The sequence below is a fragment of the Erythrolamprus reginae genome, chromosome 3 (assembly GCF_031021105.1).
Source record: "Erythrolamprus reginae isolate rEryReg1 chromosome 3, rEryReg1.hap1, whole genome shotgun sequence".
Taxonomy (NCBI): Eukaryota; Metazoa; Chordata; class Lepidosauria; order Squamata; family Dipsadidae; genus Erythrolamprus; species Erythrolamprus reginae.
In genome coordinates, this window is record NC_091952.1 from 46,960,696 (window position 1) to 47,032,784 (window position 72,089).

Genomic DNA, 72,089 nt, shown 5'->3' on the forward strand with positions numbered 1-72,089 from the left:
ATTGAGATTTGTTTGAATGTTTGATTAGATGAATATATTACACATAAATAACATATTAAGCATTTTTACTTATACCGTACTAATATTGCATTTAAGATTTGAAAATTTTTTACTAGACTTTTTAACATTTAACAAATGTTTGATTATGTATTCTTTTTTCTATTTGAATGTATACTTTCAAAAGAAGCGGGGAAATACATCCCCATTTTATGTTTAATGTTTGTACGTCTGTATGTCTGTTTTATGAAAAATAATAAAAAAATTGAAAAAAAAAAAAAAAAAGAAAGATGTTGAAAGAAAATGCAGGAGGTCCTGCATAAGCCACGCCCCACAGTGTGGTAGTAAAAATTTTAGTAGCCCTTCACTGACTGCGCACCAAGACTGCTAGACACAAGAACAGTTTTTCCCGAACGCCATCAATCTGCTAAACAAATAATTCCTTCAACACTGCCAAACTATTTACTAAGTCTGCATTACTATTACTACTAGTTTTTTCTCATCATTCCTATCACGCATTTCCTCCCACTCATGACTATATGGCTGTAACCTGTGGCTTGTATCCTTAAGATTTTTTATTAATATTGTTTCTTTATTGCTTATTTGACCCCTATGACAATCACTAAGTGTTGTACCTCATGATTCTTGACAAATGTATATTTTCTTTTATGTACACTGAGAGCATATGCATTAAAGACAAATTCCTTGTGTGTCCAATAACACTTGGTCACTAAGAATTTCTTCTCTTCTCTTCTCTTCTCTTCTCTTCTATTCTATTCTATTCTATTCTGCTTCTCTAACATTTCTGAAGCTAGAATTTACTTAGCACTTACCTAGCACCCTATTTGCCAAAGTTGTCTCCCACTGAAAATGCACAAAATAATAATACTACATTTCATTATTTTATTTATTTACTTATTTACTTATTTACTTATTTACTTATTTACTTATTTACTTATTACTTACTTGTTTGTTTGTTTGTTTGTTTGTTTGTTTATTAGATTTGTATGTCGCCTCTCTCCGTAGACTTCCCCATGTTCTTCTAATGACATTAACCAACAAAAAAGAGGCAGTTCAGTGTAGTGGTTAATGTCCTGGCCTGGAAACCATGAAACTGAGGTTGAAATTGAAACATCCCTTTAGCATGAAAGCAGATTGGGTCAATTCAAGCAAGTCATTTTCTCTCAGGTCAACCAATTTTATAGGGTTTAATTGTGGGTAAAATAGCTAGCAGGAGTATTAGGTACGTTCATCATCTTGATCAATATATAAATATTTTAAAATGTGGGTTAAATAGCACCAATAGTAATAGGCACCTTGGGTACAATCCCAAAACAACTGGAACATCACTTGAAGTGTTGACGAATTCACCATCGGTCAACTGCACAAGGCAGCTTTACTCAGAATATTTACATCCTGCAACAATACCTCTAACACAATTGAACATCTACACCTGCCTGTCTCAGGTCCTTGGGAAGGATTTGAAGGTGGATAGAAATGCCAAATCCAGTCTGAACATCCAGCTGACATGCAACAAATGATAAAAAACCAAGTGTCCATTTAAAGATGGCAACTTACAAAATCTTCTAGTGTCTTCCCAGCTATTGCTGTGCCAAAATAACAGAAAGAATTGATACCATTTCAGTGTGCTTAGGTGATGCTCTAAAGGCAGACTATTGGCCTAAGATTCAACTTTCTTTACTTCTGTGCACCAAAAATTTGGGGGGCTCTTAGATGACAGCCAATTTCAGTGTCTTTGATGTCTCTTTGCTACCATCTGGATTATTGCAACTCAGATCTAATCTTTCCCTTGTTTGTAACTAGGAATTGGTTATTACTCAGTCCCAAAGGTTTCAAGAGGCAATTGGACTTGCTGGTTTTTCTTTGAAGATGTTTCACTTCTCATTGTGAGCTGAAGAAGTTTACTGAAAAAGCACCTTGGGGACAACCATGATGTGGATGACTGAGAATCTCCATAAGACATATTGCTCAATCATTTATTTTATTTCAGAACAACAACAACAAAAGATGCCTAAGTATTTTAAGGGATAATCCATTGCTCTACCTTGGCTTCTCAAAACTGCAAATATCATAATTTTCAGTTGCTATGTGAATTTAAGGCATGGCAGATCCCTCTAGTTTAGGGAATGCTGCCCTATTTAGCTTTCAGTTATGTTATTTGTTTTCCAATCTGGGTAGAATCCAGAAGTGATTGGTTTCTTATTGCATTTATATCGGTTTAGCTCATTTGACTTCCAGGGGATTAACTTCAATGCAATTATGCAGGATTAAGTACTTTGGGGATCAAATTGCCTGTCACTTAAGCACCCAAGAAGACTCAGTCTCTGTTTGAGGGCGACTACGTTATGAGAATGCTTTCTTTTTAAAGCCAAGGACAACAAGGGGATAAGATTTCACCTCTGTATTGGGTTTCCGAAACTGATTCTTAGCCAAAGCAAACTCTTTCTAATGCTTATCACTGTAACAGTGAAAACAAGTAGAAACCTGTCACATCTGGAACAATTGGAAATTTCCCAGTGTTCCCCCCATGCATTTTACTTCTGCTCTCGGATGAACTGCTGAACAGTATTTGAGGTGAGTTGCGTAATATTTTTATTGCATTTTTTTTTAAAAAAAAGAGAGCTTATTTGAAGATTGGAGGTAGCAGAAATTTAATAAAGATTGTAACAGACAGGACACAATAGGATTATTAAAATAATCCCTCGTGGGATAATACAATTACTTTAAACTGAATTTTAACAGTGGATGTTTTTAATCACCTTCTAAGTTTGACTTTGCTAAATTGCTTATCTGACAATGCCTACACGTATAGACACCAAAACCCCATGCCCAATTTAGAATAATCCATCTGGCACAGAAATTTAAATAGCTTTTCTTTCTTCCTCTTGATTACTTTGCAGAATTTTTAGTATTTTGCATTCTCTTGGCATTTGTTAAATGATTGCAACCAATGCTTGATGAAGACAATAACGAAATAGATGTAACCATTTTTATTATCCCGTGACACAAATTGATCTAGGATAAACAGTGTAATTAAAATATTCTGTTTAATATGAAGATTAATGCTCACATCCTGGTGTTTCTGTTAAGAATGCAAAAACCTCATTTGCAATCTTTAATGCCATTTTCTTGTCTTTGGTGTATTCTACTTAACTAGTTACCAGTGAGTTGGGATCACTTAAGTTCAAGGACTTAACTGGATTGTTACACACAAAAGAGAAGCAGACAATATACCAATTCATCTAAATTTGGGAAATAATTTTCTTAGGGATGTTACTGTGAATAATGTCTTTACCATGAGTACCATTCATAGGACATTTGTTGCATTTTCTTGCATCCTAGGTAGGAATACTTGAAACACTAGTAGGAATATAGATGGGCTTTAGCAACAACAACAACAACAATAATAATTTATTAGATTTGTATGCCGCCCCTCTCCGAAGACTCAGGGCGGCTCACAACACGATAAAAACAGTATTATACAGGCACAAATCTAATATTTAAAAAAAACTTTAAAAACCCAACTAACTAATAAAGGAGGTTGTCATGGAAAAGAGAAATTAGGAAATCTTTTCCACTGGGAAAACTGTTGGATGCATTTTACAGGACTCAAATGTTTCAAAGGGAGCAGGACTAAAATATTTTATTTTATTTCATACCAAATTACTGAATAAAAGTGACCTAAAAATTAAGAAGTAGAATTTAAAAGGGGAGAGGAAAAGCCTGAGAAATTGCTATATAAAAATGTTCACAAAATGTGACCATATTGTCCCGGGGGTGGGCCCAAATTCAAATGTAACAAAAACAGTGTATTAAAAATCCATTGCTGCAAATGATATGCAGATATGTCATTTTAGTGAGATATAACAATTCGTATTTAGATCCTCCTGTTTTTAATATCTGATTTCCCCTATTGGGGAAAAAATTATCAACACATGGCGGTAGACCAAAATCATATCAGCAATCTTACTGATGTTAGCTTGGATTAGATAGAACAGGTCCCAAATAGATGGGGTTCTTTTTTTAGATTAACAGAATTGGAAGGGACCTTGTAGATCATATACTCCAACACACACAACCCTGCTCAAGCAGGAGACCCTGCATCATTTCCGACAAATGGCATTCCAATCTCTTCCTGAAAGTCTCCAGTGATGAAGCTCCCACAACTTCTGAAGGCAAGCTGTTCCATAGGTTGATTGTTCTCACTGTCGGGAAATGTCTCCTTTAATTGAGTTAATTTCTCCATCAACTGAGTCAATGTTCCAAAATTCCATAATTAAATTAAATTAAATTAAATTAAATTAAATTAAATTAAATTAAATTAAATTAAATTAAATTAAATTAAATTAAATTAAATTAAATTAAATTAAATTAAATTAAGTTTAGTTTAGTTTAGTTTAGTTTAGTTTAGTTTAGTTTAGTTTAGTTTAGTTTAGTTTAGTTTAGTTTAGTTTAGTTTAGTTTAGTTTAGTTTAGTTTAGTTTAGTTTACTTTACTTTACTTTACTTTACTTTACTTTACTTTACTTTACTTTAATTTAATTTAATTTAATTTAATTTAATTTAATTTAATTTAATTTAATTTAATTTAATTTAATTTAATTTAATTTAATTTAATTTAATTTAATTTAATTTAATTTAATTTAATTTAATTTAATTTAATTTAATTTAATTTAATTTAATTTAATTTAATTTAATTTAATTTAATTTAATTTAATTTAATTTAATTTAATTTAATTTAATTTAATTTAATTTAATTTAATTTAATTTAATTTAATTTAATTTAATTTAATTTAATTTAATTTAATTTAATTTAATTTAATTTAATTTAATTTAATTTAATTTAATTTAATTTAATTTAATTTAATTTAATTTAATTTAATTTAATTTAATTTGTCAAATATGTACAAGGTAACAGGTATAAGTATAAACATTGACATGAACACAGAAAATGAGTACAAATAAATGGGAACATTAGGACAGGGATGGTAGGCATGCTGGTGCGCTTATGCACACCCCCTTTATGGATTTCTTAGTAATGGGCTGATGTCCACAGTAGACATTATAAGGTTGAAGCTGTGGGGGTTTGAGGATGTAACATCAGATTCAGCGCAGTTCTCATCTATTCACCTGAACTGCTAGTAAATTGCTTATGCAGTTTGGAGAACTGGTTAAAAATAAAGTGCAAGAGAGGGGTTTTTTTCTCTCTCTCCCTTCAGTTAATAGCTCCACCTAAGAGTTGCAGCTGGAATGCAGCCCACACCAGCTGAATCAGGTCAATAAACAACAGAAACTGAAAGGATTAGGGCAAGGAAACTCACGAGTTACCCATCTAGGGATGGGATTAACCTCTTCCCTTCAAACATTTTACAAACATTTTCATTATAAAGAGTATTAAGTAACTACTTCTGTGATCAGCTGATATTCTATGGCGTTTCCCAAGACCTTTTATAGCTGCTGCAGTGTTGGCTACTTCTTGTTTTTCCCTGGGGGAAAAGATACAGGAGAGGACAATGATACAACTTGATCATACAGGCTGTGAATTTAATGGTTCAGCCAGCTGTATTGCTTCTGCTGTGAAACACCTAATTTAAAACATATAATACTAGAGTTGGAAAGGTTAATGGCTTTTGGCAGCACGCCCAGGCTTTCAATTAGCCTGAGCAGCTGCTCTAAGTTTCCTTCTCAGCTGCTGCATTTGCTTTGGGGTTGACTTTTTTAAAAAGGGGAAATGGCTGTTTTAAGTTTTTTGCATTGTTTTAGTGGTTCCTGGCACTGTCCTTTTGGGGTGTACTTCCCTCACTCTTTTTGAAAGCAACTAGTGATGGAGCACCCAAAACATCTGGAGGCAAGCGATTCCATTGGTTGATTGCTCCCATCCTCAGCAAATTTCTCCTTAGTCCTAGGTTGCTTCTCTCTTTGGTTAGTTTCCATCCATTGTTTCTTGTTGTGCCTTTTGGTTCTTTGGAAAATAGATTGACTCCCTCATTTTTGTAGGATCCCCTCAAATTTCCTAACAGAACAATTAATCAATGGAACAACTTGCCTCCAGAAGTTGTAAATGCTCCAACACTGGAAGTTTTCAAGAAGAGATTGGATAGTCATTTGTCTGAAGTGGTATAGGTATTCCTACCTAAGCAGGGGATTGGACTAGAATACCTCCAAGGTCCTTTCTAACCCTGTTATTTTATTCTATTCTAAATATTGGAATAGTGCTATTTTATTGTGAGTTTGACTAAGGAGAAATTTCCTCAGGGTGAGACCAATCAAGCTGGCCATGCGCAACCATTCACACAACCCATTTCCTACAGAAAACACTGGAAGCCACAAAACCTGGATAGGTGTGGCTGGGGGTGTCATGTGACTGGGTGGGAATGACATTGGGTTGGCCATGCCCAGACATTCACATTACCAATCTAATCTAATCTAATCTAATAAATAAATGACCACTCGCTCACATGACCACCAAACCACACCACCAAGCCACACCTGTAGAACTGGTAGTAAAAAAAAATTGAATCCTATCACTGGGTTTCAGGTAGAGCATTCCAGGCATTGACCACTCTGTTGCTGAAGTTGTATTTTCTGTAATCGAGTTTGGAGCAGTTTACCTTGAGTTTGTATCTATTGTTTACCCATGCATTATTGAGGTTAAAGCTGTAGTAGTTGTTGACAGGGAGGACATTGTAGCAGACAATTTTGTGTACTGTGCTTAAGTCAGACCGTAGTGGTGGCTTAGTTCCAGGTTGTCCAAGCCCAACATTTTGAACCTGGTGACATAAGGGTTTCTTTGAGTCTGCGGAGAGGGGCAGCATACGAATCTAATAAATAATAATAATAATAATAATTATTATTATTATTATTATTATTATTATTATTATTATTATTATTATTATTATGTCAGTACAACATAGCAAACGAGATCACTATGCTGGATTTCGTATTTCATCACCAGTCGGGCGCTTCCCAAGCACCTAGGACTGCGTGATGTAGTGGTGAATTATGTTTGCCGATCCCAGTAAAGCGGCCTTTTGCAATTGACAGATGGAGATTTTGTCAATTCCAATGGTTTTCAAATGTCTGCTGAGATCCTTTGATACTGCGCCCAGCGTGCCAAGTACTGTACCACTGGGACCACTTTCACTGGCTTATGCCAGAGTCATTGCAGTTCGATTTTTAGATCTTCGTATTTCACTAATTTCTCTAGCTGCTTCTCCTCAATTCTGCTGTCTCCTGGAATTGCGATGTTGCTGATCCATACTTTCTTTTTCTCCACGATCACGATGTCTGGTGTGTTATGCTTCAGAATTCGGTCAGTCTGAAGTCAGAAGTCCCACAGTAGTTTTGCTTGCTCATTTTCGACCACTTTTTTGGGCTTATGATCCCACCAGTTCTTTGCCACTGGTAAATGGTAGTTCTGGCACAAGTTCCAGTGGATATTATTATTATTATTATTATTATTATTATTATTATTATTATTATTATTACTGTGAGCATTGGAGTGGAGTATTGTTTTGCAAAATACCTCTGGACCCACTCAATTGTATTAATGTCTGGTATACATTAACAGAATATTGTAAGTCTGAAAATAAAAATCTTCCCCTGCTACCTTTATCTGCCTGATCAATTAAGTCCATTGCTTCCTTCCTAAGTTTCTTCCTCTGATCATTAAACCATTGAGAGTTCCCCTTCCTTTTGTCTGATCATTTCCTAGGTAGTATCTCTTTTCTTTATTCCTGGAGGTAATTTCCACTGACTATTAAAGAACATACAGGTTGACATTACAATACTGGGTGAGTTTCCTTTGATCCTTAGCAAAAGAACTTTAAAATACAAGTAGCAAATAGCAAAAGGGTGACTGAAACTTTGTTTTAAAAAGTTCCACATGGACTAAGGATCCAGATAAATTGGAAGCAAGATTTTAGAATTAATTAGAAGATTCTTTTCCATTTAAAAACACTTTTGTTTTGATTTTTTTTTAAATGATAGGCTGGGACTTTGCAAATTGGACACTAGAGGGAACTAAAAGGAACTGGAGTTAAAGAACAGTAAGAATTTGACTTACCAATACAGAATGAAGCAAAATATTTTAACATTTAACATTGAAGGAATTTTTTTGAACAATATACCCAGGGGGGGATTTTAATAGGAGTATCTTCCTCTATAAACAGATTATGTTCAAAATATGTTTTGGAAGAGGTACAAGATTTTCCAGATAAAACAGACTGATCTGAAAGTGGATTTTAAAATGACAAACTGCAAGAATAATATGGGAAAAGATGCTTCACCTGACATACAAAAGAGACAGACTGATGTTTTAATTGAAAGGGATATACAAATAACAAATCACAAATGTGACATGCATAACTTTCATACATTATATTCACAAAAGAGGCTTCTTAAAGCTTGAAGAATTTTGCGATACGGTATAAAGAAAAATGAAAATGAAGTTTTAGGACATTATTTGAAAGAATTAAAGAGCAAGGTTATTAAAAGTAAAACACGGGACTATAAATTTGGTTTATTTGAATATAGATTTGACTCATCTCCCCTACCTCTTCCCTTTCCCCTTCCCTTTCCTAATTTAGATTTCTGCTCTGGTACTTCCCAGCAAAAATATTAATGGTAAGAAATTACAACAAATACATAAATATGTGTGCCTTGATTGGATAATTAGCAGAGATGGGGAAATTGAGAAATTTTAAGTTCTGAAAATTCTGTAGAAGGTAGTGGGGGCACTTACATCAAAGTGCCAGGTTGAATGTGCCAGGCAAAAAAATTAAAGATGAATGCTCTACAAATAGATCACTTAAATGTATGGTAAAACAAGAAGAGGCCAGAATGAGTATTTGATGAAATTTGCAAGTGAGGAAACCTCTCCCTTTGATTTTCTTCCCATGGTTGGAGACCTGGCAGTCCTGGATTTAGTGAATTTTTTAAAAGCTGAGGAACACATCTCAAGGAAGCCAGCTCCTAGGACTTTAGAAAGCTTCTGTGTTAAAGTACTACTGTTGGCAAATAGTAGTACTGTTTCAGCTATCCAGCATCATATGATTAGCTAGGGCACAATCTGTTTCCTCTTACCCGGGTTATTCTCTCACTCTCTCCATAATCTAATTATATGTGTCCAAATCACAATATGTTTTCTCCTGCTCATTTAATTTTTTAACCACAGGCTGTGGTACCTCTACTTACGAACTTAATTCATTCCGTGACCAGTTTCTTAAGTAGAAAAGTTTGTGAGACAAAGCAATTTTTCCAATAGGAATCAATGTAAAAGCAAATAATGCGTGCGATTGGGGAAACCACAGGTAGGGTGGAGGCCCTGTTTCCTCCCAGGAGATTTCTAGAGAGGCCCCACGGAGGCTTCTCCCTGCCTTTTCTGGCCCTGTTTCATCGCAGGAGATTCCTAGAAAGGCCCCAAGGAAGCTTCTCCCTGCCTTTTCCAGTTACAGTAAGTGGGAAATGGTTCTTGAGAAGAGGCAAAAAAAATCTTGAACGCCCAGTTCTTATCTAGAAAAGTTCATAGGTAGAGGCGTTCCTAGGCAGAGGTGCCACTGTATATATATTTTCACCTTAAGAACCAGTTGTTATAAACTACATCCATTCATAACATCTGCTGTTTCCTTAGCCTACAGTAATCAAAGAAGAACCTTCCCCATAAACGTCTCAGAAAACGTCTCCATGCACGTTTCAAAACAGGTGATAGGGAAATAGGTAAAACGCTGATTTTGCCCTGGTCTATATTCCAGGCAGAGATGCTTCCCCAAAGGCAGGGAATTCCCGAAGGCAGGGAATTCCCCCCTGGCTGCTTTTTTTTTAAAAAAGATGGTCATGTGTGAAGAAGTCTGACTTTACATGAATGAATAACAAATAATTCTGGCTGTCCAGCCTGTGTCTTGAATTTAGTAATAGAAATGTCTCCCAGAGCAAAAGATAGTTTCTGTGCATAGTTCCCTCTAAGCTGAGCAGTGAGCAATCGCTCACTTAAAAATCATCATCAACTCAGAGTTTTCCAAACCTGCCCAGAGGCCGAGAGGGAAAGAGTGAGAGGGAAGGAGAGAGAGAGGAAGAGAGAGAAACAGATAGAAAAAAGAGAGGAAGGAAAAGAGAAAGAAAAAGAATGGGAGTAAGGAAGAGAGAAAGAAAATCAAAATCTATTTTGAAACTAGCTCAACTATTTAAGTGGCATTTTGATATTGATAGAGTTGCCCTATTATGAGCTCACTGTTATAGACACACAGTACAGTATTTTATTTTGAAATTCTCTGAGGCAAAACAGGGTGGGTTTTTTATTTGTTTGTTTGTTTGTTTGTTTGTTTGTTTATTTAATATTTCTGTGCCGCCCAGTCCCGAAGGGACTGCCGCTCAGACACTATACTTTTCCGCCCACCCCCCAAAAAAATTAGAGGGAACACTGTTTCTGTGTTAAAGCATTGGCTACAGTTCTGAGTTTTTCAACATTAACTATGTCACATTTTTCTCTATTTTTGCCCTGGTATATCCTTCTCTATATCTAATTATATTTGTCTGAGTTGCAATCTGTTTGGCCCTGCTCATTTAATTTAAATATTATTATAGACACAGATTTATGACTCAGATCGATCATCCCATATGTTTCTTCATCATGTCAAATTATTTTTAAGTTGTGAGACATGTAAATAGGATGTGGGAGGAGGGACAGACAGCAGTCTCAGAGAGGCAACAAATACAAAAGTGTGGAATGTTTCAAAAATGCCCTGATTTGATTTTTCTACTGGCTGGTGTTGCACCAAGTGGGGGCTGGCAGAAGCACGAAGCAAAAGAGGGTGTAGTTATCGGGAATGCCACAGCTCGAAATCTTGACATTGTTTAGTTGGAAGTCATAACAGTGTTAACGAATGCAAAACATAATAATAATAATATTCATGATGATGATGATGATGATGCAACAACTCTGTCATAAGCCAGTGAAAGTGGTCCCAGTGGTACTTGGCACACTGGGTGCAGTGCCAAAGGATCTCAGCAGACATTTGAAAACCATCGGAATTGACAATTGACTGTGATGTTTATTTTATTTATTTTATTTTATTTATTTTGTCCAATACACAATAATACACCTTCAAGGAAATAGAATTAGAGAAAGAATAGAAGAGAGAGTATAGGATAAAATAATCAATGAGAGAATAGAAGAAAGATATAGGGATAGAAGAGAAGATATATGGGATATAGGAGAGACCATAGGACAGGGGTCGGAAGGCACTCTAGTGCACTTATGCACGCACCTTACTGACCTCTTAGGAATCTGGAGAGGTCAACCATGGACAGTCTAAGGGTAAAATGTTGAATGGTTTGCCTTGGATTCGAACTGGGATCATTCTGTCATTTGGGGGGTTGTATCCCAGTACTGCTTTTCCTACTCTTTTATTGGACTGTGAAGGCTACTCCATTTCTTCTGAGGGATTCTCACCCACAGTAGTATAGCTAATGGTTGTCTTAATTAAATCCACCCATTCCTGTCCATTTTAGTTCTCTGATTCCTAAGACGCCAATGTTCAGTCTTGTCATCTCCAGCTTGCCTTGATTTATTCAATTCAATTCAATTCAATTTATTAGATTTGTATGCCGCCCCTCTCCGAAGACTCGGGGCAGCTCACAACAATGATAAAAACAATATTATAGTAAAACAAATCTAATATTAAAAAGAAATATATAAAACCCTATCATATTAAAAACCAGACAACACATACATAACAAACATAAAATATAAAGAACCTGAGGGAAAGGTGTCTCAAATCCCCCATGCCTGGCGGTATAGATGGGTCTTGAGTAGTTTACAAAAGACAAGGAGGGTGGGACCAGTTCTAATCTCCAGGGGGAGTTGATTCCAGAGGGCCGGGGCCACCACAGAGAAGGCTCTTCCCCTGGGGCCCGCCAGACGACATTGTTTAGTCGACAAGACCCGGAGAAGGCTCTGTGGGACCTTATCGGTCATTGGGATTCGTGCGGTAGCAGGCGGTTCCAGAGGTACTTACATTTCAGGTTCCTATGGAGTATAGATCTTTACAGCATGGGACTTTCCTTTTACCACCAGATACATCCATAGCTGAATGTCCTTTCGGCTTTGACCCAGTTGCTTCATTCTTTCTGGCACAGTTCATGGGGTTTTGAAGTGGGTGGCCATTTCCTTCTCCAGTGGGTCATGTTTTGTCATAGTTCTTTGCTATGACCTGTCCATCTTGGGTGGCCCTGCGCAGCATAGCTCAGTGATGGTGAACGTTTATCCCCTCAAGTGCCGAAAGAGTGTGGGCGTGCACTATCGCACATGTGCGAGTGCCCACACTCATAATTCAATGCCTGGGGAGGGCAAAAACAGCTTCCCCCTATCCCCGGAAGTCCTCTGGAGGCCAGAAACTTCTGGCATGGGCCCAGTAGGCTCGTATTTCACCCTCCCAAGATTCCAAAGGCTTCTCTGAAGCCTGAGGAGGGTATAAACACCCTCCCCCATCTCACAGGAGGCTCTCTGGATGCCAAAAATGCCCTCCAAGAGGCTCTGTTCAAGCCAAAAATCAGCTGGCCAGCACACACATGCACGTTGGAGCTGAACTATGGCAACGGCTCACGTGCCAGCAGATATGGCACCGCCTGCCACATGTGGCACCTGTGCCATAGGTTTGCCATCACTGGCATAGCTCATAGCTTCATTGAACTATGCAAGCCCCTTCACCTCAACAAGGGTGAAGGGAGGAGGCTCTATATGGCTCAATAAATTAGAATTCTTATTGTGTTAAAAGTAGTGCCAAAATATTCACTAGGTATAGTTTTGCCTTGTGTTTAGCACTTAGTCTGCCATTCTTCTTTATCCCAGTACTAAATAGACTTCTTGATGTATTTAAATTAATTTAGTACTGCAAAGTTTCCATAACTGAGAAGCTTTGTTAAATACTGAATTATCAAAATTATCCTGTAGAACCTGTGAGTGCTACTTGGAAATTATTTGTGTAAGAATGCAATGGGTAGAAATGTTAAGAACCAGTGTTCATCAGTTTGTAGCCTCTGCAAACTGTAGCATTTCTTTAGCCTGTGGTGACCAAAGCAGAACCTCCACAAACCTACTTCTCAAAACTGATCATGCGGAAATGTGGACTTCTGCTTGTGGTTGAGATAAGTATTTCCCGCAAACAATCCATTCCCTCTTACTTAAAAAATGTATGCAAATGCAAATGTCTGAACTATAAACTGGTAAATGGAGGGCAAACTTCTGTTGCTAACCCCAGCCTGTCCCTTGATATCCTATGAATTTAAGTAGGTAAAAACACTTGCATGACAGAATTTAAAATGCAAAATAAAAAGCCCTTTATTCCGGTAACCTCACTTTGAATTTTCCATTTTGAAACAAGTTCTCTACAGTTCTAATGGATCAGTAAAGTTATTATAGTTCATGGTTTTCTTGTATCCATCCACGGACTGTCTTTGTAAAACTTTACTACTTTGAGTATTATAAATTATGCTGGAAGGGCTATACCCACAGTATAACAAAATGTGGATTCCAAATATCTACAAGAATCCTCCTTTAGAAAAATTATTCAGTTTGTTTATCCTTAACCCAAATTTATTTCATTCTTGGCAAGCAAAGTACACATACATACATACATACATACATACATACATACATACATACATACATACATACATACATACATTCGTGTGCACACCTTCATAAATCCTTTCTCCCTCTCCATTTGCAGATAGCGTGGGAAAGACCCAGCCTATTGGTATCTAACCTGGGATGTAGGATGCTCACCTGCTTGCTCCCATATGATGGATGTGTCCTCTTGGAAAGAAATGGAGGTGGCACTGGTTAATTTTGACAACACAGATGAAATAATGGAAGAGCCTTGTTTTTCCAGTGACCTCAATGCTGCTGAGCCACCACACAAGGGGCGTTCCAGCTGTGCCAGCCTTCTGTCCAACTGGAGAATACTCATCAACAATGAGAACACCAACAACGAGACCATATTCTCCAAATTGTCTGCTGAGTTCTGTGACCACTTGGGGGCAGAGAATGGGGGCATGGATGAGGGTGACCAGAGGGTAATAATCAACATTGCGGGACTGAAATTTGAGACACAGCTCAAGACGCTCCATCAGTTTCCAGATACCCTACTTGGAGACCCTGAGAAAAGAATTCATTATTTTGATTCCATGAGAAATGAGTACTTCTTTGACAGGAATAGGCCCAGTTTTGATGGAATACTGTACTACTATCAGTCTGGGGGTAAAATTCGGAGACCAGCTAACGTTCCTATAGATGTGTTTGCTGATGAGATCACTTTCTATGAACTTGGCGAAGAAGCAATGGATCAGTTCAGAGAAGATGAAGGCTACATTAAGGACCCTATCACCCTTTTGCCCTCCAATGACTTTCATAGACAATTCTGGCTGCTCTTTGAATACCCTGAAAGCTCAAGTGCGGCCAGGGGTGTGGCTTTGGTCTCAGTTTTGGTCATTGTCATTTCTATTACTATTTTCTGCCTAGAGACTTTGCCTGAATTCAGAGATGAGAAGGAGCTAAAGCATGAAAGCAATAATGTAACCAAAGCTGTTATGGCATCTAATACTTTCACCGATCCCTTCTTCATAATAGAAACCGCTTGCATCGTTTGGTTCTCTTTTGAACTCCTGGTCAGATTCATCGTTTGCCCCAGCAAAACAGAGTTCTTCAAAAACATTATGAACATCATTGACATCATATCCATCATTCCGTATTTTGTGACCCTTACTACCGAGTTGATTCAACACAGTGAGCTGAACGGTCAGCAGAATATGTCTTTGGCCATCCTAAGGATTATCCGCCTGGTCAGAGTGTTTCGTATCTTCAAGCTTTCCCGGCACTCCAAGGGGCTACAAATCTTAGGACAGACCCTCAAGGCCAGCATGAGGGAACTCGGCTTGCTCGTCTTCTTCCTCTTCATCGGAGTCATATTGTTTTCTAGTGCCATCTACTTTGCCGAGGTGGATGAACCACAGTCACACTTCTCCAGCATACCTGATGGTTTCTGGTGGGCTGTGGTCACCATGACGACTGTTGGCTATGGAGACATGTGCCCTACCACCCTGGGAGGAAAGATAGTGGGGACTTTGTGTGCTATAGCAGGGGTACTCACCATCGCACTCCCCGTGCCAGTCATTGTGTCCAACTTTAATTATTTCTACCACAGGGAGACAGAAAACGAAGAAAGACAAGTCCTGCCTAGAGAAATAGAAAAAATACTAACCAGTGCAGTCACAGGGGATGGGAGCATAGATTCCCTGAATATCCCAGATGAAAACTTTTCTCAAGAAAAGAAAAAAAGTGTTGAATACTCACACCTCAAGGGACACTGACTGACCGACTGACTGCTATATCATGCCCATACTATGCAACTCTTCACCCCTCTCTTTAAGTGACATAATTGGTTTTCAAGACCTTTGTTTTTACTTTCTGGTGTCTTGTGACATTCTTAAATAAAATAGGTTTCCTTTTCTGTCACCTAACATTCTGGTTCTTTTTTTGCAATCTAACATTCTGATTCTTCTTCCTTTTTTGTAAACTCTGGTTTCTTCCTTGCTTGCTTTGATATCAGTGGTTTCCTAATATAAGGATCTGTGAATTGTGTATCATTTCTTTTCAAAAACATGCTACCTTGTAATGCTGCCTGAATCTCACATATTCAGGGAGACCCTTCTTTCAATAATCTGCTAGTCCAGATGGAGCGGGTGGAAAAGTCTGGAAGAATTACTACAGTGCCAAAGTTGAATTGATAGTGGCAAATGAGTGACACAGCATGTAGACTGACTGACTGATGCAGCATTTCCAATTAACTGTTTCCTGTTGTTTCTTCGTAGTCTTTCAGTGCTACTGATCTAACCCATACTTGCAAGTGTCTTTTAGTATGACTAAATAAATATTTATCACGGCTTTGGCAAAACAACACAAAGCCGGAAGAACTCAATATGTGGATAAAAATGCTAAATCTGGATTAAACATTTGGAAAACAAAATATAAGTATACTACTAATGAAATATTTGAGATAATATGTAAGAAATAGACATATATTCTTAAGTGTTCTCACTAAAATCATTGAAACTGATTAATTATCATGTGAATTATTTCAAGAAGCCTTCTCAAAGCATTAATCCAGCCTAATATATAATGTTTTATAATGCAAATAAAATTGGGGAGAGGCTTTGATTACATTGGTGAGGTCACCATCCTGACTTTTTGGATCTCCTGCCTGTTGGAGAACTAATTTAGCCTATAACCCACCACACTCATTCCAGTCTATTTTTCTCAGTCCTTCCATAATCTCTACTCCTGTCCTTTGTTTCTGCTCAATTATTGGAGTTATCTGGCCATTCCTTCTCAGGTTAAAATGTTATACATTTTTATCTATGGGGTTAATTGAGTAGACATGTATACGGTCATGCTGTCAGTCAATTATAGACATCTTCTTTATGCAGTATGCATACCAACTGTTTTATATGTCATTTCACATTTTCCTTTCCTCTTTGGAGGAAAATATATGTAAGTTCCATAAATGTGAAATCTCTGAACAGTTAAAAGCATCGAACATTTGCATCATATATCTGAAAATGATGGGGACACATAGCCATCTGTTCTTCTGATTTTCTAATCACATGTATCCATAACCTACCACTGCAGAAGAACAGAAGAATAAACTAGTGAAATGTTGCGAACCTGACCTCTAAATTACAAAAACGCAAAACTTGACTTTTTCCAAAAGTAACAACATAATTGTAATATAACTAAGGACTCACTTTGGACAACCACCGTGAACAAATAAATAGTGCTAAATTTCGCATTCAGAGTAGCATCAAGAGGACCGTTATTAAATAACCTCTTGAAGCAAAGAAACAGAGTAGATGATGGAGAGGCAAATAGCAACGCCCTCCTCCCCCACACACACACATGCCAAAGAGAGATGGACTTAAACTGAGGTCTCACATAATCTTTCAGCTCTGGGCTTGTTGACATGCTTTCCAGGTGACAGTAGTGATGGTGGCTGCAGCCTTAGTCTAGAGGAAAGTTTTGAAAATCAAATCAGAGGAATCAGCGCTAATCCACCTAGTTGCTATCTTTGCAAGGAAAAATGTATGCTTTCCATGTCACGGTCTCAAGACATGTGTCAGAAATATGTTGGTTTCCTGGACTACATATAGGCTGACTTCAATCAGAACTGGGGGTTCCAATGGAAAAAGTAAAAGAGCACAACCAGGTATGGATTATTGTCAGGATTCTAAATGTTGCCCATGTTTTTAATTATTTTTTTAATTTTGTTTTCAGTGCATTCAGAGAAGATCTTATAAATGGATGTTGTTTAACTCTTAAAAACCAGATGAAGGAAATGCTCCCAATGCCAGCATAAAATTAGCGCTGAGTTGCCTTTTTATAGTCAATACATTGAACCAATGCAAATCTCAAATTCATCCCTTTTAAGTCATTCCTGGGAAGGGTAGAGTTTAGCGTAAATTCAGCCCATTTATTCAAAAAAACTCTATCCTAAATAGCTTGGCTAAGTTATTATTATATTTTTGCCGTCAAATCAGTCTTGGCTTCACACAATTTTCCTGGCAATATTTTTTAAGGTGATTTTTTAAAAAAAATTCTGCTTTCATATAAAACTCAAGGCTGAAGACATGCCAACCAATGCTTTTTCCTTCTCCTATTTCCTCACAATAACCCTGTTAGCTAAATTGGGCTAAGAGAGAGTGATTGACCCAAAGTCTCCAGCTGGCTTTTCATGCTTAAGGTAGGATTAGAGGTCAGAATCTCCTGGTTTCTGGGTCAACTCCTTAGCCACCAAGCTGGCTCTATCATTGCCTTCTTACTAGCCCCAAGAGAGTGACTGTCCCAAAATCAGTCATCTGGCTTCCATGCTAAAGGCAGGATTAAAATTCAAAGTCTCCTGCCTTCCAGCAACTTTAACCATTATTCCCACTGTTATGACCTTACATGGAATAGCAATATGGGGCTTTGGGATTTGAACCTGGGGAGTCTGTCTTTAAGGCAGTAGCTTTAACCCTTAGACCATAGGTTCTCTTCCTTTCAAATACACACACACACACACACACACACACCATATTTTTGTTGATAATGAAAATGAAAGGAGACTAGTATAGATCTATTCCAAGCTATTTATCTCTCATCAGCTAGCCATACCCTTACTGGGATTTGAACGTGGGCAGTCTGCTTTATAAATATAAAATGATCCTAAAATATGAGTTCCAGATGTAGTTATAAAAGAAGAGACAGACATCACAATCTCTGAAACTTAAAATATACTATTCGTTTAACTTTCGTTAGGCTCTGCTAACATCGTCAGAGTGCAAATACCACCTATAATTATATAATTATGCCCTTGGGGAGGGGCAGCCCAAGCAGTCCATGATAGGGAAGGAAGCAACAGGAGCTAAGCCTCCCTTGATTAGCATTCCCTTCCCTGGTACAAGCTGATACAGGAGATGAGCCTGTAGTCTAATGGCTAATGGTTCAAATCCCATAAGGGCGTGGCTACCTGACGAAGGCAAATAAGCCTGAAATAGATCTATAGTAGTCTCCCTTCTTTTTCATTATCAGCAAAATATGTTATATGTGTGTGTGTGTGTATGTGTATGTGTGATTTTTTTTTGTCTAGTCACCCTGGTATATTGAAGGAACATCACAGTTCCTTTTTTGCTTCTCAACCCCACCAAGGGTCATATTCCAAGACAGATAAGTTTTTTTATAGCTGACAAATATTTTTGCTGATAATGAAAAGGAAGGGACTACTATAGATCTATTTCGGGCTTATTGCCTTCATCAGGTAGCCACACCCTTAGTGGGATTTGAATATACAGTATATATATATATATATTCAGTAAGGTAAAAGAATTAAGAGTTTTGCCATAGGCTTGTAAGTAGCGATTAATTTTTCATTTTCTAGACTCATAAAACGTAGAATCAGACTGTCTATTTAACAAGTCAGTTTCTTAATATGGTGCTGAAAAAAATGGGAAATACACTGTTTATATGTTGTATAAATGGCTATGGTATGCCCATGATAAAGCTTAATTCCTATATTAATTGACAATCTGTTAAAGCCTTTTGAAAAGATTGTGAGCCACCCCGAGTCTTTGGAGAGGGGCGGCATACAAATCTAATAAATTATTATTATTATTATTATTATTATTATTATTATTCTCATTTGTAAGGATCTCAGTGTATAAATCAGCTATGAGATCCCTTTTCTAATCCCAACTATTTCTTCAATTAAATACATCTTCAGATATGGTCTTTGACCACTAGATGCCAATGTAATATTAATAAATACTGTTATTATTTATTGATGGAAAATTAAACATTTTCAGGTAATCCTGCTGGTCTGTTACTGAAATTATAACCAAGTTTTCAAGATTTCTTCAGGGAACACTATTATGTCACTTAGACAGTGCTCTTCAGTTTGTTACAGGCTTATCTCATCAATTCATTGGCTATTTTACAGTGAAAGAACCAGCCATTCAACTGAGTTGGGGTTTATATTGTCCTTAGACAGTTGCGCAGCAAAAAGAGAATACACGGAAACTGTGGAGAGCAGGAGTTGAAACTCTTTTGCTCAGGTAACTGAGAAAATAGTAAAATTATATTCCTATGGATTTGGTTTTTTAAAAAAAAACATTTGGAAAAAGAAGTTAACATAGAGTCGGGGTGATGCAGTGGTTAGAGTGCAGCACTGTAGGCAACTTCAGCTAACTGCTAGTTTTAGTTCAGCAGTTCAAATCTCACCACCAGCTCAAGGTTGACTCAGCCTTCCATCCTTCCGAGGTGGGTAAAATGAGGACCCAAATTGTTGGGAGAAATATGCTGATTCTATAAACCGCTCAGAGAGAGCTGTAAAATCACTGAAGAGGTATATAAGTCTAAAATGCTATAAATGCTATAGGACAACATGGTGTCACTGGGGTTAGAATGTAGGCTAATTCTGCCGACTGCCAGCAGTTCGATCCTCACTGACGCAAAGTTGACTCAACCTTCTATCTTTCTGAGGATGGTAAAATAAGGACCAAGATTGTTGGGGGCAAGAGGCTGACACTGTAAACTGCTTAAAGAGAGGTGTAAAGCACTGTGAAGTAATATATACCAGTCATTCTAAGTGCAGAATGCAGCTGCGAGAGCAGTCATGGGCTTACCTAGGTATGCCCATGTTTCACCATCACTCCGCAGTCTGCATTGGCTGCCGATCAATTTCCGGTCACAATTCAAAGTGTTGGTTATGACCTTTAAAGCCCTTCATGGCATCAGACCAGAATATCTCCGAGACCGCCTCCTGCCGCACGAATCCCAGCGACCGATTAGGTCCCACAGAGTGGGCCTTTTTTGGGTCCCGTCAATTAAACAATGTCGGTTGGCGGGCCCCAGGGGAAGAGCCTTCTCTGTGGCGGCACCGGCTCTCTGGAACCAACTCCCCCCGGAGATTAGAACTGCCCCTACTCTTCCTGCCTTCCGTAAACTCCTTAAGACCCACCTTTGCCGTCAGGCATGGGGAAATTAAACATCTCCCCCTGGGCACGTTTAATTTATACATGGTATGCTTGTGTGTGTGTCTGTTAGTATATGGGTTTTTTAAAATCTTTAAATATTTTAATTAATTGGATTATTATGATTTGTTTCACTTGTTGTGAGCCGCCCCGAGTCTTCGGAGAGGGGCGGCATACAAATCCAAATAATAAATAAATAAATAAATATTGCTATTGTCATTAATAACAACTATTAAGCTAGGGTTTATTTGACAATTTTCTCTATTATTGCAAAAGACCTAAAACCAAGGATTTTTTTTTTAATGTTATTTTAAAGGTGATCATTATTCTTGCATACATTTGTGTCTTGATTCTACATGCATGTAAATCAAGAAATATGCCTAAACAGTAAAGGGTAACTTGGACAGACCTATTATTGTCTTACAAACCTTACTCTTAAGAATCTATTTTTTTCCCATTGCTTACAAGATTCTCTAAGTAGTAAACAGTGCTCTATAGATTATTCAGTACAGTTATATTTATGTGTAGCTGTATAACAGGGGTGAAATGTTCCAGGTTCGCTCATGGCTGCCCACCCGCCTGGACACCGCTATTTGGGTTATTTTACTCTCTGCACATGGGCAGAGTGTTCTGTGCATGCGCAGAGGGCAAAACCCCCCCAAATGGTGGCGTCTGGATGAGTGGATAGAGCCTTGCATTCTCTTTGTGACCAGATCTGTAGCGGGTTCCTACTGGTATGGATGAGGACGCCGCACTGGCAGTAAAACTGGAACTGCGCACGCAGCTTTGGGTCTCTGCTCTGTGCGCATCCCAGCAAAAATTTGCTTCTGTGCATGTGAGATTTCAGAGATTTTTTTTGTCTCTGCGCATGCGCAGAAGCAAAACAAATTGCCAAAATCTCTCTCTTGTATGCATCCCCTCGCAAGATTTTGCTTCCTGCGCATGCACAGAAGGAAAATCTCACTGGGATGCGCACGTGCACATGTGTCAGAGTCCCAAAGCTGTGCATGCAACCCCCGCTTAGACTACATCTACGTTGACCAACAGCCATGAGTGAATCAGGAGCATTTCAACCCTGCTGTATACATAACTGTAACTATTGAATTGTACAGATAGTCCTTGACTTACAACAGTTCTTTCAGTGACCATTTAAAGGTACAAGAGCATTTAAAAGGAGTCTTAGGCTTATCTTCCACACTTACAACCATTGCAGCCTCCCCGTGTTCACATGATCAAAATTCAAATGCTTGGCAACCGACTCATACTTATGATTGTTTGCGGTGTGTTGGGGCCATGTTAATCAAACATTTGTGACCTTCTGATAAGCAAAGTCAGTAGAGAAACCGGATTCGTTTAACAACCATGTTACTAACTGAACATCTGCAGTGATCCAGATGAAGAGCCGGGGTGGCACAGCAGGTAGAGTGCAGTACTGCAGGCCATTGAAGCTGACTGTAGATCTGTAGGTCAGCGGTTCAAATCTCATCACCGGCTCAAGGTTGACTCAGCCTTCCATCCTTCCAAGGTGGGTAAAATGAGGACCCGGATTGTGGGGGCAATATGCTGGCTCTGTTAAAAAGTGCTATTGCTAACATGTTGTAAGCCGCCCTGAGTCTAAGGAGAAGGGCAGCATAAAAATCAATTAATCAAACAATCAAACAAACAAACAAACTTGCTAAGATGACCATAAGGACACAACATTACTGATACTCATAAATGACTGAAAGCCACTTATGGATTTTTTTTTGTATGAAAAAGGAAATGATTTTGAGATTTATGTGTTTGATGAATAGAATAATAATTACAGGGGATTGAAGCCATTTCTTTATTTATTTTTTAATGTTTTCTGTTCTTTTCTTCTTCTTTTTTATAATATATCCTGTTAGGGAAGACATTAGGAAAATACCAGGGTATCTATCTACCTACCTACCTACCCACCCACCCACCCACCCACCCACATACATACATACATACATACATACATACATACATACATATATATATATATAATTTATTTTATTGATTGATTGATTTTGTCCAATACACAATGAGGGTTTTAGTGGGTATTTATCTTCCTTCCTTCCTTCCTTCCTTCCTTCCTTCCTTCCTTCCTTCCTTCCTTCCTTCCATTCCTTCATATTTGAGTGACTCTCAAATATTTAATCCAGGCACAATTCTGGATTTAGTCAGAGTGGTATAATTTGCAACATCTGTGGATAGCACATTCTGCTGAATATAAAAGTTACTTCCTTTGGTGAATGGCACTCCTCCTCCTTTGATTTTAGGAAGTGTACATTACTAAAAAGTTGTGTTCCTAGCACTTGTAGTTCCTTTATGCTTTAACACTGGGTGATTGGCATAAAGCAAGTACTTTGTTCACTCATTCAAGAAGATGGTGAGGAATATTTTCTGTTTCCTTATTCTTGGTAAGTAGGCAATTTCCTGGTTAACATAGCCAAGGACAGTGAGAAACCATAGCTTGGGTGGTAGAAGAGATATATCACAGGCAGAAAATCCCATCCTCTATCTAGATAACAGGAACAAATGGCAGAATGATTTTCTGCCTCAGATCTTTGAGAATTGCTACCAAAGTAGGTAAGATGCTCTTAGAAAGGCAGAGCATTTGAGTTGATAGACCATGGTGATAAGGCTTCTACCACAAAGTTAAATGACCCCTAGGAAATCTAATCTCTTTGTTGGAGAATATAGAAGGAAAAATAAAAAAAGGAAAATGTGTAGGGAGACAGAAGGGGAAAGCCAATTATCTTTAAAGTTCTCAAGAATGTTATAGCCAAGTAAAATTGTAATAATTTGTTTCATTGGTCACATTTGATGTATAAGATATGGTTGTCCAGCTTTACAGTTGTTAGTCCAGCTTGAGAATCAGATGCAGAATAATGGGTGACTCATTTTTGTATTATTACCATATGCAAGTTTACAATAACAGCTGTTCTGACTTGAATTGATTCTAAACTCTTAAATGAAAGGTCAGTTTCTGTCAACACTAGATTTTGGATTGAGATTATCAAATGCAGCCAATGGGTACATTCAGGTCTCAGGAATTAATATGTTTTATAAGTACTTTGCAAGATCCCTAGAATTACAATGAATTGTATGATAACCTGGAGGATTTTGTAACAGCCTTTGTGTCTATTGTTTGAAATCCTCTAATTTTTAAAGGCAAATTACTTTGTATATAAAAAGATCTGTATATTTTATTACAGTGCAGATATGATTTGGGGTATAGAGTCTTTTCATTCTGACATAACAATCTGCTCCAATAATCATTTTTCTTAAGATTACAACAATCCTATTTCTAGTCCAAATATGGCAGTAGGCATTTCTCTACTGTAACAAGGACAATTAATGTTTTAATTGTCATGAAAAATGGAATTGCAAATCAAGTTTATGGAAAAGACATCTGGCATAAATACAAAAAAGCTAGAGAGCCTTTATTATTATTTATTATTTATTAGATTTGTATGCTGCCCCTCTCCATAGACTCGAGGCGGCTCACAACAATAACAGTACAATGTATAACAAATCTAATAATTAAAAGTCATTAAAAAAACCCTTATTTAAAAAGAAACATACACACAAACATACCATGCATAAACTGTATAGACCCAGGGGAAAGGATATCTCAGTTCCCCCATGCCTGGCGGCAGAGGTGGGGTTTAAGAAGTTTACGAAAGGCAAGGAGGGTGGGGGCAGTTCTAATCTCCAGGGGAAGTTGGTTCCAGAGGGTCGGGGCTGCCACAGAGAAGGCTCTTCCCCTGGGTCCCGCCAGATAACATTGTTTAGTCGATGGGACCCAGAGAAGGCCAACTCTGTGGGACCTTATCGGTCGCTGGGATTCGTGCGGCAGAAGGCGGTCTCGGAGATATTCTGGCCCGATGCCATGAAGGGCTTTATAGGTCATGACCAACTTTTTGAATTGTGATTAGAAACTGATCGGCAACCAATGCAGACTGCTGAGTGTTGGTGTAACATGGGCATACTTGGGGAAGCCCATGATTGCTCTTGCAGCTGCATTCTGCACAATCTGAAGTCTCCAAACACTTTTTCAAAGGTAGCCCCATGTAGAGAGTGTTACAGTAGTCGAGCCTCGAGGTGATGAGGGCATGAGTGACTGTGAGTAGTGACTCCCGGTCCAAATAGGGCTGCAACTGGTGCACCAGGTGAACCTGGGCAAATGCTCCCCTCACCACAGCTGAAAGATGTTTCCCTAATGTGAGCTGTGGATCGAGGAGGACACCCAAGTTGCTTGCCTTGTATTTTGAAGACATCCAATATACTATACATTTAATATTTCATTTCTTCTAGGTACTGGATTTGTAATAGTCTATGCAAAAGTAAAAGGTAAAATTTATATTATTTTCTGGGAAATAGAATAAAGGGGTGCTATTAAATACTAACTATGTTGTGAAGATAAGATCATCTGTGTCTTTTTTGCAATGAACTTCAGTTTCCATTATGTTGTTTACCTATAAGACTTACAGACCTTTGTCAAAGTTGAACAAATATTAACTAACACCATTGTTTAACCCACCCCCATTTGCTGCAGTACTTAAAATCCATTATTTAGGAATGGACCTTCCATGCTCAGTTCAGTCTGAGAAATTTAGTACCATGGTACTGTATATTTTACTAATACAGTGATACCTCGTCTTACAAACGCCTCGTCATATAAACTTTTCGAGGTACAAACCTGGGGTTTAAGATTTTTTTGCCTCTTCTTACAAACTATTTTCACCTTACAAACCCACCACCACCGCTGGGATGCCCCGCCTCCGGACTTCCGTTGCCACCGAAGCACCCGTTTTTGCACTACTGGGATTCCCCCGAGGCTCCCCTCCATGGGAAACCCCACCTCCGGACTTCCATGGTTTTGTGATGCTGCAGGGGAATCCCAGCAGGGGAATCCCAGCAGTGCAAAAATGGGCACTTCGCTGGCAACGGAAGTCCAGAGGTGGGATTTCCCATGGAGGGGAGCCTCAGGGAAATCCCAGCAGTGCAAAAACAGGCGCTTTGGCTGGCAAAAGGGGTGAATTTTGGGCTTGCACGCATTAATCGCTTTTCCATTGATTCCTATGGGAAACATTGTTTCGTCTTACAAACTTTTCACCTTAAGAACCTCGTCCCGGAACCAATTAAGTTTGTAAGACAAGGTATCACTGTATAGTCATTTTGTTCCATACACATATAGACAGTCAAATATGTATCTAAATCTAAAATCTGTTATTGGTAAATACTATGCAGTCACAAGTCAAAGTGGGCAACCTATAAGCCATATCCATCTTCCATTTCTGAACCCAAGAGAAGTCATTTGGCACAGATCATTCTCTGGGGATAGACCAAGCGGTATTTCAGATTGCAGACTGCCTCCTATTTCCAAGTTCTGTTTCTACTTCCTCCTCCATCCAATGCCTGATTTTACTGGTTGTCTCTCACTTAATTGTCAGTAATGATGGTCACCTGCTTCCTTTGCTACACATCACCTGCACAGATGTTATAACCAACAATGAAAAATGAGATAACATGTGGTGTCATCATGATTCAAGCTTCACCCTTTTGTACCTGTGGCAAATGATGCCAGTATGAAAGAGACAAAGCTAGCAGTAGACATTTTGTCACTTTCTTATAATAATAATAATAATAATAATAATAATAATAATAATAATAATAACAACAACAACAACAACAACAGAGTTGGAAGGGATCTTGGAGGTCTTCTAATCCAACAAACACACATCCGCTTGGGCAGGAAACCCTACACTACTTCAGAAAGATGGTTATCCGACATCTGTTTAAAAACTTCCAGTGTTGGGGCATTCACAACTTCTGGAGGCAAGCTGTTCCACTGATCAATCGTTCTGACTGTCAGGAAATTTCTCCTTAGTTCTAAGTTACCTTCTAAGGTGCTTTGGAGAATAGGTTGACTCCTTCCTCTTTCTGGCAATCCCTGAGATATTGAAACACTGCTATCATGTCTCCCCTGGTCCTTCTTTTCATTAAACTAGCCATGTCCAGTTCCTGCAACCGTTCTTCATATGTTTTAGCCTCCAGTCTCCTGTCTTCGGAGAGGGGCGGCATACAAATCTAAGTAATAAATAAATAATAATAAATAAAATAATCCTCTTTGTTGCTCTTCTCTGTACCCTTTCTAGAGTCTCAATATCCTTTTTGCATCATGGCAACCAAAACTGAATGCAGTATTACCAAGGCCTTATAAAGTGGTATTAACACTTCACGTGGTCTTGATTCTATCCCTCTGTTAATGCAGCCCAAAACTGTGTTGGATTTTTTGTCAGCTGCTGCACACTGTTGGCTCATATTTAAATGGTTGTCCACTAGGACTCCAAGATCCCTCTCACAGTTACTACTTTTGAGCAACGTACTACATATAGTGTACCTGTGTGTTTTGTTTTTCTTTCCTAAATGTAGAACCTTTCCTTTTACATGACTGGAAGATACCTAGCAAGATACATTGGGAATCATACGATGATGCTACCGAGCTAAGTAATCCAGAGCCTCAGATGCGGTATAACACACGGACACAAGAGCTGGGTAATAAGGGTCACTTTATTAAATATAAACATAGAAGAACTGCAGAGGCCACTAAATGGGGCGGAAGTTCCTATATATAATATACTTGGGCAACTAAATGGGTGTAGCTCCTTGCCTGGGTAGTGCGAGGCTATGTTTAGCCAACGCCCAGCCATGTAAGCTGCACCTCAAGTGTGTGGGAGGGTTCATCCCCCATGACCCAGAACCCGAAATGATGTAAGTGAGTCCCAAAGGCACCCCCTCTCCTCCACCCCTGTCAGGTAGACAGCACGAGTTGTGGAAAGGGAAGCCCATCATCTTCCAAATGATGCCCAATGGAGAACACACAGTTACTACTGATTTCTTTATTTATTTATTTATTTCTTTATTTAATTGGATTTGTATGCCGCCCCTCTCCGTGGACTCGGGGCGGCTAACAACAGTGACAAAAACAGAATGAAAAAATCCAATACTAAAACAGCTAAAAACCCTTGTTATAAAACCAATCATACATACAAACATACCATGCATAAATTGTAGAAGCCTAGGGGGAAAGATTATCTTAGTTCCCCCATGCCTGACAGCAGAGGTGGGTTTTGAGGAGCTTACGAAAGGCAAGGAGGGTGGGGGTTATTCTAATCTCTGGGGGGAGTTGGTTCCAGAGGGCCGGGGCCGCCACAGAGAAGGCTCTTCCCCTGGGCCCAGCCAACCAACATTGTTTAGTTGATGGGACCCGGACAAGGCCCACTCTGTGGGATCTAACTGGTTGCTGGGATTCGTGCGGCAGAAGGCGGTCCCTGAGATAATCTGGCCCGGTGCCATGAAGGGCTTTATAGGTCATAACCAACACTTTGAATTGTGACCGGAAACTGATCGGCAACCAATGCAGACTGCGGAGTGCACCCCGTTACTACCAAGCAGTGACCGAGAAGAAATTAGTCAATTGCTAAATGCCAACCTAATTAACCCCCAGACATGCCACATAACCAAAATACACTTTTCCATCCTCCAGGGTGGAGTAGGCAAAAAAAAAATCTAGACTCAAATGTGCTGCGATTACAAAAACTCCTACTCGGCCTCGGTTGGGTGACCCTAGATTGAACTTGCTTGCAACCAGGCCAAAAAGGTGAAGAGCTGGGCAGCTTGTAGACCTTTTTAAAGGCCACTCGCTCAGCCCAGTCACTTCTGGCCATGTGAGGCCGCACCAAGCCCAGCTAATCAGGAAGTCGGTGCCGTGTTGTCCAGCACCGACGCAAATGTTGGTCCCGCCCTGAGGGGGTGTGGCTTTTCAATTCTGTAAGCCAATTCTCTCCATGTATTCCAGTCTTGCACTATTTCTTTGAATTGTTCTATGCTCTCTCTGGTATCAACTGTGATAGTGTCCAGCCACTATATTCTTTGTACCACAGCTGTACAACAAATAAATGATAAATACTGCATACAGTATAGTATTTTTTCCTCTTTGTCTATGTATATTTCTAAAACACTTTAAGCAGGGGAAAGTTAAAGTTCTGATGGAAAGTGGGAATGGCACAATAATATTTGATTTGAATTTGTTCCTGTTAATGTTTTCAGAATTTAGTGATTCAATCACGTCGGATGAAAGTTGTTGCTGTTGTAGCACCGATGATGAAGTATACAGTGGTATATATGCTTCTCTTACTCCTTCACAAATAAATGATAAATACTGTATATAGTATAATATTTTTTTCCTCTTTGTCTATGTATACAGTGATACCTTGTCTTACAAACTTAATTGGTTCCGGGACGAGGTTCTTAAGGTGAAAAGTTTGTGAGACGAAACAATATTTCCCATAGGAATCAATGGAAAAGCGATTAATGCGTGCAAGCCCAAAATTCACCCCTTTTGCCAGCCGAAGCACCCGTTTTTGCACTGCTGGGATTCCCCTGAGGCTCCCCTCCATGGGAAACCCCACCTCTGGACTTCCGTGTTTTTGTGATGCTGCAGGGAAATCCCAGCAGGGGAACCCCAGAAGCGCAAAAATGGGTGCTTCGCTGGCAACGGAAGTCCGGAGGTGGGGTTTCCCAGCGAAGGGAGCCTCAGTGAAATCGCAGCATTGCAAAAACACCGAAGTCCTCAATACCCCACGTACGGACTTTTGTGTTTTTGCGATGTTGCGATTTCACTGGGGCTCCCCTCGCTGGGAAACCCCACCTCCAGACTTCCGTTGCCAGCGAAGCGCCTGTTTTTGCATTGCTGGGATTCGCCTGCTGGGTTTCCCCTGCATCATCACAAAAACACGGAAGTCCAGAGGTGGGGTTTCCCATGGAGGGGAGCCTCAGGGGAATCCCAGCAGCGCAAAAATGGATGCTTCTCTGGCAACAGAAGTCCAGAGGCGGGGCATCCCAGTGGCGGAGGTGGGTTTGTAAGGTGAAAATAGTTCGTAAGAAGAGGCAAAAAAACCTTATACCCCGGGTTTGTATCTCGAAAAGTTTGTATCACGAGGCGTTTGTAAGACGAGGTATCACTGTATTTTCAAAATACTTGAGGCAGGGGAAAGTTAATGCTGAATGGCTCTGATGGAAAGTGGGAAGGGCACAATAATATTTGATTTGAATTTGTTTCATTAAAAACATCCTGTTAATCTTTTCAGAATTTATTGATCCAATGATGTGGGGTGAAAGTTGTTGCTGTTGTACCATCGATGATGAAGAACACAATAGTACATATGCTCCTTTTACTCCTTTTACTCCTTCACTTGATCCTCCCACATCAACTGCCACTAGTAATGACAGTAAGTATTATTATTCCTCATCTCATTTCAACTGCATATTGAACACAAAGAAAAGAATGGTGACTTTCAGCCATCTCCAATGTCTTAATCAATAACAATATTCCATTAAGGGTTGTTCAGCATTTTATTTCTTGCAGTGGCCAACTAGTTGCCTCTGATAGTGCTTTCTTGTGAATTCTGTGGTGTCTACTACTACCCACAAGTTAATTATCCCCACATGAGTGTTGCAACAACTACAAAATGAGTGTTCCTCCCTGAACCCTGAAAAACATATTTACAATTCCATTTTAAAACAGTAATACAATAGCATTGATGAAATCAGATGTACTGTACATGTTAACAATGACAAACTGAATTCTGAAATGAAATCCATGTTTTCATGGATAACATTTTAATGGCCAGGAGCCACATCAAATATGGGGATGGAGTGCAATTTGTAATGTGTTTTGCATTGGTGACAAATTTCAAAGCTGACTCATACACATTGAAATATGTTTTTCTTTTTTGTGTGTTGGCTGTGAAAATTTAAAAAAAGATTAATTGAGCAATCTATTTTAGGGCTTGCACCACAAAATGCCAAGGCTTAATCCACTGCTCTGAGAAATAATGAGTTCCAAAATCAATGTCTTTGAATTTTGATTCAATTATTATTATTATTATTCTACCCAACATGCCTACCTGTAAAGCATTATCTGCCATGAAAATATTTTATTATTTGTAAACAAACAATTTTGCATTGTACTTAAAAAAAATTATTTCCTTTCATAGAAATTCTCCCTTACTGCCAACAAGATTCAGGAAATGACAATTTAAATATATGTGAAAAAGAATTGGAACAAGTAAGGAAACCAATATGAGTTAATTTTGTGATTATAGTATTTATAGTACTAAGAAAACAGGATGAAGGATTGAAAGTAGCTGAAGTAAAATATGGAGTAGTGCATTCTATTGTGTTTTATTTGCTGTCTGTTATTAATTTGTTCATTGCTATTATTTGGAATCTTGAAAGCATCTAGAGCAGTGTTGGCAAACCTTTTTTTCCCCCAGGTGCTGAAAGAGTGTGTGAGCACACTATTGGGCATGCGCAAATTCCCACATCCATAATTCAATGCCTGCGGAGGGCGAAAACAGCTTCCCCCCCCCTCCGAGGCCCTCTGGAGGCCAGAAATGGCCTATTTCCCAACTTCTGGTGGCCCCAGTAGGTCCGTGTTTTGCCTTCCCCAGACTCCAAAGTCTCTTCTGGAGACAAAGGAGGATAAAAGCACCCTTCCCTATTCCCCTGGAGGCTCTCTGGAAACCAAAAATGCTCTCCCAGAGCCTCTGTGAAAGCCAAAAATTAGATGGCCAGCACACACATGCACATTGGAGCTGAGCTAGGGCAATGGCTCGGGTGCCAGCAGATAGGGCTCCGCGTGCCACCTGTGGCATCCATGCCATAGGTTCGCCATCACTGATCTAGAGAAAATACTTTTTTTCTCAAGGAAGATATGAAACTGAAATTTAAATTTAAGGCAATTGTTAAATTTTGTAATGTAAAGGGAGAAGGGCGGCATACAAATGCAATAAGTAAGTAAGTAAGTAAGTAAGTAAGTAAGTAAGTAAGTAAGTAAGTAAGTAAGTAAGTAAGTAAGTAAGTAAGTAAGTAAGTAAGTAAGTATTAGATTATTTTCTTAACTCTTCCAGGAAAGGCTAAATGCTAAAACTGGGAGACTTCTCCACTCACACCCCTCTCTCCCTCCTATATAATCTTGATCTAAGATTGGTTCTGCTCATCTCACTCTCAGAATGATTCTAACTGAAATTTATATCCTGTGAAAAGTTTCTGGGATTTGCTGGAAATTTATTTTAAAAAGCAGGAGAAAATACTACGTAAACTAAATCATGAAAACAATAGAAACTGAAACTGAGGAGGAAACAGAGCAGAATGATTTCAGTTTATGGGCTAAATGTATGCTAAAAAGACCAAAGCCTCTGAGTAATCATACTTATTTATGAATTCTATTTGTGTTTGACAAGTGAATCCAGTTAGATATTTTCTTCACCACTATTTTCAGCTTTGCAAGGACTGAATAGAAGGCGAAGATAATAGCACTGATCTCTTTGAATTCATTCTAGGAATGGCTCAAGAATGGGCATCTATTAGTATATAAGCCTTCTTCTAGCCATGAAGTCTCTCCAGACCATGTTTCTAATTTATGGCAGTGTGACAAGGCACTTTTTAAAAAGTGTGTATGTTAGGAGAAGGGGGACAAGCTTCTTGCCAGATAAGCTTTGAGAAGAGAATATTACCGTATTCTTTTTTTTTCTTTTAGGAAAACAGTACATATTGCTATGAAATGAGATCTACCTTCAAAGTCTTGGAATCCCTCTGTAGAAATGACACATATACTGAAAGCACCTTGAAAGTGAGATTTATTAAGAACATAATATTTCACAATTGAGAACAATTTCATTTTTCTGAGAAGAAATGGGTATATATACATACATACTGTATATATACCCATTTCTTCTCAGAAAAATTATATGTGTGTGTGTGTGTGTGTGTGTGTGTGTGTGTGTGTGTGTTTTCGTAGATTTTCACGGGTACAGGTTTGATGGTCTTGGTATATTCGGGTTTCTTCCCGTGTAGGATTTGGAAATTTCTGGCAACATTTCGACGAGGTCCCACTCGTCATCTTCAGGCTTGTGGTTCTGTCCTTGTTCTAGAAGGACAGAAGCACCAGCCTGAAGATGACGAGTGGGACCTCGTCAAAACGTCGCCATATATATATGTAGATTGTTCTGAGTTCGGGTTTTTATATATATTCGTAGATTTTCATGGGTACAGGTTTGAAGGTCTTGGCATATTCAGGTTTCTTCCTGTGTAAAGTTTCAGAGATTTCTGGCGACGTTTCAATGAGGTCACACTCTCATCTTCAGGCTGGGGTTTTTGTCCTTGTGCCCTAGCACATTCTTCTCTACACTATGGAACATTCTTCTTCCTGAAATCTGGCCAGACCCCACATTCGCAACCTTCCAAAAAAGTACTTATATATTGCTTTAGGATGAGATTGGCATAACAAGAGTATGTAATGAATTGCACTGAAATATTTAGCTGCGGCACCAGATCTTTTGGGTTTCAGTGTTTGTGTTTTGTTGTAGATACATATTATTTTATTTGAGAATTGTGAGACACACACAATTTAGTTCAAGATTGGCAGTTCTATCACTGTTTTAAATAAAATAGATGAACAAGTGCAATCTGCATGGTTTAGAGATCTATTTGCTTTTTCGTAATACCGCAGGACTTGAGGAATTCCGTTGAAAACATTTCTCGCAGCGCTTCCCTCTTGGATATTGAAAGAAAAGAACACATTTTAACAACTTTGCCCTTGTTAATGGACGGAATAAGCGCAGTTGCCCTATCATTAACTTTTGAAAATCGACAACCACTGGAGGTGGAAGAAAACTCCATAGGTAAGAACCCCACTTGAATGAAAGTTTCCCTTCATTCACCAGTTGTTAGCATTTCTTCCTATTGTGCTTTATATGAGCAAGCTATAATTCGGACTTCATTAGTCTGGATGTGAGTAATCAGAGCTATTTTAAATTTATTCGTTTTATTTATTAAATTTGCATCCCACCTTTCTATGAAATATTAAAAGTTTTTACTGATTAAAGATAACATTAGAAAACATAAATAGATAATAAAATACTAACAAAGAGGAGGTGCATTGTATCAGGGGTGTCAAACTCGATTTAATTGAAGGCTGAATCAGGTTTGCCTTTGACCTGGGAGGACAGAGGTGGTGTAGCCAGCTTTGACATCATTCCTGTTGGGGGTGCCTGTGGGGCCTGAGCTCTCTGCCAGTGAAAATGGGCTCCTAAGAGTCATTTTCAGCTGTGATGGCCTCCTGCATCCCTCTGCCAGTGAAAACAGAGGTCTGGAGGGCCATGCCCTGCCGAGCTCCGTTTCCACTGTCAGAAGCACCACAGGGCAGTCATTTTCTGTTTCGAGGGCAGTCCTGCAGGCCAGATCTAAGCACCCCGGGCCCTGAGTTTGGCACCCCTGCACCATATTATGAAAAGTTATTCTTACTTGTTATCAGGTCCTGGTTAAACAAAATGATCTGTATTCATTAGATCCATTCGGCATTTCTTTGTCATTCCAGCGATCCAAACAACTCTCATCAATCGAGAATTCTTAGAAAATAATGAAATACTCAAGTTAAAAACTAAACGAGATCAAATGGCCATCCACCTAAGAAAAGTGGCAAAAAATGCCACTGCCACAGGTATTGCTCATAGTCTGTTTGCTTTTTCTAAAGAGTAGATCAAAAACTACTTCTACGATCTGCTTTATTGCTCCCTCTCTGTCAGCTGGACCTCAGGAGTTTTAGACCTGCAGAAATTTTCATAACCCTGGTTTTGATTAGGGAAGTTTCTGTTAGCATTCCACACTGGGCTAACCAATGTTAGAATACCAAACTTCAAACAGAGTATATGTGGCAGTGGTGGTTGTTCAGCCAATAACAAAGGCCAATAGAGTAAAGATATAAATATTATTCACAATGTATACAATAGATTAACCAGCATATACAGTCAGCTACATACATATCCAACTATTAATATTACACCAAGTTTCATACAGTATCATACTATAATAGACTACTATTAAACACACATCAAGAACATAGACCATTTAGCACACAGCAATACCATTTAGCACACAACATTAAGACCATTCAGCACATAGCAATATATTATATTATCAGCAATATTAAGCACACATCTAAATCATAGCACCCAGCAATATATTATATTATTAGCACACAGCAGTATTAAGCATACACTAAACTTTAGCACACAGCAAAATTTAGCACACAGCTATATAGCAAGCATTATTAAGACTAACCTCAATAGCCACCAACAATATATTAAGATCCAATACAATGCAAGCCAATACAATACAATAGAGAGCAGCACATCTGTCTCCCTTTTATGGCTAATTGCAGCCTAGCCATTAAAGTAACATTATACTATTTCCTCCAAATATACATTGCTGGTTAGTTCATATATTGACAAACCCAACCAGTGCAGTATGTAGTACTGACATTTTCCATCTAAAATCTGTAAAATGCTAAATTGGGAAAGGTGGACTTAAGGGTAAGAAAGTACAGTAGTTTGTAGCAGCTATTTTACCAGGAGGCAAATACAGTGATACCTCATCTTACAAACGCCTCGTCATACAAACTTTTCGAGATACAAACCCAGGGTTTAAGATTTTTTTGCCTCTTCTTACAAACTATTTTCACCTTACAAACCCGCCGCCGACGCTGGGATGCCCCACCTCTGGACTTCCTTTGCCAGTGAAGCACCCGTTTTTGTGCTGCTGGGATTCCCCTGAGACTTCCCTCCATGGAAAACCCCATTTCTGGACTTCCGTGTTTTTGTGATGCTGCAGGGGAATCCCAGCAGGGGAATCCAGCAGTGCAAAAACAGCTGCTTCACTGGCAATGGAAGTCCAGAGGTGGGGTTTCCCATGGAGGGGAGCCTCAGGGGAATCCCAGCAGTGCAAAAACCAATGCTTCAGCTGGCGAAAGGGGTGAATTTTGGGATTCCATCCTTCCGAGGTGGGTAAAATGAGGACCCGGATTGTGGGGGCAATAGCCTAGCTCTGTTTAAAAAGTGCTATTGCTAACATGTTGTAAGCCGCCCGGAGTCTAAGGAGAAGGGCGGCATAAAAATCGAATAAATAAATTGCACGCATTAATCGCTTTTCCATTGATTCCTATGGGAAACATTGTTTCGTCTTACAAACTTTTCACCTTAAGAACCTCGTCCCGGAACTAATTAAGTTTGTAAGACAAGGTATCACTCTATATGGTCCTACATTGATCCTTGTATTTTGCTAGGTTGGGGAAAATACATACTCTTTATTTGATGTTATCTTGCTCTCTGATCTTCCTTCTGTCACTTGCAGTTGAAATTGCTGTGGCTTTTATATCATATGGTAAGCTGGAATCACTCCTAGGCCAGACTGTACAGAAGAATGGAACATTCCTGGGAAATGAAACACTGAACTATACTATGAACTCTAGGCTAGCAAACATTGTCACCAGTAAAGATATAATAGATATTTCTACCCCGGTCGATCTCACCTTTCGTCATCTCAAGGTTTGTAAATGCAGTCTTGCAAATGAAGGTATACAAATGAGGAGGAAACCAATCCTCTTTTTCTATCCATCTTATGAATATTAATTAAGAAAACAATCAGAATACAGAGGAAAATGTAAAGTTGAATAAATGCCTTCAGTAGATCTTATTGTCATTCAAGACAACTCTGATAGCAGCTTTTATTTAAAAAAAAGACATGATTCTGTGGACTGCAGTTAATTATGGCTTTTAATAAAACGGTATTTGTTATTGGAAAAGGTGCTACCAGAATCTTTTTGATTTTTTTGTCACCATAGATTAACACGAGTCACTACAGGGTCTGCTCATCAACAAGGTCTATGTTGTAGACCTCAGGATAGGCCTATCACTTCTTTCATGTGAGCTAGGTTTATTTGCACCAAAAGAGCATTTATATAGCAATCTGGGCCAGAGGTAGGATTCAGCAGGTTCTGACCAGTTCTGGAGAACTGGTGGTGGAAATTTTGAGTAATTCAGAGAATCGGTAAATACCACCTCTGATTGACCCCACCCCCATCTACTCTCAGCCTCCTGAATCCCAGCTGATCAGGAGGAAATGGGGATTTTGCAGTAACCTTCGTCTAGAGTGGGGTGGGAATCAGTAGTAGGTTCTAAAACCCATTGCTACCAATTTGTGTGCAGGTGATGTTCTGCACATGCACAGAAGCATCCTGGGTGGGTGGACGGAGACTCCACCACTACTGTTACACAGAACCGGGCCGAACTGGGAGCAACCAGTATAAAGCTCTTCATGGCATCGGACCAGAATACCTTCGGGACCGCCTTCTGCCGCAGGAATCCCAGCGACCGATTCGGTCCCACAGAGTTGGCCTTCTCCAGGTCCCGTCGACAAAACAATGCCGTCTGGCAGGACCCAGGGGAAGAGCCTTCTCTGTGGCAGCCCTGGCTCTCTGGAACCAACTTCCCCCAGAGATTAGGACTGCCCCCATCCTCCTTGCCTTTCGCAAACTTCTTAAAACCCACCTTTGCTGCTAGGCATGGGGAAATTGATTTTCCAAAGCCCCTCCGTTTTATGTATGGTTTGTTTGGGTTGTATGAGTGTTTTTAAATTAAGGGTTTGTAACTGTTTTCATGTTTTAATCATTGCACTTGTATTTTGTATGCTTGTTGTGAGCTGCTCTGAGTCTTCGGAGAGGGGCGGTATACAAATCTAATAAATAAAACAATAAATAAATAAACAAACAAACCCATTGCTGGTGGGAATGGAGATTTTACAGTATCCTTCTCCTGCCACGCCCACCAAGCCACACCACACCCACTGAGCCACGCCCACAGAACTGGTAGTAAAGAAATTTGAATCCCACTGTATACATTGTTCTTCTTACGCTTGCTTCCTTATCAATGTTCAATAACTCTGAAGTAGAGTGTAAAGTAAATATGTGGATTTTCTCCCTACCTCCCATCAACATTACTTCCCTCTTGCAGGATAAAGCTGCCAAGGAAGAGGTTCTGTGTGTCCACTGGAATTCCGGGGTCTTCTCCACTCATGGTTGCGAAATGATCTCTTCTAGCACCACCCACACAGAATGCAGATGTCAACACCTGTCCAGTTTTGCTGTACTGACAGCCACAACCCCCACAGAAGTATGTAATTTCTGAAAACATCTCAAAACTTTATCATGGTAAAAAAAACATATTATTCCCCCCCCCTCACTTATTCAAATATCTCTGGAGTCCTGAACTTGTCAAGGAAGATATTTTTTATCATTGAAGCTGGGATAGAATAGAATTTCTCTACTCGACATGCTGAAAAGTTTTCCATAATTATTCATAGCCATTCTTCGTATATGCACTACAGAAAAGTAAAGTTAGAAATGCTTGTAATCCTCCAGATTTAAAGATCCTGACACTTCATTTCCAAACACAAAAGCAGTCATGTATTAGAGCAGCTTTCATATGTAAGTCAGATCTATGCTCTAGACCAGGGGTCCCCAACCTTTTGGACCTTAGGGACCACAGTACTGTATTCATAATTTTAAATCCCGGTGACCACTAATATGAATCCAGCATGCCGCTTACTGGAGCATCTGGACTCCCAGTAATGGAATGAAGTCATTCAAACATTCTCTCCCACTTTTTCTTTCTCTTTCTCTCTCATTCTCTCTTTCCCTCCCTCTCTCTTTCTCTCTCTCACCCTCTATCTTTCTCTCTCTCCTCTCTCTTCCCTCTCTCTCTCATCTTTCTCTCCCCATCTCTCATCTCTCCCTCCCTTCCTCCCTCTCTCATCTCTTTCTCTTTCTGACATCTCTCTGTCTCTCTCATATCTCTCTCTCCCCTTCTCTCTTTCTCTGTCTATCTGTCTATGTGTCTCTCACTCTGATTCTCCAGTGCTCTCTGAGTCTTGCAGGTGCTCCTTTGGGTTTTGTTGGTGATGGACACACCTCGGGAAACTTAGGGAGATGCACAACCTGCTCTCGGCCCCAACATTCCCCCAACCCAGCTGTAGCCAATGCTCCATGTCGTAATGCAGTGATGGCGAACCTATGGCACAGGTGCCGCAGGTGGCACGGGGAGCCATATCGGCTGGCACACGAGCCGTTGCCCTAGCTCAGCTCCAGTGTGCATGTGTGTGCCAGCCAGGTGATTTTTTGGCTCGCACAGAGGCTCTGGGAGGGCATTTTTGGCTTCCAGAGAGCCTCTTGGGGGGATGGGGGAGGCCATTTTTACCATCCCCCAGCTCCAGGGAAGCCTTTGGAGCCTGGGGAGGGTGAAACACAATCCTACTGGGCCCACCAGAAGTTGGGAAACAGGTCATATCCAGCCCCCAGAGGGCTTCTGGGGGTCAGGAGAAGCTGTTTTTACCCTCCCCAGGCATTGAATTATGGCTGTGGGCACTCGCGCATGCGGGATAGCATGCGCCCACGCTATTTTGGCACCCGAGGGAGAAAAGGTTCGCCACCACTGTCTTAATAGGTTCCAGGAGGAGATGGGAATACTGTCTCCCCCGTTGTGAATCAAGTTAAATTTAACTGCACTGCATAAGCAACAGGCAGGCCATGGAGGTGCCAACATCAGTGGTGGAGAGAAACTGCCAGGCTGGGACAGTGTCTTGAGGCTGAGAGGAAGTCACGCATCTCCTTGACAGACCAAGGTGTGTGGAGATGAAGCTTCACTTCTGCTCTGGAATTTGGAGCAAATCTCCACCCCCCACCCTTTCCTTCTCAGGCCAGGCAATGAGAGACTAGGAGGGGAGGACGAAGGGCAGACCAGCCACCGGTGGGTTCAGCCGAAAGGATGCCACAGCAGGGGGAAGAATGAGCCGTGAGTTGCCAGCACCCATATCTTTGGCCTGTCTGTGCCACCGTTCCCCTTGCACCATTACCTCATTCCGGCTAACAAGAACTGTACTGCAAAGTTGCAAGTTTCATGTAGCTCCCTGTACAGTGGAATCTGCAACCCCACCATGGCTGGTCCCATGTTCCAGAGCTGTAGTCACAGGACTGGCCATTAGTCATCCAAGACCAGCTCCTCCACCCAGGTGCACCTGTGGTCTAGACAAAGTGTAAAGATAACTTTCTTATCAAAATGACTCCATATAATGTTGAGAACTTCTCTTTCCAGGGAGATCAAATCCTCACCATTATTGGCCAAATTGGGTTGTCCATCTCAGTCATTTGTCTCTTCCTGTGTATTGTCACATTCATCTTCTGCCGCGCCAGCCACAACAGCACCACCTTCATCCACCTGCAACTGAGCTTCTGCCTGTTTTTTGCAGACCTCCTCTTCCTAATTGGAATAGATAAAACAGGCATCAAGGTATTTCAGAAGAAAATGTGTTGCTATGCTCAATGGAGAGAGAACCCCACCTGAGTATGTTTCCTACTCAGGTTAAATTAAGGTCTCCTTTTTGATTTGAATCAGTTTTATTTTGCAGACCCAATTCTTTTAACTTCTTAAATTATTGATTTATCTCTTATTGATTTATTGATTGATTGATTGGATTTATATGCCACCCTTCTCCATATTAGTATTATAAAACTATAAATTATATCTATATCATTTGAACTTATATTAATATACATTATCATTTTGAGCATACAATAACTAATTATTAAAATAGAGTAACAGAATATTATAAGATATGCCTATATTTAGATAAAAAGATTACAACTAAGTTTCTTTTCCTGTTCCTTTCTACCCTTTCTTTTTTCAATTTCAAGCTATAAGTTAAATGAAAAATGAAAAAAAAGCTACTTTGCACAAATGTTTCCTGTAGCTCTATTGCTGGAAACATGAGGGTCAAAGAGATATGGTTTGTTCCATTTCTCTCATTTCATTGCCCTTACTTGATTTTCTTTCAAAAGCAACAATTCAAGAATCAGATATTGATAAAGGAATAACATTTTATTTTTGATTCAGATCCTGTGCTCGGTTATAGCTGGAATGCTGAAGTATCTTTTTTTGGCCTGTTTTGTCTGGATGTTCTTGGAAGCTGTCAGTCTCTACTTCATTGCCAGAAACCTGAAAGTTGCAAATTACAGCGGGGTCAGCAAGTATATGAAGATATCTATGTACCTCATTGGTTATGGGGTTCCTGTCCTGATCGTAGCTATTTCTGCAGCAATTAAACCTGAATCATTTGGGACTTCTCGTTGGTAAGCCTCAGCATACGGTTAAAAGCTGATTCCCTCAATCAGTGCCACCAAGTTGTAAACTACATGAGCACAATTGCCAGTATTACTCAGGGAGCACAACTTTGTATAATACATTGAAGTGTTTGCATATCTGTCTGTCTGTCTAAATTTCTCCTGATCATATTTCTTTTTCTTTAGGTGCTGGCTTCATTCAAGTTTTATCTGGAGCTTTATGGGACCTGTCTGTGTGATAGTTGTGGTGAGCAAATATTGTCTCTTATTCTTTACAGTAGAGAAATGAAAGAATTTCATATTTGGAATCAGGATGTAAGCCTTCATTTCTTCTCATCAAAAATTAATATCTACTTACTTAAAACAATCAATTAGAGAAGTACAGGGGGGGGGGACTAACTTTAGTTATCTTTCCTTCAGCTCATCTAATGTTAGGCATGATCTATTTCTTGTTGTTGATGTTGTTGTTGTTATCATATTTATCTGAGAAGACTTATTCCCCCCAACCAAAGGTCAACCTCGTGATTTTCTGTCTTATTCTGAAGACTTTGCATGAAAAACTGGCTTCTCTCAATTCAGGGATATCTACAGCCATAAATACCAGGTAAAATCAATCAAAAAATATGAAAATAGGAGTTCATTATGATCCTGGCAATTTGACAAAAAAACTTTTTCAAAATTCTTTTTTATACTATTCTAGATCATATGAAGTTTGCCACAATGTTAACCTTTTGCTATTTTTGTAGATCACTGATGTTTAAGGCCATGGCCCATGTGTTCATCCTGGGTGTGACTTGGTGTTTTGGCTTCTTTCAATATGGCAATTTGACAAAAATTATGGCATACATGTTCACCATCTTCAACAGTATACAGGGAATCTTCATCTTCCTGGTGCACTGCTTACTCAACCAAAAGGTGATGTGTAGAAGAACAGAGGTCCACACTTTGAATAGCACAATTTTGAAAGTTAGATTACAACAGAAAATCTTGTGGTCCATGCCCCAAAGTTGCCTCCAAAAGAGTCAAGCGGACTTTCTGATTTTTCTTTGGAGATGTTTAGTTTCTCATCCAAGAAACTTCTTCAGCTCTGACTGGATGGTGGAGAATGGAAGGATTTCATTGGATCATCATAAAAACAAAAACAGAAAGTCCCGTTGCCTCTTGAAAAAGCACCTTTTGGACAACCATGACCTGGATGATTGAGAATCTCCATGGGCATTCTTATGGTCCGTGTTTCAAGACTAGCTTCAAGATTTTGTGAGTTCCTGTACAAAAGTGGTTTATGCCTTCATCTATCAGTTTCTCTCTCATTGAAGAAAAAAGTGGGCAGGGGATATAACGGTTAGGAGGTGAACATCATCTCCCTACATGTAGCTGTCAATTTATGGGCATTTTTTAAAAGGATAGTTTGACATTGCAACTGTGTATGAAGAAGCAAGTTATGACCTATCCTGAAGTTATACCTCCTGCATCATCCCTGCAGCCACATGGTTGCAAGTTAGGCGCTTGGCAATCAGCTCGCATTTTCAATCCTTGCACCATCTTGCAGTGATGTAATCATGATTTGCCAACCTTCTCAGCCAGCTTCCCACATGCCGAGTCAATTGGGGGAGCCAGATTTGATTAATGACCGTGTTGATTTACTTAGAAACTGTGTGATTGCTTAATAGCTACGGCAAAAAAACGATCATAAAATTGGGCCCAGTCATGAGATGACTTGCATAACTGCCGCATCGCTTAATGACTAAAATTGAGCTCGCAATTATGGTTGTGAGGATTACCTGTACTAAAGATTAGGCTAAAAACAGATTGAATAGGAGAAAGATGAATTTTAAGAAAAAAACAATAGAGAAGAAATCTAACGATTATCCATGTAATTATTGGAATATTCAGTAATTAATAAGAACACGTTTTTTAAAGAATTGTTAAGTGTTAACCCACTTTTCATACTTACAAGGAATTTCCAAAGTAGAGACAATTGCACTGAAGATTATTCTTCTGACTGACTTTGTATTTTGGATGTTCAGGTGAGAGAAGCTTATCGACATTGGCTTTATTGCAAGAAAGACATCAAACCTCCTGTTTCTGAGATAACTATGTCCTCTGTTCCCATCAGCCCCCCTGTGGTAAGATAGATTTAATCAAACTTACAGTGGTAGGGGTAACCAGCCTTGGTGCCTATTACAGGCAGTATCTGTATGTCCAGGACATCAATAGAATCATTTTTCTAACCCATTTATTTCTTACAATGCAAATATAGTGATACCTCATCTTACAAACACCTCATCATACAAACTTTTTGAGATACAAACCCAGGGTTTAAATTTTTTTTCCTCTTCTTACAAACTATTTTCACCTTACAAACCCACCACCATCCCTGGGATGCCCCACCTCCAGACTTCTGTTGCCAGAGAAGCATCCATTTTTGCACTGCTGGGATTCCCCTGAGGCTCCCCTCCATGGGAACTTCTGTATTTTTGTGATGCTACACAGAGGTCCGAAGGTGGGGTTTCGAGGACTTTGGTGTTTTTGCGATGCTGCGATTTCACTGATACTCCCTTCGCTGGGAAACCCCGCCTCCGGACTTCCGTTGCCAGCGAAGCGCCCATTTTTGCACTGCTGGGATTCCCCTGAGGCTCCCCTCCATGGGAACTTCTGTATTTTTGTGATGCTACACAGAGGTCCAAAGGTGGGGTTTCGAGGACTTTGGTGTTTTTGCGATGCTGCGATTTCACTGATGCTCCCTTCGCTGAGAAACCCCGCCTCCGGACTTCCGTTGCCAGCGAAGCGCCCATTTTTGCGATGCTGGGATTCCCCTGCTGGGATTCCCCTGCAGCATTGCAAAAACATAGAAGTTCGGAGGTGGGGTTTCCCATGGAGGGGAGCCTCAGGGGAATCCCACCAGTGCAGAAATGGGTGCTTCGGCTGGCAAAAGGGGTGAGTTTTGGACATGCACGCATTAATCGCTTTTCCATTGATTCCTATGGGAAACATTGTTTCATCTTACAAACTTTTCACCTTAAGAACCCCGTCCCGGAACCAATTAAGTTTGTAAGACAAGGTATCACTGTACCATATTTCGCAAACAGCAGGCGGTGGAAGAAAGCTGGATTATCTTGGATTGACTATGAATTCCTGAAATACCAGTTCTAGGCATTGGTGAAATCCAATTTCTTTTACTACTGGTTCTGTGGGTGTGGCTTGGTGCCGTGGCTTGGTGGGCGTGACAGGGGAAGGATACTGCAAAATCTCCATTCCCATCCCACTCTGGACCAGGCAGAGGTGGTATTTTCCCGTTCTCCAAACTACTCAAAATTTCTGCTACTGGTTTTCTGAACTACTCAAAATTTTCGCTAACGGTTCTCCAGAACCTGTCAGAACCTGTTGGATTTCACCCCTGGTTCTAGGTCTTCTTTTCCTCTTTTGGTGCTGTGCCAGAAAAATTCAGAAATAGGGGCAGTTCATTATTATTTAGAAACCACAAGTTGTACTGGCAACTCAGTGATGTAATCACCCAGTGAAACAGCGACTTTGTTTACAATCTTATTTCAGCCTTTCTTTGCTTTAAAGATCTGGAAAGGTTATAAATGTAAGGATTTGTCGTGCAAAGTTACTTTTTCATCACCATCGTAACTGCAAATTAAAGCAAATTTAATGGAGTTTAAAATGTAAATTCCTGCTAAAGGAGGCAGTCATTAAATGAGAGCTGAACTTTAGCTAAAATAATATTTTCAGACTTTGATTCAAATATTTTAGAGAGCTGACATTTGATGGAAAATTATGTAGGGGATGCATTCACTTATTTGCTGAAAATTGAAGTTTTTCCGCCTACCCACAAAGATTGTATCATTTCGCTTAAAAGCGAAACGCTTCCAAGCAAGTTGTTAAAAAGTGGAGATTGTTGCTAGGTTTTGATAAATATGATACTGTGTCATGTAAATATATCATTTGTGTTTTCTGTAGTTTAGCTTGCTCGGTAAACAAAAAATTTAGCCTAGACTTTGTTTGCTATTGTATATTGTTTTCACCTTTTGCTCACTCTAAAGCAAACTTTTAGATGGTGTTTTTTCTTCCCCAGACTAATGCGTCGTGTATTAATGAAGTGCATAACCAGAAGATTGAATGGCAAGAAAAACCATAGCACGCTGTCTCTCCTTTGGACTCTTTGTTCAGTTTGAATGAAACGGAAGAAAATTGGAGTATATTCAGCCATTTTTAATTCTCTTTCCTTGCTGATCTGTGGAGCCACATTGTATCCAAATGATAGTGGAGAACTCCCCACCACCACCACCACCAATTCCTTGTTTTAACTCACTTAACCAGAAATATGGTGGTGAAAAAAAATATAGAGGGGGCAGCTAATCTGGTTGCAACTAAGTATAATATCTAGTGCAGTGATGGCGAACCTTTTTTCCATTGGATGCCGAAAGAGCATGGGCACACGTTATTGTGCATTCGTGAGTGCCCACACCCATAATTCAAGGCCTGGGGAGGGCAAAAACAGTTTCCCCTGCCCCCTCCCAGAGACTCTCTGGAGGCTGGAAATGGCCTGTTTCCCAACTTCTGGTGGGCCCCCTAGGCTCATGTTTTGCCCTCCCCAGGCTCCAAAGGCTTCCTAGGAGCCAGGGGAGGGTAAAAACGCCCCCCACATCCCCCTGGAGGCTCTCTGGAAACCAAAAACACCCTTCCAGAGCCTCTGTGGGAGCCAAAAATCAGCTGGCCAGCACACACATGGAGCTAAGCTAAGGCAATGGCTCGCGTGCCAGCAGATATGGCCACATGTGCCACCTTTGGCACCTGTGCCACAGGTTCACCATCACTGATCTAGTGGATATGTTGTTAACTAAATTAGAAATACAAAGCCTTGAATAACTCTATAATGCAGGATGAATTTAAATCTCTTTTCAATACATCGTGTATATGTTCTCAGTATTTTTCCAAATGGATTGCCTTCTTGTGTATTAATATCTTTGTAGATAAAGTATTGGATAAAATGTTTTTCAGGTAGATATAGATAATTATTTAAAGAGACAGTTTTATTTATGACAACACTATATAAACCAAGTGTCATTCTTTGAACCATCAAGGTAATTAGTGTAGATCTTTCTCAAGGTATGGCTCTTTCCTATGTCATTGGAATGCATAGAACACACTTCTGCCATGATTGTGTTGGTTTTTAAGGAACAATAAATTGCTAATACATGAAATTAAGTGATTTATACTCCACATAGGTAAACTTTCTTGTTTTTCTTTATAATATGAACGATGCATTAAGTAGTTGAATTTATAATTTCACTGGCTGACATTTAATATATTTATTATTTACTTCATTCCCTTTCCTTACAGGACTTTTATAAATGCACAATTATACACTTTACATTTGTGTGTTTGTTTTGTATATTCCCAGTGGTTAAGTCAAGAAAGTATCTTGAAGTTTATGGTCAAAGCTCCTTTACCCCATAATATATCGTGCACATGAATGCTGATATTTTAAATATCAGTCATATTTAAATATGTCACTGAGTATTTTTGGTTACCTATTTTGGCAGCTATTATTCCATTTTAATGTCAAGTCATTTTATAGAACTGCCTCAAATTATGATGCCAGCTGTAGGATAACTAGAATGATAATGATGCCCAAAGTAATTTGGACTGATTGATTGATTGATTCTAATATAAACTCTAGTTGGCTACTAATTATCCAGGAGGCCAGGTGTGAGGTTCTAGTTTGATATACCAGAATTTTTTTGGGAGGACAACAGGGAAGTCTGGAGAGGCAGAGTGAGACTTCAACAACCAGCAGAATCTAATGTGGGTCTGGGGAGACATTGGGAGAAGCTTGGTGGAGACTGTCCATGGATAGGAGACCAAAAGCCGCTGACATTGCATGCAAATGCTGCACTGGACTGATAGGGGAAGCAACAGCCCTCTCCTGTCTTTCTCCCACTGGATGTGGGGGAAAGGAGGGAAATTTCACAAACAAAAGAGAATTCTGTCTTTTGGCACCAGAGCCAAAGATAAAAGAAACTGGTGTGAAGAAAAAGAAGAAGGGTAGGAACAGGGGAAGGGCAGTTTTTTCATTGTTTTAAGTCTGTAGCAATATCCTTCCCAGCTACTGCTTTCTCTGAGATTTTTTTTAAGGTTACACTCCTTCTTCCTGGGGGAGAGAAGGCCAGGGTGAGAAGAGAAAAAGAAGACAGCATAGGATGATGAGGAGTGGGATCGGTGGACCCAGTCAATTTCTGCTTCCTTGGGTCCCCTCAACTTTTCAGTCCCAACATGCCCTCCTCCTGGGAAAAGGAAAGAAAGAAAGAAAGGAAGGAAGGAAGGAAAGAAAGAAAGAAAGAAAGAGGAAATGTGTGTAAGAGAGAGGAGAGAGAGAGACAAGAAAGACAGAAAGACAGAAAAGAGAGAGAAAAAAGGAGAAAGAGAAAAGAAAGAAAAAAGAAAGAGAGAGAGAGAAAGAAGGAAGGAAGGAAGGAAGGAAGGAAGGAAGGAAGGGGAAATGTGTGTAAGAGAGAGAGGATAGAGAGAGAGAAGAATGACAGAAAGACAGAAAAGAAAGAGAGGGAAGGAAGGAAGGAAGAAGGAAAGAAAGAAAAAAGAAAGCGAGAAGGAAGGGAGGGAGGGAGGGAGGAAGAGGAAATGTGTGTAAGACAGAGAAGAGAGAGAGAGAGAGAGAAGAATGACACAAAGACAAAAAGACAGAAAAGAGAGAGGGGGGAAGGAAGAAAAAAGAAAAAAGGAAGGAAGAAAAAGAAAGAGAGAAGGAAGGAAGGAAGAAATAGGGAGAGAGAGATAGAAAAGAAAGAAAGAGGAAGGAAGGGAGAGAGAGAGAAAACTCTGTGCTATTATTTTTAATTATTCCATTATTTATCATGTGTTAACATTTTACACTATCCCTAGTGCTTTTACAGTCCTCTCTAATCGGTTTACAAAATCAATATATTGCCCCCAAAAATCTGGGTCCTCATTTTAGCCACCTTAGAGGGATGGAAGGCTGAGTCAACCTTAAACCGGTGGTGAGATTTGAACTGCTGAACTACAGCTAGCAGTTATCTAAAGTAGTCCATGGGCTTGTCATACCTGGAGGGGGGGGAGACGCTGCTTGAGCCTGGGATGTGACGCGGTCCTCCTACACCTCCCAGTTGATCCCTCTGGCTGCTGCGCTGCTACCCGACTCCAAGCTGATCCCTCTACTTGCTGTACTGACTCCCAGCTAATCCCTTTGGGCACCGCAATGCTGCTGTCTCCAGATGATTCCCCTGGTCGCTGGTGATGCGATGAGAGGCAGCTCATTACGAATGGAGCTGAGAGGAAAACAGACATTTGACCATCGGAACTATATTTGATGAGACAGATGGTGACTGGTGGGGAGGGGTGATTATTGGGTGATGGGGGAGTGGAATTTACACTTGAAAAGCACAGACGCCTTTGAGGCCAACTCGTTTCATTCTGGGTTCAGGTTTGTTTAATGGGAATAAACACTTGGTTTTACTGCATTTGTAGTCAAATTTATTTATTTATTTATTTATTTATTTAGTTATTTAGTTATTTATTTAGTTTTTAGTTATTTAGTTATTTAGTTATTTAGTTATTTAGTTATTTAGTTATTTAGTTATTTAGTTAGTTATTTAGTTATTTAGTTATTTAGTTATTTAGTTATTTAGTTATTTAGTTATTTAGTTATTTAGTTATTTATTCATTCATTCAATCAATCAATCAATCAATAAATAAATAAATCAATAAATCAATAAATCAATTTTTGTGCCACCCTTCTTCTTAGACTCAGGGCGGCTTACAACATGTTAGCAATAGCACTTTTTAACAGAGCCAGCCTATTGCCCCCATAATCCAGGTCCTCATTTTACCCACCTCGAAAGGATGGAAGGCTGAGTCAACCTTGAGCCGGTGATGAGATTTGAACAGCTGACCTACAGATCTACATTCAGCTTCAGTGGCCTGCAGTATAGCACTCTACCTGCTGCGCCACCCCGGCTCATGTAAATTTATTTTTCTTGCCAGACCTTCTCTGACAGGCTGAGACTTTGCTTGTCAGAAGATCACAAAGGACTGCAGCTGTCATAAATGTGAGTCAGTCAAGCATCTGAATGTAACTCATATGACGATGGGAATTCTGAGAAATGGTCCAAACTCACTTTTTTCCATGCTGTAACTTCAAACAGTTACTAAGTGAACTGTTGTAAATCGATGACCACCTGATTTGCATTCTAACCAATGCTCCACCACTATTCTAAACTATTTCACTGGAAAGATTCTATTTACTGAAAGAGTCACTGCAGAAAATAGCAAACTGCTAAGAGAGAAAAATAATAATTTTGAGAAGTTCCACATTTACTGCCCATCACTCGGTTTTAGGATTCAATCAAGACATCACTGGAGGGCATTAAACACTTTTGATCATCTGCACTGTCTCTATACTGACAATAAACTGTCTTACATTATGGTGCCCGTCATGAGGCACTGAGGAAGCATGAGCATCAGCTTCACAAAAAGAAAACCAAAGAAGAAAATATGAGGAACCAAATGTGGTTTCAACTGGAGCCTATTTCCGTTGGTCATGGCTCAGTAACATTGTGTTTTTTTTCAACAAAACATTTAAAAATAGAAAGAGAGCTTTATTATGAAACATGTCTTTGTGTTAAATATGTAATATAGTTTTGAATAAGAGAAACAGCCCACTCCTTAAGAAGTTATCAAATTATGATTATTCAGAAAGGCTGATGATGATTCGTGAAAATTAATTATTTAAAATAAAAGGTACCCTTGTTATCTTCTAGCGTCTATCTAGCTTCTAGCGTCTATCTAGCTTCTAGCGTCTATCTAGCTTCTAGCGTCTATCTAGCTTCTAGCGTCTATCTAGCTTCTAGCGTCTATCTAGCTTCTAGCGTCTATCTAGCTTCTAGCGTCTATCTAGCTTCTAGCGTCTATCTAGCTTCTAGCGTCTATCTAGCTTCTAGCGTCTATCTAGCTTCTAGCGTCTATCTAGCTTCTAGCGTCTATCTAGCTTGTTGCTAACAAAGAACTATCCGAATCTCAGACAGCATCTTTGTCTGAGAGATGGAAGTCTGGGAGAAACCCCACTTAGCAGTAGTGACTGTGAAAGAGATCTTGGAGTCTTGGTGGATAATCAACTAAACATGAGCCAGCAATGTGCAGCAGCGGCCAAAAAAGCCAACACTATCCTAAGCTGCATCAACAGGGGGATACACTCCAAGACTAGGGAAGTATTAATACCACTCTACTACGCCCTGGTCAGACCACATCTAGAGTATTGCATCCAGTTCTGGTCACCACACCTCAAAAGAGACATTGAAACTCTGGAGAAGGTGCAGAAAAGAGCAACCAAAATGATTAGGGGACTTGAAATCAAGACTTACGAAGAGAGATTGCGGGAACCGGGCATGGATAGCCTAGAGAAAAGGAGGGGCAGAGGGGACATGATAGCTGTATACAGGTATATGAGGGGTTGCCACAGAGAGGAGGGAGCCACTCTATTCTCCAAAGCACCAGAGGGCTGGATGAGGAACAATGGCTGGAAGCTGACCAAGGAGAGATTCAACCTAGAAGTACGGAAGAACTTCCTGATGGTCAAAGCGATCAACCAGTGGAACAACCTGCCTGCAGAGGTTGTGAACTCCCCAACTCTGGAGATTGGACTGCCATTTGGCTGGGGTGCTTTAGGATTCCTGCTCAGGGGGTTGGACTTGATGACCTGCATGGTCTCTTTCAACTCTAAAAATAAATAAATAAATAATCAGCAGCTTCCACTGTAGTTCTTAATTCTGACCACTCTCCACTCCTCCTCCTCCTCCTCTTATTTACAATGTGTCCAATCTTCAGATGGCCAAAAAGTCTTCTCTTGCACACTTTCTTCATTCCCAAAATAGGCAGCTCCAAGTATGTTCAGGACAGAGTTCAACTCGGTGTACCAGCCTGGTTCAGGTGAACTGGACTTTCATTGTGACTGTGTAGACTTCCTCTTTACTTGTTTTGTTTCCCCACTGAGGGCTAAAGATACAGAATAACAAAGTTGGAAGGCCCATAGAGGTCTTCTAGTCCAACCCCCTGCTCAAGCAGGAAACCCTAAACCATTTCAGATAAATGGTTGTCCAACAATTTAACATTTCCCAGTTTTGTTAGAGGAATGATCTCCTAAACCTGTGGTGGCAAACCTGTGGCACATGTGCCACAGGTGACACATGGAGCCATATCTGCTGGCATGCAAGCCTTTGCCCTAGCTCATCTCCAGCAGGCATCTGTGTGCTGGCCAGCTGATTTATGTCTCACACAGAGGCTCTGGGAAAGTATCTGTGGCCTCTAGAGGGCCTCCAGCCATTTTCGGTCTCTGGAGAGCTTCCGGGGGGATGGGGGAGGCTGTTTTTGCCCTCCCCAGGTTCCAGGGAAGCTTCTGGAGCCTGAGGAGGGCAAAAAACTGGTCCACTGGAAGTTGGAAATGAGGGAACAGGTGGCAGTCACATGTGCATGCGCAGGGGGCATGGGGGTATTGAATTATGAGTGTAAGCACGCATGCGTATGTGCTTACACTATTCGGTACCCAAAGAAAAAACGATTTGCCATCACTGCCCTAAATGATGATTTTCCAATCTATCTAAGAAGGTTGGTTGGTAGATAGATAGATGGATATATTTCCAATTACTATATCCCTTGACATTCATTCTGAGAATATGATTAATGCTCTTCTGGAGCAACAATGATGTTGGAGGCATATTTATTTCTGAATATGCTGTTAGTGCCCCTTAGGGGATCAGTGTCTTTCTTGAAAATCACTTTATAAAATATTATCCCCATATTTTATTTCCTTTTCTATGTATTGATTTCTTTTAAAGAAGGAGATGCAGGGATCCTGTTAGGTTACAAAGAAACTAGCTTAAGAAGGCAACCTTCTTGAGTCCTCAGAGAGGGGCGGCATACAAATTTAATAAATAATAATAATAAGTAAAGTACAAGGTCTAGAAAGCCTAGAACTATGTCGCCTAAAACACGATTTAAGTATTGCCCACAAGATCATATGCTGCAACGTTCTACCTGTCAATGACTACTTCAGCTTCAATCGCAACAACACAAGAGCACGCAACAGATTCAAACTTAATATTAACCGCTCCAAACATGACTGTAAAAAATATGACTTCAGCAACCAAGTTGTCAAAGTGTGGAACTCATTACCTGACTCAGTAGTGTCAACCCATAACCCCCAACATTTTTCCCTTAGACTATCCACGATTGACCTCTCCAGGTTCCTTAGAGGTCAGTAAGGGGTGTGTATAAGTGCACCAGTTTGCCTTCCATCCCCTGTCCAATTATCTCTCCTTATCTCATTTATCTTTTCTTCCTTTCAAATTTGTTCACCTATACTTTTATATCTTTTCTTATATTCTTTTCTTTACTTATATTATTACATATCTTTCTCTTCAATGTGTATTATGTATGGGACAAAATAAATAAATAAAATAAAATAAATAAGTTTAGTAGACCTACTAAATTACACAGCCTCTCTGGGAGGGAGGGAGGCGATTCCCAGTTTGACAATCAGACAGACAAAGAAAAACATACATACCCATATACAGAGTGCAGACATAGTGTCCAGTTTCTGTATTTAAAGATTGTTAAGTGGGATTATCAAAAACAACTCCTTGCCTTAGAAAATCATTGCTTATGTATGTAAAACTGAAGATTCTGGGTAGCAATAGTCAATCTGACTTATTTATTTTTGAGCACTACTTGAAGACTTACGTACTTCCAAGGCTTAGGGATAAAGTTCAGTCATCAGAAATGTTGTTTCATGGGAAATTGCCAAGGATTTTTTTTTTTAAGTAGATGTTAGATTTCTTGAGTGGTAAGACAATTGAAGGCATAGTATTTAATTCATAAGGTTCCTTTGCAGCTAATTTTTGGTTTATATGTAAACATGAATTTGGTGGAAATTTTAATTGTTAAAGAGATGAAGAGGATGCCAAACTTCGACTTTTCATGAAGAATTCGGCTCTAATTGAGGCGTGGGATTGACTAAGCGAATGATTTTAGTTGGGATTTTTTTAAATGAATGTTAATATACCTCCCTCTGATTTTAGGAAATGTCTATTAATGCAATACGATGTTTATAACACTTTATAGTTCCATTATTCTTTAAATCTGTCAGAACTATAATCAGTTATTTATTCACTCCCACAAACTATAGAGGGAGAAAAGGAGGAAGAAAGAAAAGTTCTATATAGCCACTGACCAAAGCAAACTGTCATGTTGTACCTTTTTTGTTAATGTGCATTACAAGGACAATTATAGTATGCAGGATACTATTATAATTCCATTTCATTTATTCATTCTATTGTCAGAAAAAGTAGAACTTATTTATCTTCACAGATAAAGAAGTGACACTAAATGCTTGTTGAACTATATTTTGAATGTCAGCTCAGTTCATTTTTTGCAATGAACTACAACTTATATCATGTTGTCTACCTATAGGACTCAGAATAAATAGATGCAAAGACTATGGTTAAAATTAGAGGTGGATGTATGGACCAGGGATCTGTACATAACAGGTGGTGCTTGAAAAGTCAGAATGGAAAGAAAACTGTGGAAGACCGAATGTGTATGTCTATGTACAGATACATAGGTGATATATTGCCTTGTCTATGAATAGGAGCCTTGTGTACATATATATGTTCAGGAAATAATCTTCAATAAATATAAGTAATTGGAGATGATAAATAGATAGAGATACAGATAGAAGATGTGTGTGTGTGTGTGTGAGAGAGAGAGAGAAAGAGAGAAGAGATGTAGATGTACACCAGTATGGGTTGTTCATACCTGCCTACCAGTGCACTGTGTACGCATCATGCCAATTCATGCTTTTTCATGCGTGCTACGCTTGCACGCATGCACACATGTCCCCTCATGTGATTTTGCTTCCACACATGCACAGGAAACAAAAAACCAGCGAAATCTCACGAGGGGATGCTCACACATGCAAAAGTGTGGTGAATTTTTGCTTCTGCGCATGCAAGGAAGCAAAAATTTTCCAAAATTGCATGTGCGCAAGCATCCCCTTGCAAGATTTCCATGCATGCACAGGAAGCAAAATAAAGCCTTTAAAAAAAAAAAAAAGATAGTGCCATGTGATGGACCAGTGAATTGCGCAATTTGCAGGGTGCTTCCGGAATGGAGTCCGGGGCATATCAGTAGGAACCCACCACTGAACTAGACATGATACAGGCAGACAGACAGACAGATAGATAGATAGATGATAAATAGATGATAGATTTTTGAAATATAGCTACACACAATAATCATGGCAGCTGAGGATAGAAATGGGTGGGGGTTTCTTCAGTATACAGTAGAACCTCTGGTCATGAATGCTTCTGACCATGACCAAATCGGGTTCCGACCAAAAAATTCACAATTTTTTTTCATGGCTTATTTCCCCTTTTGCACCAATTTTTTGTAAGCACCAAAATTTCAAAATTAGGTTCAGTCACAACCAAATCAGGCTGCAACCAAGGAACAAATTATAATCATGACCAGATGTTCTACTGATTTACCCAGTCAATCTGGTGAGGCAAGAGTCTTTTTGCAACTGACCAAGCTGGGGGTGTTTTGGTAATCAGGACAAGGCTTCCCTACGGGCGTGGTAGCCCCTCTGTACCTATTGCCATGATGGCTATAGTCCCCTCTCCCTCCTCAAAAAAGCAGGTAACTGTAATACCTGAGAGAAACTTCACTTTTGTCAACTTCCTCTTTTTTTTTAACTAACTGGCAATTCTGAAGAATAAATGCATGTAAGAAAACCACTAAAAAGAATTATTATGCATGTCAGTATTTCTCTATCTTAGCAATTTTAAAATGTTTAACCTTCAAATCTCAGAAATCCCCAACTAGCAAGTCTGGCTAGACCGTAATGATAAAAATAACTCAGAGGTTTAAGACTAGAAGCCAGTAACATTTCTGGTGGTGTTTAATATTCCTCTGCCCACCCTTTGCTTATAGGAAATGCGTATGAAGCAGTGGATTACTGAAAGCATTTTTTTTAGTTCCTTTATGCTTTACCACTTAAAAGAGAGAGGTTAAAATTAGTCAATTAAAGAAGAAGGCAATGAGGAATTATCTCGCTTGCATCATTCTTGGTGAGTAGACAATACCTGCTTGAAGATAACAGCTGATTGGTACAGATTGGAAAGTCCCATATAATGGGAAAGATTTGTACTGAGACCAGAGATACTAGTTGGTGTTTTAGGCAGGGGACCTCAGCCTTAAAGCAATTGATAAGAACGGAGGAGTGAGCATTCACACTTTGGTGCCAAGGCTAAACTGTCCATATCTCAACCCTACCATACTCATCTCTGAGTATAGTATATTACAGCTAAAGTATTTCTACCTAATTTTGTTGCATCATGTTCTGCAAGCCAAATTGGTCATTAACAGAAACTTTAGACCAGTATTTAGTAAATCTACTTACTCCTAAAAGAAGCTCTGAGGTCATAAAAGACCTGGAAGCTTCCTTCAAAAAAATCCAATGAAGACTGAATTTTTAGGAAATTTTACAGGGGGGGAAGTATGGAGACTAGGAATGGAAGGTGTGGAGAGGGGGTAAACAGGGACAGTTTCGTTGATTTTGAAGATTTGAAACAGTTTGATTTCAGCTATTCTCAACTAATCCCTAAAATGTATCCATAACTGTTTAAAATATTTAAGAAGAATCAATATTGATATAATATTGGCACTTCTGCCGCACGAATCCCAGCGACCGATTAGATCCCACAGAGTTGGCCTTCTCCGGGTCCCGTCGACTAAACAATGTCATTTGGTGGGACCCAGGAGAAGAGCCTTCTCTGTAGCGGCCCCGACCCTCTGGAACCAGCTCCCCCCCAGATATCAGAGTTGCCCCCACCCTCCTTGCCTTTCGCAAGCTCCTTAAAACCCACCTCTGTCGTCAGGCATGGGGGAATTGAAATTTTTTTCCCTTCCCCCTAGGCTTATAGAATTTATACATGGTATGCTTGTTTGTATGATTGGTTTTTTAAATTGGGGTTTTCCTACTTCTTCCAATACGCTGTATGGGGATTAACAATGCTTCAAGCTCATCACATCTGGTAGCAAGAAGGGAGGTAAGAGAGATAAGGGGATTGTTATGGCTAGGTTCTTTCCTGTGAGAATGGTGGAAGGTGGAGTTTGGAGTCATGTTAAGAGTGCTTTGCAAGATCGCTAAACTTTATATGAATTTTCATCAATTATTTAAAAATCTTTATATAATTCTTAAGGGGAATTTTTTCATGCATTTCAGTATGACTTTTAATATAGCACTCATGATCAGTCAGAATGTTCTTATTTTGACACAATGAATAATTTTAACAATGCTATAATCCTTTTTTTCAGCGGATAGTAAGTTTTTATATAGTGTAATGATGCAATGGGGACAACAATTTTAAATGAATCATAATACAAGTTGAATTACAAATCCAAGTTTATGCCAAAGCAACTGAAATTTCAAAGGTCAAACTTATTTCAGTTAACAAGAAAGGGGGACAATCTGGCATTTTAAAGACAATTATATTTATGGGACTGTCTCCTGCCATATAATTCTCAGAAACTGGTTAGAACCCACAGGGTTGGCCTTCTCCCGATCCCATCAACTAAACAGTGTCGGTTGGCGGGGCTGTGGGGAAGGGCTTTCTCTGTGGTGGCGCCAGCACTCCGGAACAAAATACCCCCCAAGGTCCGTGCTGCCCCCACCCTACTGGCTTTCCGGAAAGTCCTGAAAACTTGGCTTTGCTACTTCCTTTAATTCCGGCCTAAATAAGATTTGTTTGGGATGCATAACATGGTATAATTGCATTAGTGAGATTTAAATTGGGTTTTATACTATTGTTTTACTTTATACTACGGTGATTTAATTGTTTATATTGCTTCTGTTATTTTATTGCTGTAAGCCGCCCTGAGTCCTTCGGGAGTGGGCAGCATACAAATTTAATAAACAAACAAACAAATATTATAATATTATAATTGCATTTTTTTTAATTCTAGGTCTTGGATTGGCAATCATTTGTCCAGAAGGTAAAACTTCTTTACCTTCAGAGGAATAATATATGGAAGTGATCACAAAACACTGATTGTGCTTGTCATTCAAATGTCAGCTAATACATATATTTTTATTTGTAAAGAGCTGCAGTTCCCTTATTCAATGAAAGGTATAGATGTGCAAAACGTGTTGTGCCAAAAAAAAAGTCAGAAGGGAAAGACAGACAATTTAGGGAAACTGAATGTGGATTTGTATAGTAACAAATCCCCTTTGCATAGTAACCTCATTTTAAAATGTTTTTAAAATGTTTTATTAGAGATAACTCTAATTAGTATAGGCAAGTATAGTCATACACCGTCTGAAATAAAAACATTTTAAAATGTAGTAAATGCTATTTTTCTTTTGCAGAGAAATGGGTGCATTTTATATACTAATATGTCTTTTTCATGCCATGTACCAATGTTTATGTTTATTTCAGGATGGAATTTTTATTGACAGATTATTACTTTTCTTGCTAAAATGAATTTATAGCAGATATAAAAATTTAAATTCTATGTAGAAGAATCCTATCCAAACTACAGAATATATTGCTATTTATCCCCTCCTACTCCTCAACAAAAGAGGCAACTATGATAATTGAGAATAGGTTATTTCTTGCTATGATCCCTTTCTTAAATATAAAATGCATGCTTATAAATAAACTATTGCACTGAAAAGATCACAAAAATATTATTACATGTCTGATTGTATCTAGCTACATTTTATGGGAAGAGGTCTGTCAGCAAGATAAAATTTGTGATGGGTTTTAGATTCGTAACGCTCTTTATCAGATTGAGAAATAAAATAATAGAAACGTGTTAGGCTTCTAATAGAGAAATTAGTTGGAGAACATTTTTGGAATATCTGTGTAGGTAGTCCTCGATGTACAACCACAACTGAGCCCAAAATTTCTGTTGTTAGATGAGACATTTGTTAAGTGAGTTTTGCCCCATTTTACCATCTTTGTTTTCAGAGTTGTTAAGTGAATCACTACAGTTCATAATTTAGTGTTATTATTAATTATAATTTAGTAGCCTGACAAACTTTATTTTTCTTTCTGGTTTTCCTTTTGTCTATTCTTTCTGCTAAATATTCTCTAATGCAGTGTTTTTCAACCAGTGTGCCATGGCACACTAGTGTGCCACGAGACATGGTCAGGTGTGCCGCGAAGAAGGAAGCTCAGGTTCTGGCCTCGCAACTTTTTGCTGAGAGAGAGAGAGAAAGAAAGCAAGAGAGAGAGAAATAGAGAGAGAGAAAGCAAGAGAGAGAGAACGAGAGAGAAAAAGAGAGTGAGGAGAGAGAGAAAGCAAGAGAGAGAAAGAAAAGAGAGAAAGAGAGAGAAAGCAAGAGTGAGAGAGAAAGAAAGCAAGAGAGAAAGAAAGCAAGAGAGAGAGAGAAAAGGAGAGGAAGGGAGGGAGAGAGAGAGAAATGAGCAAAAAGGGGAGGAAAAAAAGAGAAATAAGAAAATGATTGAGACAGAATGAGAGGAAAGAGAGAGAAACAAAAGAGAGAGAGAGAAGTGACTCTTGATTTAAAGCATATGAAAAAAAGCACCCAAAGAATAAGAGAGAAAAAAACCCCAGCCCTCACCTGTTTTTGGAAATGGTTCAAGAGTGTGTATACACACACACACACACACAAGGGTGGGGAGGAGACAGGGATGGAAAAAGAGAGGAGAGTGTCTTAGGGTGTCATTTTGTGTCATTTTGGTTGGTGGTGTGCCCCAGGATTTTGTAAATGTAAAAAATGTGCCGCGGCTCAAAAAAGGTTGAAAATCTCTGCTCTAATGCCCATGTAACAAGTAGTTCTACTGTAGGGTTGTGAAACAGTCCAGGAATGGGTTGCCCCAGTTTGATCTGCCCAGTTACTGAGTGACTCTATGTTTTTCCCGGCCTCTCCTCCATGCTTCTGTGAGCATGCCCCAGTTTCCGACTCAGTCAGATCTGAAACAGTCGTCTTCACAGTTTCGTCTCTACCAAAACCATTCCTGGACATCCAGATTCAGGTTTATTCTTTCAGTTCAGCCACTCCAACTTAAGCCTATCAATTAAAAAAACGTATTTTTAAAAAAGGGACAATTGAGGCCATTTTGACAGCAGACCTGCACCACCACGTCCTGCCGATTCTGGCCTCTGGGACTGTGGGCATCTATCTGAATCCTTCCCAGCAGCTTGCTACCTCTATGGTCATAGCCTTGCTCCCAGGCGCTCAATCGTTCAAGCCTTGGTGGCCATTTTGCAAGCCTTTAAGTTTCCACAGCACAGTTCTATTTCCTGTGATCCGTTGGCAGGTCCGCTGGCACTATTTCATTGTTATACAGGTGCGTGGGGGACCTCTAAAAATTCCTTGGTCCTAGATTCGGAGTTGGGTGCACACAGGCACTAAGCGAGTCACTCTTCTACTTAGTGATGGTTGCTTTCCCCCAACTTCTCTTTCCAACAGAGATTTTGTATTTGACAACTAGCGAAGCTGCTTTTTCAGGGTCCCTCTTGAAGTGCCTTATTATTTGGCCTTGTGTTCACACCTTATTCAAGGCTGCAGGGGCCATTTTAAGAGCCTTGAGTGGCCATTTTGTATATTGTACATTGGCCCTTTTACCTCTACCAGCCTTTGGAGGATTACTCTACCAGAGTTCTACCTTTGGTTCTTGGCAAGCAAACACCTGCAGTATCGAGCTCTATCCTTCAGGCTCGTCTCGGCCCCCAAGGCGTTTCACAAAAGTCCTGACCACCATTGCAGCTCACTTGAGATGCATCCCAGTGAGACTTCACTGCTACCTGGACAACATCTTGCTCCAGGCTCCCTCCCTCTTCAGGGCACAAAGGGATCTCGAATTGACCATCTGAACCCTGCAAGATTATGTGTTCCTTCTTCTGTAAACTTCCACAAGAGCCACTTGGGCCTATCCACTAGATCACCTGGGGGCCATTATACACCACCTTGGGTCAGGTATTCCTGTCTCAGGATGGATAAGACAGCATAGGGACCTAATGAACATGCAGGACTATGCAGGCGGCCAGGGAACAATCCACCATCAGGTTATAAAATGCCACCTGGGCAACATTTGTCAAATGGGGCAGACCGTTTTGTATTGACCCTGTCTCAGCCTCTGTTTCATATGTTTTAGATTTCCTCCAGGATGGTCTAGACAGAGGCCTGGCTCATGGCACTTTCCAATGGCCGGTCGCAACATTGTCTACAGTACTGGCTGATGGCAAGAAGACCCCTCTGTCATGCCACCCCAACATTCAAATCTTTCTCAGAGGTGCCAGCAACCTACGTCCCTCAATGATCCATAGATACCCTACCTGGGATCTTCCCAAGGTACTTCACGCATTGACAGGGCCTCCCTTTGAGCCCCTGAAGACTACCAGTCTCAGGTATTTTGATGCTCAATGTGGCATTCCTGGTCACCATTACATCTGCCCAGGATATCTCTGAATGGTCCAAAGACGGGCTACAAGAATGGTGGAAGGTCTTAAGCATAAAACGTATCAGGAAAGACTTAATGAACTCAATCTGTATAGTCTGGAGGACAGAAGGAAAAGGGGGGACATGATCGAAACATTTCAATATGTTAAAGGGTTAAATAAGGTCCAGGAGGGAAGTGTTTTTAATAGGAAAGTGAACACAAGAACAAGGGGACACAATCTGGAGTTAGTTGTGGGAAAGATCAAAAGCAACATGAGAAAATATTATTTTACTGAAAGAGTAGTAGATCCTTGGAACAAACTTCCAGCAGACGTGGTAGATAAATCCACAGTAACTGAATTTAAACATGCCTGGAATAAACATATATGCTTCCTAAGATAAAATACAGAAAATAGTATAAGGGCAGACTAGATGGATCATGAGGTCTTTTTCTGCCGTCAGACTTCTATGTTTCTGTGTTTCTAATGGGGGCCTTATCCATCAAAGCTGACCTCTGCATCACTAAAAGACTTGATCCTGCCTTCATTCCCAAGATCAGCTCTTACTTCCACCGGGTCCAGGAGTTGATTCTGCCGAGCTTCTGCCCTTGGCTTTCTCTTGCCTTGGAATGAAGGTGGCATAAACTGGATATACAGAGGGCCTTAAAAATTTATATCAAGTGGACAGTGCCTACCAGAAGATTGGAGGCTCTCTTTGTCTCTTCCCAACCTCTTCCGTGGACAATAAGGTGTCATCCTTATTGGATGTCCTCGGAGAGGGGCGGCATACAAATCTAATAAATAATAATAAAATAATAATAATCCTTGACTATTGGTCACTGGATCAGAGCGTGTATCACTAAAGCATATCAGTCATAGCCTCTCACCTCCCAGACACATTCCATGAGAAGTGCAACTACCACCGCTGCATGTATCCCCTCTTGAAGATATCTGCAGGGCAGCCACTTTGGACCATCCTCTCCCCTTTCATTAGACATTACAAGTTGGGCCTCTTCACCTTGGCAGAGGTTTCCTTTGGGAGGAGAGTCTTATAACAGGTCCACTTAGTCTTGGGGGCTTCCCGCCATTAGGGATACCAGGCTTTGGTACATCCCATTCCTGGACTGTTCCGCAACCTTACTGGAGAACAGGCATTGGCTCACCCGAACACGTTTTCTCAGTAGATTGTGCAACAGTCCAGCTCCGCCCTACAGAACACTCGTGGGATCTAGAAGTGCCTTGTCTAACATTGTGTGCAAGTCTCCTTTTCAGCCATCACTTCATCGAAAACTGGGGCATGCTCAGAGAGGCATGGAGTAGTAGCCAGGAAAAAGCATAGACTCAGTAACTGGGCAGATCAGACTGTAGCAACCCATGCTCTGGCAATCTCACACTACTTACCAGAGCTTACAAAACTTTTGCCAGACCCATCCTCGAATACAGCTCATCTGTTTGGAACCCATATCGCATCTCAGACATTAACACCCTTGAAAATGTCCAAAGATACTTCACCAGAAGAGCCCTTCACTCCTCCACTCGAAATAGAATACCCTACGAGACTAGACTTTCAATCCTGGACCTAGAAAGTTTAGAACTAAGACGCCTTAAACAAGATCTAAGTATTGCCCACAAGATCATATGCTGCAACGTCCTGCCTGTCGGTGACTACTTCAGCTTCAACCACAATAACACAAGAGCACACAACAGATTTAAACTTAATATTAACCGCTCCAAACTTGACTGTAAAAAATATGACTTCAGTAACTGAGTTGTCGAAGTGTGGAACTCATTACCGGACTCGATAGTGTCATCCCCAAACCCCCAACACTTTACCCTTAGATTATCCACGGTTGACCTATCCAGATTCCTAAGAGGTCAGTAAGGGGCGAGTACAAGTGCACTAGAATGCCTTCCGTCCCCTGTCCTATTGCTTTCCTATATCTCCTATACCTTTCTTCTATTCCTATATCTCTTCTTCTATTCTTTCATTGATATGTTCTATTACTATACCTTCTTTTCTATTATTTCTTAGATATATTTTACTATGAGTATCTCCTCTCTAACCTTCATCGTGTATTTTACTATGTGTATATAGATATATACCCACTAAAACCCTCATTGTGTATTGAACAAAATAAATAAATAAAAATAAATAAAATAAATTCCTGAACTTTTGTGCAACCTACTGAGAAAAAGCATTCAGGTAAGCCAATTCCCCTTATCTAAGATTGGTTATATCCTTACATCAATAAAGAAACTCTCACAGTCTGGCTCAGCTGGATTTGGCTTAAGATTGAAAGGAATTGCTTTCTTTCGGTAGGAACATCTGGTGAATCAACATGGAGCCATTTCGCGTGTTGGGCGTACTCATTGTTTGGTAAGTTTTAAACTGTGTCTGTGCCTTTATCACACGCAATCCCCAAATGCATAAAAGTGAAGTGAAATATAATTTCATTACACGATCGGTGCTTCTTCTCTAGATTACTTCAAAAAGTTGAGCCATACTAAGCACAGGTTTGGCCTTTTGATATTTTACCCTTCTGTGGATCTACATTGTTGCTATCTGACTCAACTGCTTCTTACACTTTATGCCACCCTTGAATGCTTGCTGATAAATTGATTTGGAGCCTTCCTTCCTCTACTGATGGAAGTTATGCACTTCCTTTGTTCCATATCACTGGCGAAAATGAGCATATATTACAGAATCAAGCCATGGTAAAATGCAGAGAATTTAAGTTTGTTATATTCCTAGCATGTTACTCTTGCCTTTTCATAATAAGATGCATTAGATGCTATTATCATATGATAAATCAAGGCCACATTTTTAGTGCAAAAAAATCCACACCCAGTCTATATCTTCCTAAAATTTTCAGTTAGTAGTGTGGTTAAAGGAAGGAAGACACAATACTGTGTCTAATTTTGCTTAAATGAATATGGTTACTGAAAATGTCCTTATTTTTCCAGGCAAGGATTGCAATAATTACCGTACGTCAAGATCGAATAATAATATCCCTAAAAGTAAGTGTTGACTGTTTTCAATTGCATCTTCTTGAGCTAAACTGAATGGAACTAATAGAATTGTAATTTTCAGCCACTAGAAATGTCTTGATAAATGAAATATTCTGTTATGGAGAGATGTTGAGCAGTTTAAAATAGTTATAACCTAATAAAGGTCTATGACATAATATGGGTTTGAGAGCAAAGGGTTGAAAAACCTTCACTGACAGCATTCTTCTTAAAAGATAAAAATTAAAACTTCTGGCTATTATCAACATTTAAAATCAGCCATTTCATCTTGAGTTTGGCATGGACAGTACATTCTCTCTAGCACAGAAGTAAAATAAACAAAATTGGATTAGTTGCCTTTTGCACATAATATTTATTTTACAAATTAATACAAATAGTACCATGGTGAATTATGCCAAGTTCCATTTTGTCCAGTCAATCAGATGCCTCTGTATTTTTCACAGTAAAAGATAAAATTCAAATCCAACATCCAACCTATCTTGTGGGAATTTTGATGACCACCTCTCAAAACCTTCCAAGTTACTGAGTACTACGAGATTTTGTGGTCAGTTATGCACTGTAAAAAAAATGCATTTTCTGTTCTAACTCTCCTTCCAATCAATGTCACCAAATGACTTCAATACATTTAATATACTATTAGGCAAAGTGCCTCACAAAAGTTACATATAATAAAATGGCGTTGATGTACCTAACAATCTCTGTCTCTCAAAAAAAAAAGTTTGCATAAATGATCAGCAGAACAGTCTGGTCTTCATCAATTTATGGAAGTCAAAGGAGCTCTATAACTTAAGAGAAAAGATCTTACACAGCATAAACAAACAAACAACAAAGCAAAAAAGGAGTAGGGTATCTTTAAAATTCATTCCTGCTTCAGGCAGACTGTATCTTCAAAGGAGAGACAGTTCTGTAGCTTTCTGGGAAACTAGTGATGTAGAATTTTAAAAATGACAACCCACATTTTGAATTGGACCCATAATCAAATCCTAGCCAATGCTGTAATGATAACAAAGGTGTGTGGCAGATGAATATTCAGCAGATGGGATGATGCACTTCAGATCATTTCAAAGGCAAATTCATGTTGTAGATGGTGTGGTGGCAGTTTGAGAGTTGTTAAGGGCATGAGTCACTGAATATGCCTATCTAAACAGATCTTCAACTGGTACATCAGTCAGAGACCACATGAAATTTGGATGAAGGGGTGATTTGTGCAATTATAAAAAGTAAGCAAAGCTGCTTCATACACAGGGAAAGGATCAGAATGTTACCCCACTGAGCGTGAGATATGCCATCCATCAAACTACTTCAACTCTTTACAGTTGGACTTACAGTTTTGTATTTTCCATTACAGAAAATCCTCTTGACACCCAAATAGAAAAAGTGGAAAAAAACTTCATTTCAAATAAGTGTTCAAATGAACAAAAAACAGTAAGTATAATGCATAATAAATAGGTTACATTTGTATCATTTTCTTTTTAAAAAATCAACCTGTTTATACTACCAAGGCTCCAGAATTATAATACAGTGATCCCCCGTTTATTGCGTCCCCAACCATTGCGAACAGGGTACTTCGCTATTTTTCAACCCGGAAGTCAAAAATACCATCTACGCATGCGTGCCGGGCACGCATGCGTAGATGGCAGCGGCTTCCCTGGGTCTTCCCCCTCTTGCTGGCGTCAGCGAGGAGTTTCCCCACCGCCCACGCAAACTCCTCGCTGCCGCCCGCCCTTCGCCCGCCCACGCCGTTCATTCTTGCCGCTTTTGAGCTGAGTCCGGGAGCGAATTCGCTCCCGGACTCAGCTCAAAAGCGCCGATAGCAAGCGGCAAGGAACGGCTTGTCTCGGCGCTTTCGAGCTGAGTCCGGTCAGCTCGAAAGCGCCGAGACAAGCCGTTCCTTGCCGCTTGCTATCGGCGGTTTTGAGCTGAGTCCGGAAGCGAATTCGCTTCCGGACTCAGCTCAAAACCGCCGATAGCAAGCGGCAAGGAACGGCTTGTCTCGGCGCTTTCGAGCTGAGTCCGGTCAGCTCGAAAGTGCCGAGACAAGCCGTTCCTTGCCGCTTGCTATCGGCGGTTTTGAGCTGAGTCCGGAAGCGAATTCGCTCCCGGACTCAGCTCGAAAATGCCGAGAGCCAGCGCCCCCTGGACCCCCAACCCGGGTTTGGGGGGCTGCTAGGAAGCCCTCCATGCCGGCGGCAAACAGCCACCCCGCCCCCAATCTTCGGCTCCTCGCTAGCGCTGTGGGAGTAAAAACGCCATCTGCACATGCGCAGATGGTGTTTTTACTTCCGCAGCGCTACTTCGCGAAAACCCGCTCGTTGCGGGGGGTCCTGGAACGGAACCCTCGCAACGAGCGGGGGTCTACTGTACTGTACTTGCAATAGTTGATGTGAAACGTGATTTATGACAAGCAATTAATCACAAGAAACATTTGTGTGTTTGTGGCAATCAATTGTGGACCTGCTTGAGTTCATATTATCAGCTGGATTTGGGAGAGAAGTCGATTTATTACTGGGAGAGAAATTAGGATATGTAAAGTTGTTGGGTTTTTTCCCCCTTGCTGTAGCTCTGCAGTGATTTGGGGACACCAGTAATGGAATTGCTGGTCTTCTTATTGTTATGAAGTCTTTTGTTGTATCCTATGTAAATAGTTGGTTCCATGAGAAACGCTGTCTGAGCTGGAAACAGGAAGTCGCGCCTGATTGGCTCAGACGCGGACTGCTCTCTTTTGGTGGGAGCCGCAAATTTATAAAAAGAGAGGTTTCTCTCCAGGTAGAGCAGACATGTTCCGCTGATTGTCACTTCCCTTTTTAAGAGCTGAATAAAGGAACCGTCTTTACTTAGCCTTTGTCTCTGGACTTTTCACTGGCGACGACGGACGGAAGAACCACGCGTGCAAGATGAACAACCTTCAAATCGGCCGGGCTCCTGAGTTCTTCGATCCGGAGAAATCCTCCTGGGACGCCTACATGGCCAAGTTCGAGATCTTCCTCGAAGCTGCCGGAATAAGGGACGCCGACGCCGAACGAAAGCAGGCAATCTTCCTGAACTACTGCGGCCCAGAAATATTCGATCTCGCCCAGACTCTCACCGATCCGCTCTCAGCCAAATCCGTCACTTGGGACGTCCTGCAAACCAAGCTCGCGAGCCATTTCAAGCCTACGAAACCAGCCGTCGTTTTCCGGCACCAGTTTTCAAGAATGGCCCAGCTCGAATCCGAATCCATTAATCAGTTCGCTACGCGTCTTCGAACGGTGCTTTCAAAATGTAAGTTTGATAGCCCGGAACCTCGCCTCACTGATGCCCTAATCTTCGGCATGAGAAATGCCATGGTCCGAAACAAGCTCCTCACCGAAGACGAGCCGTCTCTCCAGGCAGTAATCAAGCTGGCACAAACCGCAGAGGTCGCCGACGCTGCTGCCAAGGAGCTGAAGGAGCACGACAAGTGGGAAGTCATCGCCAAGATCGACTCCACGTTTTCCCGCGCAGAAGCCCCAGACGACCTCAGCCCACCAGCCCTCAACGAGGACAGCTGTTTTCTGCTGCAACAGGACCAGCCGAGACAACCCAGATACCCTCGCCCCGTCGCCCCCTGCGCCGGCTGCCGAGGAAACCATCCGCGCCAACGCTGCCCCTTCTGGGACGCCATTTGCCGCTGCTGCAACCGACGCGGCCATATCGCCGAAGCCTGCAGAGCACCCTTGCCTGAGGAATCTTTCTCCACTCCTCGTCCTCCTTGTTTCCAGACCCAAACACCTCAACCGCGTGAAAACCGGTTTCCCCGGTTTTCCGGCCGCAAGAACTACTCAACCGCTAACCGCGACTACTCAAGAGGTAACAATCAATTTTCCGTAAATAGCACAGCAACAAAAAATGGGGGCAAGATTGTAATCTCACTGCTCCTAAACAACAAGCCATGCTCTATGGAACTTGATACGGGGTCTAAATACACCATTATGCCGTGGGAAAAGCTTATAATGTACATGCCTAGCCTCTCAAAGTCTGACCTTTTACAAACCTCATTGGTAATTAGAGATTTTCAAGGGGGAATAATACCTGTTCTAGGCCAAGTGAATGTACCTATTATGTTTAAGACTGTTAAATGTAGCCTTCCTATGATTGTTGTTGCAGGGGCTAGACACTCTCTCCTGGGTTTGGCTTGGATGGAACCATTGGGAATTGAAATTTCTGGTATCTGTACTGTTAACTCTGATAGCATGCCTAACTTCTTACAGGAATTCCCAGGTGGGGACCTTGGGATCGTATAAAGGGCCCCCTATCTCCTTTTCTATTGACCCCAAGGTCCCTCCTGTCCGGCTCAAACCACTCAAACCCTCCCGCTCCTCCCCAAGCTTGACCTACAGCTAGATAAGCTCATAAGCCAGGGCATTTTAGTTCCTGTAGAGCAGGGGCCATGGGAAACACCCATAGTCACGCCTCTTAAACCGGATGGCTCTTTAAGGGTTTGCGCTGACTATAAGTCTACGCTCAACAAAGCCCTCCAACATCACCCTTACCCCATTCCAGTGGTACAACAGCTCCTTCACTCCCTGGGGGAAGGGAAAGTATTCGCAAAAATCGATTTAGCCCAAGCTTACCAGCAACTCCCTGTCGATGAACCGACAGCACTCGCACAGACAATTGTTACCCACAGGGGTGCATTTAAATGTACCAGATTACAATTTGGGGTAAGCATAGCTCCCGGGATTTTTCAAAGCATAATGGAACGTTTGTTGTCAGGAATTAAAGGGACCATTCCCTATTTTGATGACATTTTAATTTCAGGAGAAAACCAATCTCAACTCAACGAAAGAATAAGAGAAGTATTACATAGACTACAAGATAAAGGTTTAAGGATCAAACCTGACAAATGTGTGTGGGGAACCAACAGTGTAGAATTCTTAGGATATAGAATCGATGGGGAAGGCATCCACCCCACTACTGAAAAATTAAAAGCCATCAGGGAAGCCCCAGAGCCACAGAATAAAACAGAATTGCAGGCATTCTTAGGCCTTCTAAACTTTTACTCTGTCTTTTTAAAACAGAAGGCAACAGCAGCAGAAAGGAACCCTTTGGACATGGGGGAGAACTACTTCAGAAAGGAACCCTTTGGACATGGGGGAGAACTGAGCACGAAGCCTTTTTACAAATAAAGCAGTTGTTAACTTCCACAAGTGTAGTAGTCCAGTATAGCACGTTACTACCCGTCAGGCTTACGTGCGATGCGTCCCCATATGGCGTGGGAGGAGTCTTGGCACATGTGTTGCCAAATAATACAGAGGCCCCAATTGCTTTCTTTTCAAGGACAATGACCAATACGGAGAGAAATTACAGCCAACTAGATAAGGAGGCTTTAGCGTTAGTGGCTGGGGTGAAGAAGTTTCATAATTATCTCTTTGGCAGGAGTTTTGAATTGGTTACCGACCACAAGCCTTTACTAGGCCTCTTAGCCCCCAACAAACCAACTCCCCCATTTATGTCTCCAAGATTAATCAGGTGGGCCTTGTTTCTCTCAGGATACCAGTACGAGCTCATTCACAAAGGGGGTAAAACCATCAACCACGCAGATGGTCTCAGTAGGTGCCCAATGGCAGAGTTAGTAGAGGACCCTGCCCCATTTGCTGATGTTTTAATGATAGAGCTCGAAGATAACCCACTAACAACAGCAAGGGAGGTGGTTGCGCACACGCAGCAAGACCAATTTTGAAAAAGGTGGTAAACTGTGTACTTAAGGGGTGGCAGAATGACTCTGTAGAAACTAATTTAAGTGATTTTAAAACCAAAAGATTGGAATTGTCATATGTTAAAGGTTGCCTGTTGTGGGGTGATAGAGTAATCATTCCTGAAAGTCTAAAGATCAAAGTACTCACAATGTTACATGTGGGCCACCCTGGTATTGTCAGGATGAAGGGCCTAGGATGAAGGGCCACTTATGGTGGCCAGGTCTGGATACTGATATTGAAAAGTGGGTAGCCAAGTGTGATCCATGCCAAGAGTCTCGGCCTAACCCCCCCCCCCCCAAAACAACTCCAGCAGAGTGGGAACAACCTGCAGGGCCTTGGTCCAGGGTCCATATTGATTTCGCAGGGCCAGTGGGGTCACAATATTTCTTAATAGTGGTAGATGCATTTTCCAAGTGGGTGGAAATCATTGCAATGAATAATATAACCACGAGTGCCACAATTAAGGTTCTCCGCCATTTGTTTGCCACCCATGGCTGTCCTGACATCTTAGTATCAGACAATGGACCCCAATTGACAGCCAGGCAATTTGAATTATTTTTAGATAACTTGGGGGTCAGACATGCTCTCATCTCGCCTTACTCGCCCTGGGCTAACGGGTTGGCAGAACGATACGTTCGGGTTGCAAAAGAGGCATTGTGCAGGTCAGGCCCTGGAGATGTACAACAGCATCTGGACCAATTTTTGTTAACACAACATATTACACCAAATTCCCACACACACATAAGCCCTGCTGAAATACTAATGGGAACGAAACTTAGATCCCCACTGGATAGATTACACCCAAGGTTTTGTACTCATAATCCTATGTATGTAAACCCTGAAAGACAATTGTACTTGGGTCAAAGTGTTTTTGCAAAGAATTTTGATGGGGGTTTGAATTGGCTGAAGGGAATAATTGTACAACAAACTGCTCCTAAAACATACATTGTAAAATTGGATGATGGTCGAATGTGGAAGCGGCACATTGACCATGTACGAAAGCGCATTGAAACCTCCCCTGAGCAAACCACTAAAACAGACTCTCCCACTCTAATAGACTGTAATGCGCAACCCGCCTTAATGGACATTCAAATGGACTTATCGAGTCAGGAAGGGTCCTCCAGCGACGCCGAGCCATCTTCATCCTCAGAGGTCGGTGTTGTGCCTGCCCAATCGACTCAGCGGGCCGGAGCCCAAACTAGGCCCCAGCCGCACTGGGGAAGTACAGGCGAACTGACCTCCACCGTTGGAAGCGAGGACTCAAATGAACTGCGCAGGTCGGAGCGAGCCCTGCGAAGACCGAGCAGATTGGAGGATTTCGTCACGTGGCTTTCTTGAGTGATGTATTCTGACTAAGGAGGGAGGGGTGTTGTATCCTATGTAAATAGTTGATTCCATGAGAAACGCTGTCTGAGCTGGAAACAGGAAGTCACGCCTGATTGGCTCAGACGCGGGCTGCTCTCTTTTGGCGGGAGCCGCAAATGTATAAAAAGAGCGGTTTCTTTCCAGGTAGAGCAGACATGTTCCGCTGATTGTCACTTCCCTTTTTAAGAGCTGAATAAAGGAACCGTCTTTACTTAGCCTTTGTCTCTGGACTTTTCATCTTGTCTGACCCAAACTCCTAAATCCTTCCCCGATCCCATTTTTATGCTGATTCTATCATTGCCCAGAAGGCCATCCTGCTTAGTTGTCTAGCTATGCCTCTATTTCCACTTATTTATGTCCAGAGAAATTTAATATTTATTTGTTTGTTTATTATCTATCTATCATCTATCTATCATCTATCTATCTATCTCTATCTATCTATCATCTATCTATCTATCTATCTATCTATCTATCTATCTATCTATCTATGCTTTCTTCAATTGCCAACTCTGAGACAACATGCTTCCTTTCTTCTTTTCTTTCAGGATAATAATTTATACTGCTCAGTGATGGGTTCTGCCTTGAAATGGAAACCTCTTGGTGCTAATGACACGCATACTGAAACCACCCTGAAAGTAAGATTTATTGACAATATTTGACCACAGTTTCTCTTTCCTGACAAGCAGGACTGTAGGGTTTCCTATTGTGTATATTGATTATGAGTGAATAGAGGAAATATTGGGTCATTATTCTAGGAATTAAATCAGTTTTTCAAATGAAGATTCAAATTCAGTTAATATCTGTATTTCAATATGGGATTGGCATAGGGAAGAGAAGGGACTTTTACAATGTTTAGTGGAAATGAGATTAGAAAACTAGATTCTGGGAAAATAAGATAAGAGTTGTCGGAGTCTGAAATGCCCTACCTGATTCAGTTGTCACAATCAGTTTCAATCACAAATTGACTTCTGTGGGTGATCTCATTTTTGTTTGACAAATTCCAATAAATAAACATAATAAGTAAGAGTATAAATAAATAAATTGGTTCCACACTTCATAAGATTCCATTGTTTGACATTTTAATTTTGTAAATACATTTTATTTAATTTTGGTATGCAAAATCAAGTTTTAAAAATTTCAATGGCCCCAGGCCTGCTGGCAAAGATGGGTCTTTAAAGCTTTACAGAAGGGTTACAAGGTTTATTTTGATATTGATTTTTAAAATGATCACAATGGCTATTACGGATAAAACCATATTTTAGCTATGCATCAGAGGTGGGTTTCACAGGTACTGACCAGTTCTGGAGAACTTGTAGCAGAAATTTTGAGTAGTTCGGCAAACCGGTAAATGCCAACACCGACTGGCCCCACCCCTATCTATTCGGAACTGTCTTCTGCTGCACGAATCCCAGCGACCGATTAGGTCCCACAGAATTGGCCTCCTCCAGGTCCCGCCGACTAAACAATGTTGGCTGGCAGGCCCCAGAGGGAGAGCCTTCTCTGTGGCGGCCCCAGCCCTTTGGAATCAATTCCCTCCAGAGATTAGAACCGCCCCCAATCTCCTTGCCTTTCGTAAGCTGCTAAAGACCAACCTATGTCGCCAGGTATATATAGTTAACGCATGGAATGATAGTGTTGTATGGTTTTAATGTGGGGTTTTAGATGTTTTTTAATATTAGATTTGTTATATTGTATTATTTGTTGTGAGCTGCTCCAAGTCCACGGAGAGGGGCGGCATGCAAATCTAATAAATTATTATTATTATTATTATTATCATCATCATCATCATCATCATCATCATCATCATCATTATTTTCT

General features: G+C 40.3%; 3 protein-coding genes and 1 long non-coding RNA gene across 5 annotated transcripts in view; all 4 read left to right on the top strand.

Moving 5' to 3' along the window:
- Window positions 1–13,814: 13,814 nt before the first annotated feature.
- KCNA10 (potassium voltage-gated channel subfamily A member 10) lies at window positions 13,815–15,383 on the top strand. The gene has a single exon (XM_070748510.1). The coding sequence runs from the start codon at window positions 13,815–13,817 to the stop codon at window positions 15,381–15,383; it is 1,569 nt and encodes a 522-aa protein (XP_070604611.1).
- A 7,530-nt stretch (window positions 15,384–22,913) lies between these two features.
- Window positions 22,914–46,036, top strand: LOC139165642 (adhesion G protein-coupled receptor E3-like). 2 transcript variants are annotated; one of them, XM_070748856.1, is made up of 18 exons: window positions 22,914–22,999; window positions 24,900–24,935; window positions 27,021–27,143; window positions 28,698–28,766; window positions 29,738–29,878; window positions 30,647–30,717; window positions 32,191–32,283; window positions 33,163–33,334; window positions 34,030–34,152; window positions 35,841–36,034; window positions 37,499–37,657; window positions 39,635–39,829; window positions 40,433–40,668; window positions 40,846–40,906; window positions 41,172–41,263; window positions 41,406–41,574; window positions 42,687–42,785; window positions 44,738–46,036. In XM_070748856.1, exons 1-18 carry the CDS (start codon window positions 22,966–22,968, stop codon window positions 44,798–44,800), a joined length of 2,130 nt encoding a protein of 709 aa, XP_070604957.1. In that variant the 5' UTR covers window positions 22,914–22,965; the 3' UTR covers window positions 44,801–46,036. The 2 variants fall into 2 exon arrangements, with proteins under 2 accessions (XP_070604957.1, XP_070604958.1); XM_070748857.1 differs by lacking the exon at window positions 34,030–34,152.
- A 10,683-nt stretch (window positions 46,037–56,719) lies between these two features.
- On the top strand, window positions 56,720–63,177 carry LOC139165643 (uncharacterized). Its single transcript, XR_011558782.1, has 3 exons — window positions 56,720–56,748; window positions 62,483–62,539; window positions 63,127–63,177. It is a non-coding gene; the product is annotated as an uncharacterized lncRNA (long non-coding RNA).
- Window positions 63,178–63,570: 393 nt separating this feature from the next.
- LOC139165314 (adhesion G protein-coupled receptor E3-like) overlaps window positions 63,571–72,089 on the top strand; it is a 26,266-nt gene continuing 17,747 nt past the window's right edge. The window contains exons 1-3 of the mRNA XM_070748511.1: window positions 63,571–63,631; window positions 64,538–64,614; window positions 70,817–70,906. Of these exons, the coding sequence (XP_070604612.1) occupies window positions 63,571–63,631; window positions 64,538–64,614; window positions 70,817–70,906 (228 nt within the window). The remainder of the gene's footprint in view (window positions 63,632–64,537; window positions 64,615–70,816; window positions 70,907–72,089) is intronic.

Bases quoted from the DNA above. Each gene is read 5' to 3' on its own strand.
- KCNA10 (XM_070748510.1), top strand. From the start codon at position 13,815: ATGATGGATGTGTCCTCTTGGAAAGAAATGGAGGTGGCACTGGTTAAT.
- LOC139165642 (XM_070748856.1), top strand. From the start codon at position 22,966: ATGGTGAGGAATATTTTCTGTTTCCTTATTCTTG. The intron at 39,830-40,432 runs GTATTTCAGAAG...TTTTTGATTCAG, and splicing joins TAGATAAAACAGGCATCAAG to ATCCTGTGCTCGGTTATAGC. The intron at 42,786-44,737 runs GTAAGATAGATT...TTTCTTCCCCAG, and splicing joins TTCCCATCAGCCCCCCTGTG to ACTAATGCGTCGTGTATTAA.